Source organism: Carica papaya, chromosome 7 (genome assembly GCF_054855325.1).
Source record: "Carica papaya isolate Zhongbai chromosome 7, ASM5485532v1, whole genome shotgun sequence".
Classification (NCBI taxonomy): Eukaryota; Viridiplantae; Streptophyta; class Magnoliopsida; order Brassicales; family Caricaceae; genus Carica; species Carica papaya.
This window is the reverse complement of record NC_142315.1, coordinates 14,776,113-14,848,201: the sequence shown is the minus strand read 5'-3', so window position 1 is coordinate 14,848,201 and position 72,089 is coordinate 14,776,113. Positions and strand designations below refer to the sequence as shown.

General features: G+C 34.6%; 1 protein-coding gene, 1 long non-coding RNA gene and 1 pseudogene across 8 annotated transcripts in view; 1 reads left to right on the top strand and 2 right to left on the bottom strand.

Moving 5' to 3' along the window:
• Nucleotides 1–5,486, bottom strand: part of LOC148252990 (uncharacterized) — an 8,084-nt gene extending 2,598 nt beyond the window's left edge. Inside the window, exon 1 of the long non-coding RNA XR_015813254.1 lies at nucleotides 5,327–5,486. This is a non-coding gene — a long non-coding RNA (uncharacterized LOC148252990). The remainder of the gene's footprint in view (nucleotides 1–5,326) is intronic.
• LOC110813836 (uncharacterized) overlaps nucleotides 1–5,904 on the top strand; it is a 6,638-nt gene extending 734 nt beyond the window's left edge. Inside the window, exons 1-4 of one of the 6 annotated variants that reach the window (XM_088207309.1) lie at nucleotides 1–936; nucleotides 1,036–1,130; nucleotides 3,085–3,214; nucleotides 3,320–5,904. The exon at nucleotides 1–936 is cut by the window's left edge and continues 469 nt beyond it. In XM_088207309.1, the coding sequence (XP_088063435.1) occupies nucleotides 833–936; nucleotides 1,036–1,130; nucleotides 3,085–3,214; nucleotides 3,320–3,335 (345 nt within the window). In that variant the 5' untranslated portion in view covers nucleotides 1–832 and the 3' untranslated portion in view covers nucleotides 3,336–5,904. The other 5 variants (XR_015813253.1, XR_015813251.1, XM_088207310.1 and 2 more) reach the window with 5 other exon arrangements.
• Nucleotides 5,905–45,919: 40,015 nt separating this feature from the next.
• Nucleotides 45,920–51,009, bottom strand: LOC110825426 (uncharacterized; annotated as a pseudogene). Its single transcript, XR_015813370.1, has 7 exons — nucleotides 50,539–51,009; nucleotides 49,582–49,700; nucleotides 49,408–49,490; nucleotides 48,369–48,492; nucleotides 46,878–47,039; nucleotides 46,627–46,720; nucleotides 45,920–46,373 (listed from the first exon to the last, which is right to left on the bottom strand). The product of XR_015813370.1 is annotated as an uncharacterized LOC110825426 (transcript).
• Nucleotides 51,010–72,089: the final 21,080 nt, after the last annotated feature.

Here is a 72,089-nt window from a genome sequence, read left to right as displayed (position 1 = left end):
ATTGGTGCATAAATCTTACTTGTTGTATGACTATTTACTTTTGTGTGGACACTTTGTCCAATTATAAATTCAGTAGACATCATTATGGACCACCTTGTAGAGTACCACCTTCTGTTGATTTATACCAGATGCCAAAATTTTCAGTTCCTTTGATGTACTTCAAAATGTGCTTTACAGCAGCTAGATGAGATTTTCTGGGAGAAGACATGAACCTTGACAACAGACTTACAGAGTACATCAAGTCTAGTCTGGTTGTCGTGAGGTACAACAGGTTTCCGATAATGCTTCTGTACACATTTTCATCTACCACTTCCTCATCTTCTGCTTTTGATAACTTTGAGTTTTGAATCATTGGAACGGACACAGCTTTACACATGTTTAAGCAAAATTTCTGCAAAATTTCTTTTGCATCCTTGGCTTGCGAGAGAAAAATGCCAACATGGTTTGTTTTATTTCCATTCCCAGAAAGTAGCAAGCTTCCCCTAAAGCAGACATCTCAAATTCCTTTTCCAGTTGAGATTTGAACTTCTCTATGTTCAATTTATTGCTGCCAGTAACCAAAATATCATCAACGTAAATTGCAACAATTAGTTTCTCACCTTCTGCTTCATGTCTTACGTATAAAATAGCTTCATTCTGGCTCTTTTTGAAGCCACAGTAAGTTAGATAGGCATCGAGTTTTTTATACCAGGCTCGAGGAGCCTGTTTGAGGCCATACAGGGCCTTTTTTAGCAAATAGACATAATCTTCCAGGTACGCTGAAGCCTTCTGGTTGCTGAACAAGAATCTCTTCTTCTAGGTCACCATTTAGGAAAGTTGATTTTACGTCCAGATGCATCACTTTCCACTTGAACTGAGCAGCAATTGCCAGAAGCAGGCGTATGGTTTCATGCCTCGCAACTGGAGCAAACGTTTCACCGAAGTCCACAACTTCAAGTTGAGCAAATCCTTTGTATTTATTCATTGATCCATCTGGATTCAATTTAATTCTGAAAACCCATTTAACGCTAATTGGTTTTTTTTCTTCTGGTTTAGGAATCAGCAACCAAGTTTTGTTCTTCTCGATCATGCTGATCTCCTCCTTTATGGCATCTCTCCAACTCTTATGTTGCACTGCATCTGCAAAAGAGGTAGGTTCAGATGCAGCAAAATTGCATCTTTCATATATATCTGTTAAGGCTCGGAATCTAGTTTGTGAACTGCTTTCTTCATCCTAATTCACTTCATCTTCTTCTTCAGTTTCCCAATGAGCGTTTGGGAGTGCTGGATTTTGGATCTCATTGCCAGTACCTTTGAATTCACTATCTGCTTCAATTCTTCTTTCTTCCCAGTTCCAGTAGGTAGATTCATCTACCACAACATCCCTGCGAATTATTAACCTGTTAATGTTTAAGTTGAGAATTTTATAGCCTTTTGATTATGAGCCATATCCTAAAACACTCCCAACTCAGCTTTATTATCCAGCTTCTTTCTTCTCTCATCTGGAATGTGTGAGTAGCACACTGATCCAAAAATTTTCAGGTGTTAAGTAGATGGTTTTCTACCACTCCAGGCTTCATATGGAGTTTGTTTCTTAGGAGCTTGAGTGGGCAAACAGTTTAGCAAATACACCGAGGTGTTTATTGCTTCAGCCCAAAACTTCCTCTGCAGGTGTTTGTCTACAAGTAGGCTTCTTCCCATTTCAACAACTGAGCAATTTCTCCTTTCTGCAACGCCATTTTGCTGAGGCGAATAAGGAACACTCAGCTGCCTCTTGACACCATTTTTTATGCAAAAATTAGTGAACTCAGCCGAAGTGTACTCCAAGGCATTGTCAGTTAAACATTTCACACTTCTTTCACTTTCCTTCTCTACCCAAGCCTTAAACTCCACAAATTGGTTGAAGACTTCACCTTTGCTGCGCAAGAAATAAACCCAACACATTCTGGTGAGATTATCAATGAACAGAGTGAAATACTTATAACCACTTAATGATTCCTCACTCATCGGGCCACAGATGTCTGAGTGTACAAGCTCAAGCTTTTCTTTTACTCTCCACTGTGTTTGAGATGGGAAGGGCATTCTAGCCATTTTGGCTATTAGGCAAACATCGCATACACCTTCTGTCATCTTGAAAGGAGGCAGGTCGAGACTCATCTGATGAGCCTACAATTTTTCAAGACCTCCCTTGTGATAGTGTCCATACCTCCTGTGCCTTATTCCTTCATTTTGATTGCCAAATTCGTTTTGTTCTTTGGTTCTGCCAGATTTAGAGCATACATTTTGTTTCTCAAGGGAACCTCGGCTATGAGTTCATCTTTTTCATTAAAGATTTCATAGAAAGTATGCTTAAAGGTAATGGTGTAACCATAACTTGCAATTTGGCATACATTCAGTAAGTTTTGGCGTAGGTTAAGAACAAATAATACATCATGTATCAACTTGTTACCTTGCTTTGTGCTTACTAGAACACTTCCCTTACCTTCAGCTCTAACAGCTTTCCCATCACCAAGTTAAATATACTCCTTCATATTTTTGTTCAGATTGTGAAATAGCTCCTCTTCTTTGCACATATGAGCTATGCAGCCACTGTCGACTACCATAGTGCTTTGTTTTCATTAATAGCTTCACTTGAAGCTACAAGGAGTGTATTTGGAGTATCTTCTTCATTTTTGATCATGTTTGCCTGTTGTGGTTCGTGTTTTGATTCCTCCTGCTTCTTTTTTATTCTGCAATCCTTCTCTTTGTGACCGAGTCTCTTGCAAAAATTGCATTTGATAGTTCTTTTCCCTTTATACCAGCAATCTTTCTCAAGGTGATTAGTTAAAGAAAATATTTTGCATGGAGGGTATCTGTTTCACTTACCTTGACTCTGGTTGCCTTGTCGTGAATTTGAGCCTTTATCCTCAATTTTTATCCCCTGATTTTTAGTTCCAGACTTGTTTCTAGTCTAGGAAATAAACAGTGCTCCTTCTGGATTTATGGTCTCCCTCATACTGGCTCTTTGTTCTTAAGTCTCAAGTTTGTTTATCAGTTCAGCAGCAATGATTGTATCAGTGTCACCCAACTCCTCTAACACTGAAATTTTTTATTCAAATTTGGCAGGCAAGCTCACCAAAATATGTTCTACTACTCAAGATTCTGGAAAGTTTTCACTGAGTAGCCTGATTTTGCTAACAATATCAGAAAGCCGAGAGGCATATTGCCTTATAGTGTCTTCATATTTATTCGCAAGGCAATAAACTCAGCCTTCAATTTTATAAGCTTTATTTTTTTGCTTCTGTGACCTCCATCGAACTCTTCTTTGAGCTTATCCCAAGCTGATTTAGGTGTTTTGTAGGGCAAGATCCTACTAAAGACATTCTGAGACTGCCATAAATGCAGGCCAAGGCGTGAGGTTTCTTTGCTACTTCATCCTCGTGCCTTTTAATTTGAGTAAGAGACGATGTGTCTCTTAGAGGAGGTGGGTCATTGTCATCAAGGACTACCTCCCACAAACTCAGAGATTTCAGGTGAATCTCCATTGAAGTGCGGTGGAGCTGAAGTGCCAGAACAAGAAGACATCTTGATTGTCTCACAGTCCCTTAAGAAAAATGCTTTGATACCACTGTTGATTTTAGCAGCTTATCTACTGTTTTTGAAGCAGATTGTATTTGAGAATTTAGAGAGAAAATTTAGTAAGAGAAGGCACGAAAACAGAGTAAAAGCATGCAATTGCCTCTGTTTTCGTATGTTGTAGAAGTAAGAATATAATTGAAGGAGAATTCGATCGATGTTCATTGATGATTGAGTTCTTTAAATAAGCAAGGTTACAACTGAAAATTCTTATCAGATTAGATAATTTAGGTAGGCTGCATATATGTATGCAAATACAACTCTTACGTGATAAGATTATCATGTTTATTTTGAATTCAAAATTTCGAAAAATAAACGCTAATTCTTATGTAAATCAATAGAGTACATATTAAAAAACTTTTCCATATCATGAAAACAGTTTCATGTAGCATATGTTATACCTTGAAAGGTTCCCAACCCATCCACTGAACAATTTCTTCAATATGATTAATTTATTCTTTCTTTTTAGCCTCAGGGTTAGTGTCATCATATCTAGGTTACACAGAAATTAGAAATCAAAATTCAGAAATGAATATAGCTGAAGAGAAACATCATATTAAAAAATATACATGAGCCACTAAATCATAATTAATTGTTCACTCATTTGGCTTTTGAAATGCTAACACAGTTCACTAACATTAGAAAAGAAAAAAAACATGATTCCATTATATTCACGAAGGTATACAGTGAACTCCTACCAATGCATAAGAAGACTCTCGTCTAATTTATTTCAGACATTGACAACGACATTGTTGTTAGTAGTGACATTAATGGTATGACCAAGAAACTTCCCATTAATAACAATAACCTGTCAAACAATGAAGAAATGAGAGCCTAACGCTTCCCGTTACAGTGCAAAACAAACACCTAAACACAATGAGGGAAGAAAAAAAAAGGTTCACATTTTGTAGATCTGAAGCTAGACCAAAAATTTTCAAACTTTTCAGGTAACTCATTTACCATCCATGAATATGCACACCGCATAAACCAAAACACCATTCAAAATAGTAATAACAAAGAGATAGTGGAAAAAAAAGAAGCAGAAAAACAGATCTAAAGAGGAATATACCTGCTGAGGGTCTCCAAGAGGAGAAGCAGTAATGTAGGAAACCAACAATTCTATAAATCTGGGGAACAAGGAAATGTGGATAAGGAAGAAAGAAAAAATCCTACACAAAGCCATCCTTTTGAAGAACGCTAATCTTTTGGGAAGTGTCTCAGAAGTTCAGAGCCAAGTTTTTTTTGTTACCCTTTACTTTTTTTTTCTGGGTTTTACAATATTAGATTAGAAAGGAAAACTAAAGAAGAAAGTAGAGGCTGTACTTCTGCTTTATCATATTATCAAATTATCAGTTTTTTTTGTGTGGAATTATCTAGGTTTGACTAGAAACCCAATAAACCCAACTAAGAACCCAGATAGAGAAAATATAGGTGCATCAAATCAAATTGACTAGTTGTGCTACTGTACCAACACCACACACTTCCTCAAATTCATTCAACTTATAATTCTCAGAACCAGTAGCTACAAAAAATGAAAATGCTACATCCAACTGAGCTGTGGTCTTAATATGCAAATTATTACCAGGAAAGAATAATTAGTTCGGATACTTCAAAAACACAGTTTTAATAGCAAACACCATAAACTAGAGCAGACATATAAAAACCAAAAGAAATTATTATTGTAGTCAATCCTGAAGGCATAGAACTAAAAATAATGAGAGCTGCTGCAAACCTTAGAGGATATAATATATTCGAGTAAAGTTCGGCGATGCACTAAAGCATTTGTTGGAAACTTCGTGGCAACCTGCTAAATATTTATTTACACGCAGATAATATATATATATATGTGCGTATGGAATTGCTTTATTGCTTCACTTCTAAACAACGCAGATATGGAGCGAACTTGTAAAGGGAGCTTGGCTGTCCTCTTTCCATTTCTGGGTTTTTGGTTTTTAGACAAAGAATGGTGGTTAGGGTTTTGTTTATAGTGAAAGTGTTTCTCTTTACACTCAACAAAGTGTTATGCAACAGAGGAAAACAGGGGAAGAAGACAAAGCAAAAGAGAAAAAGAAGGATGTGTGTATCTTTGCATGCATTGATGCAAGAGAGAGATTAGAGAGGAAGGCCAAGCCATTGCCCATTTCATCTTTCTTTTTGTTACCAAACTTTTATTAGTCTATATAAGAAAAGGACCTCTATATTAATTATTGGTAAGCTTATGAAAAGCTTGGTTACATATCATATGCATACAAGTTTGGTTATGAATCTTACATAATTATTGATAAGATATTATATGTTGTCTTTTGGTAATTATGTTAATATGATGGATGTACATGCATGTGAACTTGATATCCATATCTCAGTCCATGTATTGAGATATTTTATGTTGTCTTTACATAAAAAATTTTATTAAGGATACATTTGCAAAAATTATTCTTATTTTTTGTTGTTTCATACAGTAAAATTCTCTTTCTATTTGGTATTGTTTATATTTTCCCATAAAGTAAGAAAGATGGATCTTACGAAACATGTAGTTATTTTAGTGGGGTACTTTGTCATGCTTATTGTGATTTGTGTTTATAAAAGAAAAAAACTTCTGCTTACTCATTAATTATGACTAGCGAGAGAGAGAGAGAGAAAGTTTGAGATAAGCTTATCAAAAGCTTGGTCTCAAGTGAGTTTCGTCGGCACATCATTAGAATGAGAGTTCCAACCTTTATGAATTTATGTCGTATAGTAGTTATAGATGGTGGATTTAGGCTCACCCTTCGTGCAACTGTGGAAGAACAAGTCCTCTCTTGGCATTTTTGACAATTCGAAGAGACGACAAGTCGTCACTTCCATAATGTGTTACGAAATATAGTACAAATGGTAGATAAATTTCTTAATTAGCTAAGTGGATCACAAGTGCCTTCGGAAATAACCAACAATTCTAGTTTTTTCCATATTTAAAGGTAAATGTACAAGTTATTTAATTTATAAGTTTTCATAATGTAAAAATTTAATTAAGTTTTTTTTAAAATAAGTATAAGTTAATTAATTAGAGCATAATTAATTTCAGAATTATGTTAGTACGATTTATAACACACCGTCCATTACTGTGCCTAAATGATTTGAAAAATTCTATTTATTCGGGTATTTAGCTACATTAAACTTAATTAATTTACTCTACTTAATATTTATCGTGATTCGTAAATCTGGTTAATTTTTATTTATTTTGTTGTTATTTAAATTTATTTAATTTTAAATTTTAGTATTTAATTTTGTGTTTAACATATTCAAATTAATTACAGAAAATTGAGAGAAATCGAAAAAAAGTGCAAAACGGAAAGAAATCTTGCGGAGAAATAGATTGCTCGCGCGAGTGTTTGGCACTGTGCGCGCACGCATGCACACACAGCAGCCACGGGGCGTGCGCACATCCCATCTGCACGAACACACGTACATCCCATTCGTGCGCACGGTGCGGGGTCAAGACCTGTACACGTCTTATCGCTCATTGGCGAATCGCCTGTGCAGATAGGCCCTGTGCACCTAGGGCATGCGCGGAGCAGGCCTATGCACTTGCAGGCTAGCCTGCAACGCACCGACCGGGATACTGCTACCTCAGGCAGTGCACCACCATCGCCTTGGGCAGTGTGCCACCATCGCCTCGGGCAATGCGCTATCATTACCTTGGGAGATGCATCGTTGCCACGGGCGAAAGACACCCTTATCCCTTGTTTTTTTGTGCTGAACATCTTTTTCTCATCTCTCTTCACCGGATTTTGCCACTTGGCGTGTATCCAACGATTCTAAAATTTTATAAATTGTCCTTTCCCTTCCATTTCTCCCCACACTTCCATTCTTCCATTTTTAAAGATTTAGAGAGAGAGAGATAGAGATAGTAGTCTAGTGAGAGAAGAAGAGAAAGAAAGGAGAACGGTGAAGAAAAAATATTAAGATTTCGGTAAGAAATCTAATATTTTTTTCGACATCTTAAAAAGTATTTTTTATATAAACTAATTTAATATAATTGTGATTTTGTTTGTTTTGTATGCCTTTGTGTTCCGATTAGTCGAATTGTTCTTGTTTTCATATATGTTATGTGAATGGAAGACACTTGATGAATTGCATGTAATAAATCGGTATAATTGCTTGGTAAAAAAAATAAATAAAAAGTATACAAAAAAAGAAAAAGAGAAAAGTGCAATGAAGCTTGTATGGTCTAAAGTGTATCTGTATTGACATGCATATTACATCAAGTGTCTCGTTAGACTTTTTATTTCTGAGCAGTATTTGTTCTCCTTGCCCTTCGGGGTATCTATTTTCTCCTCCCTTATCTGGTTTGAAAATACATAAGAGGACCACTCCTAGTGGATGATGGTATACCCTCTAACGAGTGTCGAATTGCATTATCTGTAGGAGTCACCCATGGTTAAGTAATATTGTGACTATAGATATCTGTTAAATCCACTCTGACTGGTACGGCCGTGGTCGTAAATTGTACCATGGTTTGGCCAGCCGAAAATGGGTCTGAGCAAATTGTCATATTTGTATATAATTTGATCATTCAACTTGGGTAGCTAGAAATCTGTATCTGCCATGAGAAATAGAAGTTGTAACGACTTCGCGAAGCATGATACGAAAATCTGAACATTTCATGATTTATTTAATTTTCTATATTATCTGGCATGATGTATATTGTTGTCTGTATTAACGTACTGTTTTCTTAATAAATAAATTATTTTCATAATGAGATATAGGTAAACGAGGAGGTTAAATGGTAAGCTCTTAAGTCAAAATAATTAAAATTTAAAACTTTACGATGTTAATTTAATATTATTTTCTTTACTGAGCATATGAAACTTACTCTTTCCATGCCCCTCTCCCTAAATTAGGAAGAAAGTGAGGAACCGCAGGCTGACCTATCTTTGAAAGTCTATGAGGATCCCGCAGATCCACAAGTCTGAGTGCATAACTATTTCCGCACTCTAATGAGTCCAATAGCATAGTGAAAGAAGTGACCCTTATGTTTTGATTTGTATTTTGCAATTACTTCTGGCCTCAATATATGTATGTATTAGAATTCATATATTTATAAGGGATTTGTAATAATTTTGTTCCACTACATAAATTTTATCATGCACTCGTTATTCTGTATCTGTATCTGTATCTGAAACTTATTTGCCTTAAATAGCACTTGGCATACCACAGATGATATCATAACAGAATTTTGCAGATTAAATCCCTTACACTGAGGTCTTAGATAGATGAACCTTTTAGAATACCTAGGAAAAAAATAAGTCATCTTTTCAAGATTAGACCACCAACTCGTGTCTTCATTTCTTTTGTAGGAATGACACGAGGAAAACCATCCATAGAGCGTACTTAGCGACCTAAAGCCCCGGATCATCCTACTAGGGTTGAATTTGCAGAACTCTTATGAGCTATTCAAGGATTAACTGTAGCCGTAGGACAAAATTAGGTCAACCCTTGTCTGCCCCCTACCCTTGAATACCGAAACATAGATCGATTCATCTCCCACAATATAGTGAAATTTAAGAAACTCAACCCCCCACGCTTTGAAGGTGGCCCTGATCCTTTAGTAGCCAAAACTTGAATCTTACAAAGAGAGAAATTCTTCTTTATCTTAGACTTGACCGAAGAATAGAAAGTTCCCCTTGCAGCTTTCATGTTAAACAGTAAAGCAAAACACTGGTGGCAACTTAAGAAGGAAGTTCTGCCAACTCCTACCACTTGGGAAGTTTTTATGGATGTTTTCTTTGATAACTTCTTCCCTGCCTATGTTTAGGAAAAGAAATAGGAGGAATTTTAGGACCTTCACCAAGGAAGTCTATCTATTGTCCAGTATGCAGACCGTTTTATTCAACTTTCTAGGTTTGTCCGTTTAATGATCAACCCCGAAAGTTAAAAAATTAGTAAGTTTCTTAAAGACCTTTGTGCCGCCATTTATGACCGAGTCGCGATGCTGAGACCCAACTCGTATGCAGATGTACTTGAATATGCCCAGTTGGCCAAAGTCCTTATCTCGACTAAGCACCAATGCATTGCCCGAGTCCGTGCCTTACAATAACCCCAACAACTTAGAAGAAGATTGCATGACCCAGTAATTAACCCTCCAGACAAACGAATTAGAGTTACCCCCAGAACTTGAAGTGACGTATTGGTGGCCAGGAATGAAGAAGGATATAGTTGACTACATCTGTCGATGCCTTACTTTTCAATGGATAAAGGCAAAACATCAGAGACCACGGCTTACTACAAGGTTTTCTGATCCCTGAATGGAAATAGGAGCATGTGGCTATGAATTTTGTCACCAGATTGCCTTGGACCTATTCTGGTCGAAATGCAATCTGGGACATCGTGGATAGGTTGACCAAGAATGCCTATTTCTTGCTTATTCGAACCACTGACTCCATCAGTAAGTTAGTCCACGTATATGTTGATGAAATTGTTCGATTTTATGGAGTTCCTTTATCCATTGTGTTCGACTGCGATCCCCAGTTCACTTCTCACTTTTGAGACAGCTTCCAAGAAGCTTTAAAGTCTGAGTTGTATTTCAGCACCGCTTATCATCCCTAGACGGATGTTCAGTCAGAATGTACAATCTAGACATTGGAAGATATGTTGCGTGCTTGCGTTCTCGACTTCGGTGATAACTGGTATGAGTATCTTTCATTTTATAAATTCGCTTATAATAATAGTTATTATTCCAGCATCGGTATGGCCCCGTACAAAGTATTGTATGGAAGGCCCTGTCGTTCCCCTACTTATTGGAGTGAAGTCGGGAACTAACGCCACTTAGGAGTAGACTTTATTCAAGAGACCATTGAGAAGGTCGTCATTATCTGCAAAAACTTAGCAACTGCCCAATGCTGCCAAAAAAGTTACGCCGACAATCATAGGTGACCCTTAGAGTTTGCTGTAGGAGATCAAATTTTCCTGAAAGTTTATTCCTACAAAGGCAAGATGCAGTTTGGGAAGAGAGGGAAGTTGAGCCCTTATTATGTGGGATTTTTTTTTAATTATCGAGCGCATTGGACCCGTGGCATACTGTCTCGCTCTATCTCAAGAGTTTGCGAGTCTGCATGATGTTTTTCACGTCTCTATACACAAAAGGTACCACCCTAATCGTACTATTTCTCGCAATGAGGTGCAGGTACAGGCTGGCATGACTTATGAGGAGGTTCTTATGGAGATTTTTGGGTGGACCGATAAGGTCTTGCATAATAAGACAATTCCAATGGTTAAGGTACAATGACAACATCATACACCGGAAGAAGCGACATGGGAGTTGGAGGGCGAGATAAGGAAAAAGTATCCGAACTTATTTGAGAAAAATTTGGGGACAAAATTTTTTAAGGTACGGGGATGTAACACTGTGCCCATCACTGTACTTAAATGATTTGAAAAATCCTATTTATTCAGGACTTTGGTTACATTAAACTTAATTAATTTACTCTACTTAATATTTATCGTGATTCGTAAATATGGTTAATTTTTATTTATTTTGATTTTATTTAAATTTATTTAATTTTAAATTTTAGTATTTAATTTTGCATTTAACTTATTCAAATTAATTATAGAAAATCCAAAGAAATTAGAAAAAAAGGGTGAAATGGGAAAAAATCCTGCAGAAAAAATTCTGCAGGGAAAACAGTTGCTCGCGCAGGTGTTGGGCACTGTGCACATGTGCATACATGTATAGTAGCAATGGAATGTGCGCACAATGGGTACGTGCGCACAACGCGGGGTCAGGACCTGTGCGCGTCTTGTTGCGTGCAGGCGGGCCGTCCGCGCATCACCTCATACGCCTGGGGCCTGTGCACTCGGTAGGAGGCCTGTGCGCCTGCATGCTAGCCTACAGCGCATTGGTCGGGGCACTGCCACCTTGGTATGCGCCGCCATCGCCTTAGGTGGCATGTCGTCGCCGATGATGGAGGAGACCCTCCTCGTTTTTCGTATCGAGCATTTTTTCTCCTCTCTCTTCACAAGAATTCACAACTTGATGTGAATCCAACAGGTTCTAAAATTTTATAAATTGTCATTTTCCTTCCATTTCTCCCCATACTTCTATTCTTCTATTTTTCAAGATTTAGATAGAGAGAGAAAGAGATAATAGTCTAGTGAGAGAAGAAGAAAAAGAAAAGATAACGGTGAAGAAGAAAATATCAATATTTCAGTAAGGCATTTGGTATTTCTTTCAACGTCTTAAGAAGTATTTTTTTAAATAAACTAATTTAATATGATTGTGATTTTGTCTATTTTGTGTGCCTTTCTGTTTAGATGAGTCGAATTGTTCTTGTTTTCAAGCATACTATGTGTATTAAAGACACTTGATAAATTGAATGTAATAAACCGGTATAATTGTTTGGTAAAAAAAATACAAAAGAAAAAAAAATGAAAAAAGTGAAATAAAACCTGTATGGTCCGAAGTGTATCTGTATTGACATGCATATTGCATCAACTGTCTCGTTAATTTTTTTATCTCTGAGAGGTATCTGTTCCCCTTGCCTTTCAGGATATCTGTTTCTTCCTTCTCTATCTGATCTAAAAAGACATAAGAGGACCACTCCTAGTGGATGTCGTGTACCCTCTGACGAGAGTGGTATCGCATTATCTGTAGGGGTCACTCGTAACTAAATAATGTCATGACTATAGATATCTGTTAAAACCACTGTGGTTGGTACGTCGTGGTCGTAGATCATATCATGGTTTGGCTAGCCGAAAATGGGTATGAGCAAATTTTCGTATCTATATCTAATCTAATCATTTCACTTGGGTAATTAGAAATCTGTATCTATCATCACATATGAAAGTTGTAACGATTTCGTAAAGCATGACACGAAAATCTAAGTATTTAATAATTTACTTGATTTTCTCTATTATCTGGCATGATATATGTTTGGTTATCTGTATTAATGTATTATTTTCTTAATAAATAAATTATTTTTATAATGTGAGATAAGTAAACGAAGAAGTTAAATGGTAAGCTCTTAAGTCAAAATAATTAAATTTTGAAATCTTATGATGTTAATTTAATATTGTTTTTTTTTTACTGAGCATATGGAACTCATTCTTTCCATGCTCCCCCCCATATGAAGAAGAAAGTGAGGAATCGCAGGCTAACCTACCATTGGAACTCTATGAGGATCCCATAGATCTACAAGTTTGAGTGCATGACCATTCCCGCACTTTGATGAGTCCAATAGTAAAGTGAAATGAGTGACTTTTATGTTTTGATTTGTATTTTGCAACAATTTCTGGCCTCAGTATATGTATGTATTGGAATTCATATATATTTGTAAAGGATTTGTAATAATTTTATTCTGCTGCATAAATTTTATCATGCACTCGTTATTTTGTATTTGTATCTGACACTTATTTGCCTTAAATAGCAGTTGGGATATCACACGATTGATGGAAGACATATACGTGTGAAAGTATTTAGAAATGATGCCCCAAGGTTTCATGGGAGAAAAGATTTCTCCACAAAATATAGTGGCAATTTGTATATTTGATTTGAAATTTTCATGTGTCCTATGCGGTTGGGAGAGGACTGCATCAGATTCAAGAATATCTAAGCATGCATTAAATAGACTTGAGGATCCTTTAGTAATTTTTGAAAGAAATTAACATTTATTGAATTTTAATATGTAATGTATAAGTTTGAAGAAAAAATTATAACTCAATTTATTCATTATTTATAAATAAATTCTACCTTGTGGATGTTGGTTTCATGTTGCGGGGTAGAATAATTACTCCATATAGGGGAGAACATTACCATTTGAGTGAATACTCAAGGAATTCACCACGTAATCCTCGTGAGCTATTTAATCTTCATCATGCTTCTTTATGTAATGTGATTGAACGTGCCTTAAGAGTTCGTAAGAAATATTTTTAATTATTTCAACCTCTGCTGAACTTCATTATCATCTCAAAACTCTTAATCATATTATATTTACTTGTTGTATTTTGCACAACTATTTACGGGGCGAGGATCCAAATGATGAATTTCATGTAGAGATTGATGAAGAACTTTAGCACATTTATCTTTATGAATGAAATCAATATAACATTAGGGATACTATTAAGGAAACAAGGAGAGGGGAAGCTATTAGAGATCATATAATAGTTGATATGTGGGCTGCTTACAATGCTAATCACATTTTGAACAAATTGTATTGTTTATGACATTTGTATAGTTTATGACTTGTGTGTAACATTAATGTTTTAATTGAACAATATAATTTAGAATTTGTATGGTATATGATTATATCTGTTAGTGTTGTATGGTATATGATTATATCTGTTAGTGTTGTATGGTATATGATTATATCTGTTAGTGTTGTGCCGTGTGTTTTATAAAATGGCAAGGAGGAACAGATTTGCAGATGGAGAGAGCAATACTGTCCATTGGACAGATTCTACGGATGATGTATTAGTAGATGCTTTTTACAATAAACATTTGTTGGCCTGTAGATCCAGTTGGACATTCACCACGTAAGCTATTGATTGTATCATAACTGAATTGAGGAATGCATTTCCAAACACAACTATTGATAAAGAGCGAATCCACAACTGCATTAAAAATTTAAAAAGACAATTCTTCAAATGGTATGATATTTTCAAACATAGATTGAGTGGTTTTGCTTAGAATCTGTCAACTGAAGTTTTAAAGCGGAAGAAGAGGTGTGGCAACAACTAATAGAGGTAAATCACCTAGTTTATCACATGTTATTTGCAATATTTTATACGGTTTAAATATTAACATATTATTTCATCCTAAGCTCAACCTGAAGCAACTGAACTGAAGAAAAAACATGTGCAGAATTACGAAAAAATGTTAGAAATATATGGAAGAGATAGAGCAAATGGGACTAGTTGTGAGACAGCACGTACCAGTCAATGACAAAAGGAAGCAGAGTGGCAATGAACATAAAATGAGCGCTGAGGAGATTTACCATCAATTTGCCCAAAATTTAGGTGCAATTTCCATTTTGAGGGTGTGGATCCGGTGAATGATGCTCCACCGCTCGAAACTCCTACTTTGCAACCCCAATAAGAATCAAAACTTCTTACAGATAGAAGAAATAGAAACGTTTGTTCACTATTCTAGAGGAAGATTATCTGGCTTAGCAAGTTAAACTGATTGCAAATGTAATCGAGAAAATTGTAACAAGCACACAAGCTCCTTATCCAGGAAGCCAGCTGTATAGAGAGATTTGCTCGTTTGAGTTTTGATCCACCTCAAGAAACAAGAGCTTATATGCTTCTTATGGATAGACCAAATATGGTTGTTACTTTCATGGATTACTCTCTTGAATGGCGTAGTTTTTTCGTAAACAATTTACTTCAATCATCAGGCAATGATTTATATTAAGTCTCAATTTCGAATATTAAAACTTGTTGATTTGTAGTTTTTGATTTTTTAATTTCTTTACATTTTCAGATAATTAAAAATGGGGGTTGTTGCTAAAGTGCAAGACTCTAATATGGACTTAGAAAATTTGGAAAAAATATGTTGGATGCTTAATATATAATTAAGAAAGTGGATGTTTAATATGACACTATGTTATTATTTTTTAGTGATTATTTTATGTTGAATTTGTAACTAGAGTGATTTAACGGGTGTTGTATTTTCAAAGTTCTTATATTTATGCGACTACACATTTTTTCTAAAAAAATATTGATTGGGTATGTATTAATAAGAGAATGATTGAAATAGCTAAGTTGATTGAATGTACATAAATACTTAATTATTTAAGAATTATCAAAACTGAAAATTGTTCTCAATAAAATATATTTATTTATTTTATTTATGTCATAAAAATGATAAAAATAAATATTGTATAATAAATAATTTTTAAATTTTTTAAAAATTTATAATCATAAATAATTTTGTCAAGTTTTAAATTAATTTTTTATATTAACTACAAAAAAATTAAATTTTTATTCCTCATAATCAATTTATTTTTTACTATTTTAAGAAAAATAATTTAAATAATTTTACAAATTAAATGATTTTTTTTATTTAATATTATATACAATAAGACAGTGACAAAGTGATAATTTGATTGAATATACAAGCATATCATCCTACCAATCCAAACAAAACAGCTGTCATTACCATACATTAATATTCAATCTTTCCAAACATAATATAACTTTGTCATTACCATTTTGTACTATTATCATACATTACATACATTAATTGCCTACCATAAAATTCATCCAAATAAAGCAATAAAGATACTTCAAAAAAGGAAAAGGGATCGACTTCTTGTTTTCTATTTTTAGTGCTTTTTTAAAGTTCAGATAATAGTGAAGAAAAAGGAGCTGCGGTTTAGAAGTGGATTTGGGACATAGGATGAAAATGGTTATGGTGACTCTATAGAAGATGGAATCTTCCGACTTAGGTTTGGGAGATTTGAGTGAGAGACATGGAGTATTTGAGAATGGAACTTAGGATTTTGGAGGAGATTGGTTTTTGAGGAAACAAAAGAGCTCGACTTGGAGCTAAAGCTTGATCGACTAGAGTTTCAAGAGATGATGGAAAAGTTTTGGGTCCTTTTTTGCTATGATTTCCAGATTTTGAGAGATTGAAGAAGAGATGTAGAATATGGAGCTTTAATTTTCATTTTTACTGGATGGGGTTTGAGTAGACGGTGCTGATGGCAATTATTGAGGGTTGATTGGTGGCCAGGCCCAAAAGAGGATGCCAGACCATCCACACCTCCAACGGTGAGGTTTAGGAAGAGGGAGGGATGAAGAGGAAAGAGCCACTATCTTTTTCTTTTTTAATTCTATTTTTTAAATTTTTTTATTTTTTATTATATAAAAAATTAATTTTTAACATGTCATCAGACACGTGACATATGACATGGATGACGACTCAACCAAAATGTGGCACATTTTTAACCTAGGTCCACGTGACACTTCCACTGGCACCATTAATAACTAGATATCAAAACAATTTTAAAAAATATATATATATATAGGAACCAAAATAATAAAAAAAGTAGTAATGAGACTAATTTAAATACTTTAAAATAGTAAAAGGACTCCATTAGTGTTCTAAGGTTTTGTGTTAAGGATCATGTTTTGGGTTGATTTATTCAAATTTATGGTTATAGGTTCATTAGAGAGAGCCCACCAATTTCTGGAAATAAGATATTTTACAACTAGTTTTTAATTAATTATTCTCTTATTTAATTTATTCATGGAAACTATTTACCTATTTACATGTGTAAATCATGCCATAAGCTTTCCTTTTTAACTGACACTAATAGATGTTTAGTCTCTGACTAATAATGATAAGTTCCACAAATATCAACTCCTACATTTAAGAACTAAAAGAAAGATACTTGATCATAGCATGAGAGAAAATTAATTAAGAATCAAAATTAAAGATTTAGGATCTCAATAGTTAAATCAATAACTTTATATTTATATAAACCTATGCTTTTGTCAAATAACTAAGTTATGGTGCGCTATCTGTATACAAGTAACATATAAAATCTTAAGTTAACTAAGAAATTGACTGGAGAAAAAATCTAATTAACTGAATAATTTATAGTAAAAAATAATTAAACAAAAAATAAGCTCATACTGAAAATAAAACTTATCGGTGATGATTCTTAAATAAGTTAAATATCATATAAACATTATAGTTATGTAAATATCTCTTATCATTGAAATATGACTATTATAGGATTTTGTTAATATGCATCATCTTATCTCAGTTTGTAAAAATCCGAACTCAAATTTTAAAATGTCAATATAAATAGAGTGTCAAAATTAGAATGTCTTCCTGAGAATTAAGACATGCAAAAATTGAAAGTATCATAAGAGCACAAGAATGCTTAAAAAATCATGGATTTTTTATAAGCAAAGGAGCAATTAGGAAGGGTGAAATTTACAAATGGAAGAATCATTGAACTCTAATAGTTAATATTATTTATAGAAAATGTTGTTGTGATTTTTTCTTTTAAGGTTCTTTTTGTAATGCAGAACCTGGGATCTTTAATGCTCCCGAAATCTCTATATAAATATTAGCACTCAGAAAACTTAAAATTCCTAATTAACCCTCCTTACTTGAACCACATTCAACGATTTTAATGTAAACCGAGGTAACTGAAAATTAATAAATAGAAAAGACATCACGGCTTACTTGAAAAGTTGATTCAATTTCCTATCTTAACAAGATGGTTAAAGTATCGTCCTAATTGAACACTCATTTATGTCGAAGATAAAAACAAGATTTGATAGAAAATATTTAGTTGAATATTTATAAATTTTATTAACCATTAAAGTGATTTAAAACCTAGTGATGAAGCCTTTACATATGCTTTGCTTGACTAATTAGACTAGAAGTAGGATTACACAATTCAAATTAAATTCTTAATCTAACTTAGACTAGGAAACATAATAATGAAATAAAATTCTTAGAATTAAACCAATTTACTTCTCTTCTCTCTTTGGCTAACTCCTTCAAGTGGTTTTCTTCTATTTGAATTCTTCTTGTATTCAGTGTAGGATTCTTAACGAACTTTATCTGAAAAGAAGAAAATAAATCACAAGAAAAGCATGTGAAAAAAAAAGTCTTTTTCTCGGGTTGGAAATTTCCCTTGGATGGAAGTCTTTCCCGCACGGAATGACCCTTCCCACGGCTCTTTCTTTGCTCAAGATTCATTTTTCAGTTTCTCTCTTCTCATCTAAATCTTCTTGTCACATGTTGATTCCAAAAAGAACTCAAAAACTGGATTGGGAGGAGTAGGATTAGGTGAGGGGTTTCCTCACGTGTGGGAGAATCCCGCATGTGCAGGTTACCCTCCTTGCACATATGCTTATCCCCACATGTGAGTAAGGGGCCTCACATGTACAATCAATCTTGGTCGGCCTTCCTTGGCTGAATAGCCTTGAGTTTGCCTCTTTTTGGGCTAAAGATCGACCTTGTTTCTTGTCTTGCAATCACTTAAGCTCACGAGTTCTTTCATGGACCTCAGGCCCATTCTCTTTATTTTTTTGGGCTTTTCTTGAGAAGAATTCCATTTAGAAAAGTGATTAAGGGTGTAGACACTTTCCTCTTTGAGATGCTCCAATCTAGAAAACCAATTACCTACCTTTTTGGCTTTAGCCTTGCGTAAATCCTTGCGGGAGAAGGAATCTTTCTCCCTATAGGAAATCCCCTTCTTCTGGCATATGCGCGGGCTCCTCTGTGCATATGTGTGCATGAGGCTTTCTTTGCCTACTAGCGTGTGTGCGACATGCTTCACTTGTGCCATGGGTGTGTGTACGACATGCTTATCTCGTGCCCCTATGAGACTCCTTTCCTTTGGGGCATCTTGGTTCCATTGGGATCACATCATTTTGTCTTTCATGAGCTTAAATCAATTATATTAACCTTGTCTTAAACCTGAACAATGTCATTACTTGCTGCTAAATAATAAGGTTAGTTACAAAAAAATGTTAACTAGATTATTAGGAAGAATAACCTCTTTCATAACATATTTTACTAACTTAATTTCCTCACTCAAGTTCGCACCTTCAATTATATTAATTAATTCTCAACTATTATGATATATCATTTTAATAAAAACACAAAATTTCACTCTACATTTCATTCTTTACTTGCTTATATATACTAAATTTCAAATTTTCCAGGTTTTTGTGTAACTGAATGTCCAAAGATTTTCTTGATATAAATGCCTTTTGATCTTCATATCAAACATGTCAATTTTATTACTGTTGCATAAAATTGGTAATGTCCACAATACTCTTTATAAAAAGGCACGACTCTTTGTCAGCTTAAAAGGGATAAATCTTTTATAAAAAGACATGACTCTTGGTGAACATATAAGGGAGAAAAAAATTGATGTTTTTGAACAAAAAAGAAGATAACACCCAAAAAATAATATATTATAATTCTCTCTCTTACGTTGAGTTAAACCATAACAGACTTTGGTTTTAGGGTGTGAAGATTATCCAGAACTCTAGTAGTATTTGAGAGAAAACAGAGGCAGTCAAGAGCATCAACAATTAAAGATCGTTCTTCGTGGGATGAAAACAAGTATCATGTCCTATTGCTTCTGCACTAAGGTCTGTATTAATTTACCTACAGTCGTATCAGAGTCTTGTGGCTTGCATTTGACCTGTATAATCATACTCCAATCTGGATGAAGTTTCTAAATTTTTTTTTAAACTTGATGATGATGAATCTAGATAACATGTTTTTTTTACACATGTATATATCCTTTTACTAAGAACCAATAACTCCTAATTTTTTTTCTTCTGTATGGAACACTAAAATGGTATAATTAGTGAAACCCAAAAACCCCAAATATCTTGGTAGATAGAGTGCACTCAGACGAAGTAACGTGTGACGATATACACAGTCTTTGTGATTGTGCGCGCACGTAGTCATGCAGAGCCACTTCCTTCGACTTGTCTCTAGATGATCTACACATTGACAGTAGTTGTGACCATCGACAATACCTTATTTTGCTGTGAGTAGAAGAATGAAAAAAAAAGAAAAAAACAGAGAGAGACGTTGCACTATGTGCGTGTAAAAAAAAGAAAAGAGGATGATGCACTGTGTGTGCGTGAAAAAAAAAAGGATGCACTGTGTGCATGAAAGAAGAAAAAATTGGGAGAGAAAAAAAAAGTTGAAGATATATATATATATATATAGACGCATACAAAGCTTGACGGAATCTATGAAGAAAAAAAAAAAACCTTTGTTTTACTATTTTTTTCTCTTTCAAGATGATGATGATGATTTCATCAATTTTGTTTTTTTCTTTAGAAATAAAAAAGAAAAATCAAATATTGAGAATGGGAGTGGAACCCACAACCTTTTAATCTAGAATACTAATTTATCACTTTTCTACCATTCAACCAACTCAACATATAGATGCATGTTTTTGTTTTTGAGCATATTTGTTGGTTGGCAATATAGGTATTTTAATAGTATTTCATGAGTGCATATTATTTTATTTATTTGGACAGCATGTTAGTATTTTGTTATACTATTTTATCATCACTGTACTAATGTATATTAATTAGTTTATATACATTAATCAGTTACACATATTTTGTTAAATAGAGGCAACTACATATATCTATGTTATATTTTTTTATGTTAATTAGTTTGTAAAATTAAAGGGTTACATGGATATGTTTTATTTAATTTAATTTTTTGGTTATAATAACTAAATTATAATATTTCTAATTTGTATCATATGTGATGATTATGAGTCTAGTAAAATTTTTGAATATGTGATATAAACAATAAAATTTTGATAATTTAATTATCAAAAGTCATGTCTAATATCTATTTTTTATATATACTTACATAAATAACAATGAATAACATGATTGCTGATTTATCCACAAACAAGAAAATTGATGGGACAAATTATGATATATGGCATAGAAAGATTTAGTATCTTCTTAATGAGTGCGATGTTTTGAAAATCTTGACCACTACTGTATCTGAGCCAAAAAAAATATCAGTAGTGACCAGTACAATAAGTATTTGGCTACATACCAGGAATGGCCCAAGAAGGATCGTTTTGTGCTTTATACTATGTTGTATTATATGCATAAAAATCTCATTGGAGAGTTTGAGAGTTATTCCATGGCTAAGGACATGTAGGACAAACTTAAGGTCACTTATGGCCAGACTTTGTGCCTTGGATTTAAAGTGGATGAAGTATGAAATGGATCTAAAGCACACTATAACTGAACACTTACATGTTATGAGTGTTATGGTTCGTGACCTTAAGGCTGGTGGGCGTGACATAAGAGATCAAAAGCAGGTTCTAAATATGATTCATTTACTTTTAGATGAACTTGAATGTTGAAAAATTTTTAAACTCCTGATGGTTCATAGTGAACACATCAATACTTTTTCTGAAACTGCTAGGCAAATTGAGATGGAAGCTTCAAAAGGTGCTTAATCCTTCCAATGTGGCACTTGTTGCCCATGGGGCCAAACCCAAGGGGAACAAGCCTAATCGTGCTAAGTAATTTAAGAAAGGTCAGCGCCCTTCTCAAGCCAATGGACTTAAGGGTGGTGTGGCTAAATAGCATAAGGCTAAGAGCCATAGAAAAAAAATGTAGCATATATAAAGTGCTACAAATATGGTAACAAGGGTCACTTCGCTCGTGATTGTTTTGAGTCGAATAAGGTACTTTTCTCTATTTTGCCTCTTGATTTATTTGTTTGTTCCCATACATTAGTTGCTATTTCTTTTCTTAATTGGATTGTAGACACGGGAGCCAGCAAATATGTAGTTTAAGATCAAGCTAGATTCGGACTACCAACGTGTCTTGGTAGATTTGCAAGCTGTTGTATTGGGCAACGACAACAAAGAGGATGTCCTTGGAATCAGAACATACCAGCTCAAGCTACGTGGAAGTACTTCACTCCTTCATGTAATCTATGCACCTGGGGTGCGATGTCTTTTACTTTTAATTATTTTTTTGCTGAGATTGGGTTTTCCTTTTAACTTTAAGTCTGGTACTTTAGACATTTATATCATGGCAATGTATTTAGACATGGATCTTTGAGAAACAATTTCTTTATTCTTGATTTAGATGACAATATATAATAATTCTATGGTTCCTTATGTTTCTCACTTTGATAGTGATTCTGAATCTTTTAAGTGACACACTAAACTCGGCCATATTGACTAAGAGCGAATGAGTAGACTAGCTAGAGAAGGTCTTTTGGACTATCTTAGTAAGGTTTAGTTACCTAAATCTGAATCATATTTAGCTGGTTAAGCGAGTAAGAAACCTTTTAGTAAGATTTAAAGGGCGTCAAGTCCCTTAGAGTTAATCTATTCTAATATTTGCAAGCCTTTAAATATCAAAACACATCATGGTGTCATATATTTTCTCACTTTTATAGATGATTATTCATAAAATGGGTATGTGTATCTAATATTTCACCACTATGAAGTGCTAGATACGTTCAAACATTTTATAGCGGAAGTGGAAAATCAAATGGATCGAAAAGTAAATATTTTTCGAACCGATCATGGTTGTAAATATCTTTCTGATATGTTTAAAGAATATTGTGAAAAAAATGTTATACGTAAACAACTTACAATTTCCATACTCCGCAACAAAATAGTGTTGCAGATCGAATGAATCATACATTACTAGACATGGTTAGATCAATAATGGCACATGCCAACCTCTCTAATAAGATTTGTTGCTTATGACAACCTACATCCTTAACCATGTACCAAGTAAAAGTGTATCCATCACTCTATATGAGTTATAAAATGACAAGAAGCCCATTTTGGATCATTTACATCCTTGGGGGTCAGCAGGCTATGTGCATAACCCAACCCAAAAGGCCAAAAAACTATGTTCAAGAGCAATTAAGATGGTGTTCGTCAGATATCCCAATATTCAAAAGGATATGTAATGTTTGAAGAACACCTGAATGGTGACATGACTAAAATAGACTCCCACAATTTTGATTTTCTTGAGGATGAGTTCCCAAACATTGGTGAAATAAAAAGGAATCTCGAACTGTATAAGTTATAGGAGGACATGCAACTATCTATTAATAAGAGAGAGGTATTGAGAATCTACCAAGTCACCAAAGATAGTGATATTCCATAAACAAAAGAGATAGTAGGAGTAATCCTACTATTCTAGATGGTGGAAACTTGCATAGAAATGATAATTCACTAAAAAATGCGGTTAGTCATCAAGATCTGAGCTTGGAACATGAGGTTAGTCCTCAAGTTCAAAATCCCACACCAACAAAGGATAGTTGGAGAGATTTATCATCTAGTCAAGCAGGTGAATAAAGATCCTAGAATCTGAAGGAGTGAACATGGAAAAATTCTCTAACGATATTTTCAAATTGAAGGAGAAGTTTTCCTTTGCATTCCTTTAAAAATTGAGGAACTGAACTCCTTTAAGGAGGCTATGAATTCACCAAATAATAAAGAATAGATTGATGCCATGAGGGATGAGATGGACTCAAATAAAAAAAATAAGGTTTGAGAATTAATTGATCTCCTGCCTCAACATAAATCAATTGAAAATAAGTGGGTTTTTAATATAAAACGTGGAGTGAAGGGATAAATTGAAAAGTTTAATTTCTAACTAGTGGCGAAAGTTTTTACTCAAATTGAGGGTATAGACTATAAAGACACTTTTTCTCTTGTGGTGAGATTTTCCTTTATTCGCCTCCTTCTAGCCCTAGTTGTCTATTTGGACTTGGAGTTATTTTAAATTGATATTAAAACTGTTTTTCTCAATGGTACACTTGAAGAAGAGATATATATGGATCAACTTATTGGATTTGTCTTAAAATGTCAAGAAAATAAAGTTTTTCGTATTAAACGATCCATATATGGTCTCAAGCAGTCTTCCAGACAATGGTATTTCAAATTTTATGAATCCATTACTTTATTTGCCTTGTCCATGGTAGATAAAGACCACTGTGTGTATGTCAAGAAAACAATGGGAGGGATTATGTTTCTCTCCTTATATGTTAATGACATACTATTAGCTAGAAACAACATGCAGATGGCCAATGCCACTAAGTAGTGGTTATTCTTTATTTTTAATATGAAGGACATGGGTGAAGCTAGGTTTATCCTAACGTGGAAATAATGAGAGACCATCCCAAGAAACTTCTAGGACTGTGCTAGGAAGCATATATGAAAAAAGCCTTAGAACGATTTTGGATGCATTACTCTAACCCCGTTGACACTCCTGTTGAAAAGGATCTAACCTTAAGTCTTGATCAGTGCCTAAAGATAGCTGAAGAGAAAAAGAAAATAATTAATATTCCTTATGCTAATGCAATAGACACTTTGATATATGTCATATTGTGTACACGACTGGACATTTATTTTGCAGTTAGTTTTGTAAGTCATTATCAGAGTGACCCTGGACCTGCTCATTGGCAAGCAGTCAAGAGAATCTTGCACTACCTTTGTGGTATAAGTGACCTAATCCTCTATTATCAAGGAGGAGACTTAAGATTGAAAAGATATTCAGATGCAGACTGGAGTGGCGATTGGGATGAGTCTAAGTCAACCTCATGATATGTTTTTGTCCTTGGTAGAGGTACCATATCTTGCTGTAGTAAAATGCAAGATTGCATTACTTTATCTACAATGGAAGCGAACTATGTTGCTAGTTTTCTTGATGTACATGAGACAATTTGGTTGAAAAGCTTTCTACAAGATCTCAACATCACCCTTAAAGTTAATGAACCTGTAGAAATGCATTGCGAAAATATTATTACTATCCAATATGCTCGGGATCCGAAATTCCATAGGAAAACTAAGCATATTATGAGGCATTATCATTTTATTTGTGGCACCATAAAAAGGAGAGGTTGCTATTAAGTATATATCCACTAGATAATGGTTGTTGATCCTTTGACTAAGCCCATATCTAGAGATGTTTTTCGGGGTCAGGTGAAGAGTTTAGGTTTGCATAGGCTTTAGTTTTCGACTGGGATTTGATATGTAATAGACACATGTTTTTGTGTATTAATCATTTATGAAATAAAAGTTATTATTTTCTTATGAAATGTTCATGAGCATAATTACATGATTAGGCACGTAATAATGTCACCAAGTTTTTTGATCGATTTTATCACACGGGTTATATCTCTAACACTTGAGTAGTGAGTGGGATAAAAATAAATCATATTGATGTTAAGTATATGCAATATGGACTCTCTTTATACTTGTTTTGTATTAATGAAAAAATATTAAAATTTTATAGTCGCCTTACTATGTCTAAGATGAGACTCTAGAGAGTCAACTGTGAAATATATCTAATTTCATACTAAATCCTTATAGTCGAATATTGAGTGTCAGGTCACATATTGAGTATTTGATCAAGTGGCTCAAGTGAGATACTTGAGTAGTATCTGGACTTATGATTTGCATGACATAGAAGAGTGACATACCCAACTTAATGGATTCTATGTTGTGACATACATATCATACTAGATATGATATGTGATGATCGATATAGGGATTGACAAAATGATTCCCTATTTTGTCACTCGGTGAAACCTATGGACTCTTATGTCCTCCTTGTATCAACTTGGAGCTATCATATGAAGTCAAGATTTGGTGTTGTTACTTTAATATGTTTTCAAGGGTCACAACCTATAAGGTGCACCGGAGCATGTTAGGAAAGCAGTCAACTTGAGATGGATTGTCATGAGTATCTAAGGAAGAATCTTTCTAACATCATCACATAAGGTCAAACAGTTATATTTTGTATATAACTAAGTAATATAATTATAGCATAGTGTATGCTAACAGTGATGTTCAAATAATTTAGGGCATTATAAATATGGAGACTTAATATAACATTACTTGTTGCTTTTTGGTCGCACGCCCTATTTTCTGTATAAAGCGTGAGGGATATATTGATGTGGTTGTATATTGTTGTTAGTGTGCTTTGTGTGATTTGTGTGGCCGAGTAGGAGATGTCGCATAAAATTAGAAATGCCCACAATACCTTTTGTAAAAAGATACAACTCTTTGTGAGCCAATAAAAAAAAAATTTGTAAAAAAATATGACTCTTGGTGAGTATATAAAAGAGAAAAAAATTGCTTCTTTTGAACAAGAAAGAAGATAACACTCATAAAATAATATACTAAAATTCTTTCTCTCACATTGAGTCAAACCATAAATAGACTTGAGTTTTGGGGTGTGAAGATTATCTGGAATTCTAGTAGCATATAGGAGAAAATAGAGGCAGTCAAGAGTGTCAACAATTAAGGATTGATTTCTGTGGGCAGAAAAACAAACATCTTATCTTATTGCTTCTGCACTAAGGTTTGTATTAATTTACCTATAATTACTTATTTCTTATACAACTATTTTTAAATCTTCCTAAACAACTTTATAAGGATAAAAATTGTCATGTTGTTCCTGTGATTTCCTTCCTCTCGTAACTAGAGCATCTTTTTACTTTTTTTAAGACTCGAAAAATAATATTGAACTTTCATTTGATAACATATATCATATGAGTATATCTTTGAAGAAAGCCTTGATCCCGAGTAACATCTTCACAAGTTCAAAATTCAAAAAACCTTATAACTTAGAATTTCGATTGATTTGAATTTATCTATATATCCATATTGATAAATTATCTAAAGTTTACTCTACTTATATTTTAAATATATCTAAAGTTCTCTTTGTTTATGTTAGAAAAATGTTTAACACAATTAACAAATATATAATTTCTGTAACTCGTTCTTAAATAAACTTCCAAACCAAAAAAAAAAAACAATTTAATGGTTACACGACTTATCTCTAGAAGTGGCTCATCTAAGATTAGCTCAGCTGTAGAAAGGATCACAAAATCTTCACTTGCATCTTCTAGAGTGTGAGGGCCACATGAACCATTATGATGATAAATAGTAGTTGGGATTCCTTTAATAGTGCATGTTACATATTAGAGATTGATGGTTGTCAACATGACTTCAAATATTGATTCTTAGTGATGTAATCAGTGACTTGGAGATGTAACAGTTCTTGATTGAGTTAAGAGATGAGACTCAATGGGTAGGTTGATCAATTATCTTTAGTGTTGATGGGCAGGAAACAATTACCCACCTCTTGGTGGGAGGTAAATGATGAAACTTTGATTTTCTATATTCTAAGGCTGTTATTTTTCTATTGGTAATAAGGTTATTATTTATACAGTTATAATGAAAAAATCAAGATAGCATGATATTTAGGCTATGATACTAATTAATGTAGGATAAAGAAAGCTCAAGCACAATAGTTAGATAAAACTTCTTAAAAACCAAAATTATAAATATAAAATCTCAATAATCAAGGCATTAGCTCAATATTTATAAGTAGTCTATCAAATAATCAAAATATAAAATCTAAAGTCAACCTAGAATCTGCACTAGCTAGAATAATAAGCTAATCAATTATGTAACTTATAACATAAAATAACTAAATAGCATTATTACTAACCATAATATAATAAACTTATATTAGTAATAAGGTTATTTTGTAAAAAATACCTTAATAACACAAAAATATATCTTATTAAAGAACCAAATTCAAAGTCTTAAATATAAGAACTTGATATTAGAGTTGTGACATCCCAGATACTAATTAAGGTAAATGGGTGTCAGATATAGATTTAGAATAACAAGTACATGATAAAATTTTATGCAACGGAACAATTAATATAAATCCCTTACAAATATATATATGAGTTCCAATTATATACATATAATTGAGGCCTTAAGTGGCTACAAAATACAAAAAAAAAAAAAACGAATTACAAAAGAATACCACTTCTTTCACTATGCTATTGGACTCATCAGAGTGCGAAATTAATCATGTACTCAAATTTTGTGAATCCACAGGATCCTCATAAACTTCCAAGGGTAGGCAACCTACGGTTCCTCATTTTCTTGCTCATCTAGGGGGAGGGGAGGAGGGGCATGGAAAGAGTGAGTTTCATATGTTCAGTAAGCAAAACAGTATTAAATTAACATTGTAAGGTTTTAAAAGTGAATTATTTTAAGTTAAAAGCTTACAATTTGGTCACCTCGTAGACCGATATTACTTTATGAAAATAATTTATTTATTAAGAAAATAGTACATTAATATGAACAAATCAAACATACATCATGCCAAATAATAGAGAAAATTAAATAAATCATGAAATGCTCAGATTTTCATGTCATACTTTGCGAAGTCGTTACAACTTCTATCTTTGAAGGCAGATACAAATTTCTAACTACACAAGTGGAATGACCAGATCAGATACAGATACGACAATTTGCTCAAGCCCATTTTCGGTTGGCCAAATTATAGTACAATCTACGACCACAACCGTACCATCTATAGTGGCCCTATCAGATATCTACAGCCACGACAGTACTTAGCCAAGGGTGACCCCTAACAGATATTCTTGTTACTACTCTCGTCAGAGGATACACCGTCATGTACTAGGAGCGATCCTCTGATGTTTTTCTAGACCAGATGTGGGAGAGAGAAATAGATACACCAAAAGGCTAGGGGAATAGATACCCCTCAAAGATAAAAAGTCTAATGAGATACTTGATGCAATATGCATGTCAATACATATATATATTTCAAATCATTCATGCTTTATTCCACTTTTCTCTTTTTTTTTTCTTTTTATTCTTTATTTTTACCAAGCAATAATACTTACTTCATATTATATTTTATTACACGCAAATTATCAAATGTCTATAATTCACATAGTATGCTTGAAAACAAGAACAATTTAACTTATCAGAACTATAAACACAAAGGCATACAAGCAGACAAAATCACAATCATCATGATGAATAATTCAATTTTATCTAATAATACTCCTTAAGACGTTGAAAGAAATACTTAATTTCTTACTGAAACCTTGATATTTTCTCCTTCACCGTTTCTCTTTTCTTTTCCTCCTTCTTTCACTAGATTACTCTTTCTCTAAGTTTGGAAAAATGGAAGAATGGAAGTTTAGAAAAGAATGGGATAGGAAGACCTATTTATAGAATTTTGAAACTATCGAATTCATACTAAATGGTGAAATTCGGTGAAGAGAGAGGAGAAAAAGATGTTCAACACGAAAAATGAGGGAGGAAGGCCTCCTTCATCGGCGACAGTGGTGCACTGCCCAAAGCGACGACGGTGCACTACCCGAGGCGGTAGTGCCTTGGATGGCACGCTTCAGGCTAGCCTGCAGGCGCACAGGATTCCTGCCACGCGTGTAAGGCCTTAGTGGGTTGGGCACCGCATGCGCAGGCCTACTGCGTACAGGCCCCAGGCAAGCCACGCATATTCACACAGGCCTGCTGTGCGGATGGCGCGTGCACAATGTGCAGTGCCTGTCTGCATTCAAGATGATAGACAGACGGCCATCTTGCGCATGATAAGACGCGTAGAGGAGCTGTACCGTGTCGTGCGAGTAGATGGGATATCCACACTCTGTGCACGTCCCTTGTGTGCGTGTGTGCGGATGGGACGTGCGCCTTATGCGCACGTCCCGTGTCTATTGTGCGCACTTACATGCACGCACAGTGCGCGACATTCGTGCAGGCGGCTCTGCTTCCCCCTGGGATTTCTTCCCGTTTCGCCGTTTTTTTATTTTTTCTAATTTTTTAAAAATTAAATTAAATAAAATTAAATGCAAATTAAATTATAAAAATTAAAGTTAAATAAAATTAAAATAATTAAAAACTAATTAGATTTACGAATTATGATAAATAATACATTGTGTAATTTAAATGAGTTTAATGTGGCCAAAGACCTGAACAAGTTGGGTTTTCCAAATTAATTAAGCAAAACAATGGATGGGGTATTAGATCCCCTCCACCTTAAAAATATTTGGTCCCCAAATTTGTTTCAAACAGGTCCAGATACTTCTCCCTCATCTCGCTCTCCAACTCCCACGTGGCTTCCTCTTGGGTATGATGCTGCCATTGCACCTTCACCATGGGAATCGTCTTGTTATGAAGACCTTATCGGTCCACCCAATAATCTCCATGGGAACTGCCTCATAAGTCATGTTGCCTTGTACCTGCACCTCATCGCGATGAATAATATGAGAAAAATCAGGGTGGTACCTCTTAAATATTGAGACATGAAAGACGTCATGTAGACTTATAAATTCTCGGGATAGAGTGAGGTGGTATGCCATGGATCTAATGCGCTCAATGATCCGAAAAGATCCCACATAACGAGGGCTCAACTTCTCTCTCTTTCCGAACTGCATCTTTCCCTTATAGGGGAAAACCTTGAGGAAGACCTTATCTCCCATGGCAAACTCCAAGGGTCGCCTACGATTGTCGGTGTAACTCTTCTAACAGCTCTAGGCATTTGGCAAGTTCTTACAAATGATTGCAACCTTCTCAATGGTCTCCTGAACAAAGTTTGGTCCTAAATGGTGTTGGTTTCCGACTTCACTCCAACAAGTGGGACAATGACAAGGCCTTCCATACAGTACTTCATACGGGGCCTTGTCGATGCTGAAATGATAACTACTATTGTAAGAAAATTCACAAAGGAGAAGATACTCATACCAGTTATCACCGAAGTCGAGGGCGCAAGCACGCAATGTGTCTTCCAATGTATGGATCGTACATTCTGACTGACAATCCATTTGGGGATGATAAGCGGTACTGAAATACAACCCAAACCCCAGAGCTTCTTGGAAGCTGTCCCAAAAATGGAAGGTAAACTAGAGATTTTGGTCAAACACAATGGATGAGAAAATACCATGAAGTCGAACAATCTCATTAACATATAGGTGGGATGACTTGCTAGTAGAGTCAGTGGTTCTGATGAGCAGAAAATGGATGGTCTTGGTGAGTCTATCCATGATGACCCAAATAGTGTTTCGACCAGAACAGGTCCTGGATAATCCTGTAACAAAATTCATAGTTACATGCTCCCATTTCCATTTAAAAATCAGAAGAGCTTGTAACAAATCACCGGGTCTCTGATGTCTACCTTAATACGCTGACAAGTAAAGCACCGGGAGACATAGTCAACTATATCTCTCTTTATTCTTGGCCACCCATACTGACACTTCAAGTCCTGGTATATTTTGGTACTTCCAGAATGGATGGATTGCTTGAAAGTGTGGGCGGTCTTGAGAACATCTGCCCTTATAGAAACGAGGACCCAAATACAATTCGACAATCTGAACAGTCCATCATATGAAATTCTAAAATCAGGAGATTCGTCAGAAGTGAACTTACCTAGATTCTTGGTGAGTTTTTGGTCCGTAGATTGAGCTTCCTAGATTTTCATAAAGAGATCCGGTAGGACTTGGATCTGGGTAAGATAAGTACCTTTGACATAATAGATAAGGTAGAGAGACTGTATAACGTTCATCAACTTCCAACACAACAGACTCCTTTGGGCTCAGTGCATCAGCGACCACATTTCCTCTGTCGAGGTAATGACGCCATATCTTCAGGGTAAAGATAATTACTACTATCTCCAAGTCGTAGGTAAGGTAGTTCTACTCATGAGGTTTCAATTGTCATGACCCATAAGCGACTACTCTACCATGTTGTATTAAGACACACCCCAAGCCAATATAAGATGCATCACAGTAGACTTAAGATCTTTTCGTACTATCGGGGAGGATCAACACAGGAGCAGGGGTGACACGATGCTTCAATTCCATGAAGGTTTCACTACACTCATAATTCCAAATGAATGATACCATCTTTCGGGTAAGTTAGGTTAATGGGGTGGCAATATTAGCGAATCCATCAATAAACCATCGATAATAACCTGCCAAGCCGAAGAAACTATGCACCTCAGCCATATTGGCGGATGAATTCCAATTGACTACCATTTCCACCTTGGACGGGTCTACAGAAACTCCTTCACTCAAAATTATATGACCGAAAAAGAAAACTCAATCCAACCAGAAAGAGTATTAGCTCAGTTTAGCATACAGCTGGTTCCAGTGAAGAGTCTCTAACACTTCACTCAAGTGCACTATATGTTCTTCAAGGCTCTTGGAATACACTAGGATATCATTAATAAAAATGATGACGTATTGATCTAATGTGTGTTGAAAAACTCTATTCATTAAGTCCATGAAGGCTGCAGGGGCATTGGTTAATCGGAACGACATTACCCCTAAACTCATATAAACCGTACTTGTACCGAAAGGTGATTTTTAGAATATCTTCTTCTTTGACTCTTAACTGGTGGTATCCCGTCTTGAAATTAATCTTAAAGAAGACCATGGCTCCTTACAATTGATCAAAGAGGTCATTGATATGAGGTAAGAGGTACTTGCTTTTAACGGTCACTCAGTTAAGTTTTTGGTAGTCCACACAGAGTCTAAAGAAACCATTCTTTTTCTTCACGAACAACACTAGAGCGCCCCAAGGAGAATTTCTAAGGCAAATATACTTCCAGGTAATAAGTTCAGAAAGCTGATGTTCTAGCTTTGTTAGCTCAGCATGACTCATACGATAGGCAGACTTCGAGATTGGGGACACCTTCAAAAACACATGATCCCCTACTTCAAAGCTCAAATCCCTCCTACGATTGTCTACATATTCTTTTTGTCTACTTTGGGCAGCTTGTAAATTTCTCTGTATTATTGACACCTTAACTGTAGTTTCTTTCACTAGTTCAGGCCCTATCAACTGTCTCTCTCCAACTTAAGAACTCTACCTCTCGCAGGGGAGGTAGACCAAGAAGTTCGATGGAAAAGGCATCCAGAAAGTTGCAAACAATTGGTATGGCACACACAACAGGATCAAAACCCATATTCCTGTTCATTCAATGGTTAGGAAAAATAATAATAAAAATTTTATTCCTTTTTCGGAAACTCTAAAGTTATAATTTTACTTTCACAATCGATTATAGCTCTATACTTTCTCAACCAGTCCATTCCTAATATCACATCAAATCCTAAAAAATCTAACAGTATCAGATTTAAAAATACTTCTATTCCTGAAGTTTTTATCCTACAGTCTTTATATACACAATGAGTCTCTAGTAATTCCCTAGAGGGAGTTTCTACCGTTAATATTCATGCTAAAGGTTCTTGTATAAAATCAAGATTACAAGTAAATGTACGAAAAATACAAGAGTGAGTAGAACCTATATCGATTAGAGCCTTGACAGAAGTGTCATGAATATAAAACATACCCTAGATAAGAACATGAGTAAGAAGAGCATCAAGTTCATCCAAATGGTACGTGCAACCTTGTGTATAGGCCGGGCGACATCCTTTGGTCGCTGGGGGCAATCCTTTATAAGGTACTAGGTGCTTCCACACTAATAACATGCATTATTGATGCGTCGATAGGGTCGGTCACCATGCGAGCGACCACAATGCTGACAGGGTTGGTAAGGTCATGCAAGTTGAACTGTCGGTGAAGGCAAAGAAGGGGAAAAACAACTTTAGTTCGTTTATCAGAGTGGCTACTTACTGGATCAGGTAATCTTCTCCTAAGTTACTGAGGTTGTTATTGGGTACTGACTCGGGCAATGCGTTGGTGCTTGGCAGAGATGAGATTTTTGGCCAACAGGGCATGTTCGAGCACCTCCGCATACAAGCTGAGTCTCACCATCCTGACCCAGTAATAGATGTCAGTACGAAGGCCCTTGAGAAACTTCATATCTTTTTGGCCCTTAGGAGTGACCATTAGAGGGGAATACCTAGACAATTAAACAAAACGAGCTGCATACTTGGCAACCGTCAGATTCCCTTAGCGGAGGTCCAAAATTCTCCTCTTTCTTTTCTCGGACATAGGCAGGGAAGAAGTTATCAAAGAATGCATCCATGAAAACTTTCCAGGTCGTATGGGTAGGCAGGACTTCCTTTTTAAGTCACCACCAGTGTTTTGCTTTGCCGTTTAACATGAAAGCTACAAGGGGAACTTTATGTTCCTCGGTTCGGTCTAGGAGAGAGAAGAGCTTCTCTATCTGTAGGATCCAAGCTTCGCCTACTAAGATATCAGGCCCACCTTTAAAGTGTGGGGGGTTAAGTTTTTTAAACTCCGCTATGTTATGGGAAATGGATCTCTCGGTGTTTCAAAATTCGGGGGCAGGAGGTGGACAAGGGTTGGCTTGATTTTGTCCTACGGCTGCAGTTAATCCTTGGATAGTTCGAAAGAGTTCGACAAATTCAATCCTGGTCGGGTGATCCGAGCTTCAGGTCGCTCAGTACGCTCTACAGATGGTCTTCCTCGCGTCATTCCTACAAAAGAAAGGAAAACACAAGTTAGTGATCTAGTTTTGAAAAGAGGACTTATTTTTTCTAGGTACTCTAAAAGACTTTTCCTACCTAAGGCCTTAGTGTGAGGGATTTGGTCCGCAATTATTCTACTCTGATACCATATGTGACATCACATATGGTAATTAAGGCAAATGGGTGTCAGATATAGATTCAGAATAACGAATGCATGATGAAATTTTATGCAGTGGAACAATTAATACAAATCTCTTACAAATATATATATGAGTTCCAATTACATACATATAACTGAGGCATGAAGTGGCTATAAAATACAAAAAACAAAATACAAAAGAATGACACTTCTTTCACTATGCTATTGGACTCATCAAAGTGCGAAAACAATCATGCACTCAAATTTTGTGGATCCACAGAATCCTCGTAGACTTTCAAAGGTAGCCCAGCCTACGGTTTCTTATTTTCTTGCTCATCTGGCGGGGCGACATGGAAAGAGTGAGTTCTATATGTTCAATAAGAAAATTAGTATTAAATTAACATCGTAAGGTTTTAAATGTGAATTATTTTAACTTAAAACCTTATCATTTCACCACTTCGTAGACTGATTTTTTATTATGAAAATAACTTATTTATTAAGAAACAGTACATTAATATGAACAAATCAAACATACATCATGCCAGATAATAGATAAAATCAAATAAATCATGAAATGCTATGATTTTCGTGTCATACTTCGCAAAATCGTTACAACTTCCATCTCTGAATGTAGATACAGAAATCTAAATACTCAAGTGGAATGACTAAATCAAATGCAAATACGACAATTTGTTCAGGCCCATTTTCGGCGGGCCAAACCATGGTACAATCTATGATCACAGCCATACCAACCATAGTGGTCCTATAAGATATCTACAGTCATGACGGTACTTAACCAAGGGTGACCCCTAATAGATATTTGTGTTACCACTCTCGTCAGAGGGTATGCCGTTATCCACTAAGAGCGGTCCTCTTATATCTTTTTAGACCAGATGGGGGAGGAAAAAATAGATACCCTAAAAGGCTAGGGGAACATATACCCCTTAGAGATAAAAAAGGGATGAGACACTTGATGTAATATGCATATCAATACATACATATATTTCAGACCATTCATTCTTCATTCCACTTTTCTCTTTTCTTTTTCTTTTTATTCTTTATTTTTACCAAGCAATAATACCGATTTCATATTATATTTTATTACACGCAAATTATAATTTACATAGCACGCTTGAAAATAAGAACAATTTGACTTATCAGAACTATAAACGCAAAGGCATACAAGCAGGCAAAATCACAATCATCATGTTTAATAATGTTATTTTATCTAAAAATACCCCTTAAGACGTCAAAAGAAATACTAAATTCCTTATCAAAACCTTGATGTTTTCTCATTCATCGTTCCTCTTTTCTTTCCCTCCTTCTCTCACTAGAGTACCTCTTTAAGTCTGGAAAAATGAAAGAATGGAAGTGTGAGGAAGAATGGGATGGGAAGACCTATTTATAGAATTTTAAAAATCGTCAGAATTGCGTTAAGTGGTGAAATTCAGTGAGGAGAGAGGAGAAAAAGATGTTCGACATGAAAAATGAGGGAGGAGGGCCTCCTCCGCCAGCGGTGGCAGCACGCCGCATGAGGCGACAACAGTGCACTACCCAAGGCGGCAGTGCCCCAGCCGGCGCACTGCAAGCTAGCCTACAGGCACAAAGGCCTCCAACTGCAAGCGTAGGGGCTAGCCTGCATGCACTAGTGCCACGCACGCACCCTGCACGACACCTATCCATACTCGAGGTGACGCTAGAACGGCTTGCCTGTGCGCGACAAGACACGCGCAAGACTTGTCCCCGCGCCATGCATGTGTGTGCGTTGTGCGCACGTCCCGTGTGGGCATTGTGCACACGTCTCGTGTGTGCATTCGTGCGGATGGGACATGCGCGTTGTGTGCACGTCCCGTGTCCGCTGTGCGCACGCACAAACAATGCCTCGCATTTGCACGGGCAGCTCTACTTCTCCATAGAATTTTTCCCATGAGATTTCTTCCTGTTTCGCCTTTTTTATGATTTTTTCCAATTTTTTAAAATTAAAATAAATTAAATTAAATACAAATTAAATAATAAAAAATAAAATTAAATAAAAATAAAATAATTAAAAATCAACCAGATTTACGAATTCCGATAAATAATACTCGGTATAATTTAAATGAGTTTAATATGATCAAAAACCCGAATAAGTAGAGTTTTCTAAATTAATTAAGCACAATGATGAGCGGGGTGTTACAGGAGCAACTGGTTATGGTAGAATTTAACATCTACGGACAACAATTTGAGATTTTTCTCAAAACATCTAGGACATTTTTGCAAGTAGGTAGATGCAAAAATTCAAATTTTAGTTTAATATCATTGTGATTTTATCCCATATTAAGAAGAAATTTTCCCACTCTTCCCCATTTATTTATGCTCATATTTCATAATGAAGATGAAGAATAAAATTATTTAAAAATTTAGAGTCCTTTTGCTCTAAATTGAACCTTAGTTCTAAATATCTCATTCTAAGATCATATCCAGGACCATAATAAGAAGTTATAGAAAGGATATATAGGAACTTGGACAAAAAAAACCTAAACAGAATGAAATATATAGAACTAAACAAGAATATGAGACCTGTATAAAAAAAACCTAAACAGAAAAGGAGAAAATTAAATAACAAACCAATAATCAAAGTATAAATCCAAAACAAAATAACAGGAAATATCAATAGAAATTTCTGGATCTTCATCTTCAAGAATTCTTTGATATCCTTGGGTTGATATGATAAGTTGTGTTGGAAGCAATGCTGGAGAGAATTGGCTAGAGAGGAGGAAAAAAGAATCTATGAAACAACTTGTGAAAGAAAAAGTTACCAGGATGGCTCCAGTTTCACAAAAATTCTCTAATATATTCACTTGGTGACTTTTTGTTCATGCCATAACAATTGTGAAAGACTAATATTTGAAAATACATTTCAAACTACTAACTTTGAGTATATCTTGCCAATTATAAATTACAAATTCATATGACTCAAAAAAATAAAAAAAGGTAAAAAAAATGTCATAACGACATTACATGATGTAAACCAACCAGGTTGTTCAGCTGATGTAGAGAAAGAAATTTTTGAGAGAATAAAGGAATCCTTTATTCCATTCCACCAAAATCTGGTTACAAAGGTGTGAGAGAATTGTTTATATACAAGGCCTAGTTATAACTGTCAGTAGGGATGCATTACCTCATGTTGTAAAAAAAGGTAATAACCAATATAACAAATTCTCAAAATAGAAAGACTATTTACAGCTAAGCTACCCATGCACAACATTTCTAATAAATAAAAAAATGCTAATAAAAATTAATTACTCTACATCCCCCCTCAAGGTGGAGCTTGGTGAATATCACACAAGACCAACTTGGACAATAGTTGATGAATAGAGGGGGCTGACAACAATTTGGAGAAGAGGTCAGTGAGTTGCCCAGCACTGGAGACATGTTGAGGCTGAATGAATATGATGATAAATAGTAATTGAGATTCCTTTAATAGTGCATGTTATATATTAAAGATTGATGGCTGTCAACATGACTTAAACTATTGATTCTCAGTGAGGTAATCAGTGACTCAGAGATGTAATAATTCTTGACTGTTACCCACCTCTTGGTGGGAGGTAAAGGATGAAACTTTGATTTCTATATTCCAAGGTTGTTATTTTTCTATTGGTAATAAGATTATTATTTATAAAGTTATATTGAAAAAATTAGGATAACATGATATTTAGGCTATGATACTAATTAATGTAGGACAAAAAAAGCTCAAGCACAATAGTTAGATAAAAATTCTTAAAAACCAAAATTATAAATATGAAATCTCAATAATCAAGTCATTAGCTCAATATTTATAAGTAATCTATCAAATAATCAAAATATAAAATCTAAAGTCAACCTAGAATCTATACTAGCCAGAATAATAAGCTAATCAATTATGTAACTTATAACAGAAAACAACTAAGTAGCATTCTTACTAACCATAATATAATAAACTTATATTAATAATAAGGTTATTTTATAAAAAAAATACCTTGATAACACAAAAATATATCTTATTAGAGGACCAAATTCAAAGTCTTAAACATAAGAACTTGATACTGGAGGAGTTGGTTATGAGAGAATTTAACATCTACGAACAACAATTTGAGATTTTTCTCAAAACATATGGGACATTTTTGCAAGCAGGCAAATGCAAAAATTCAAATTTTAGTCTAATATCATTGTGATTTTATCCCATATTTTAAGAAGAAATTTCCCCACTCTTCCATATTTATTTATGCTCATATTTTAGAATGGAGATGAATAAAATTATTTAAAAATTTAGAGTCCTTTTGCTCTAAATTGAATCTTAGTTCTATATATCTCATTCTAAGATCATATCCGAGACCATAATAAGAAGTTATAGAAAGGATATATAGGAACTTCTTTAAGAAGAAATAAGGAATATATAAACTATTGAGAGAAAACAAGAATATGAGACCTGTACAAAAAAAAAGCTTAACAGAAAAGGAGAAAATTAAATAACAAACCAATAATCAAAATATAGACCCGAAACAAAATAACAGGAGAAATTATCAATAGAAATTTCTGGATCTTCATCTTCAAAACTTCTTTGATATCCTTGGGTTGATAAGATAAGTTGTTTTGGAAGCAATGCCAGAGAGAATAGACTAGAGAGGAGGAAAAAAAGTCTTTGAAACAACCTGTGAAAGAAAAAGTTACCAAGATGGCTTCGATTTCACAAAAATTCTCTAATATATTTACTTGGTGACTTTTTGTTCATGCCATAACAATTGTAGAAGACTAACATTTGAAAGTACATTTCAAACTACTAACATTGAGTCTATTCTGCCAATTATAAATTACAATTCAATAACTCAAAAAAATTAAAAAGGGTAAAAAATGCCATAACTACATTACATGATGTAAACCAACCAGGTTGTTCAGCTAATGTAGAGAAAGAAATTTTTGAGAGAACGAAGGAATCCTCTATTCCATGCCACCAAAATCTAGTTATAAAGGTGTGAGAGAACTGTTTATATACAAGACCTAGTTACAGCTGTCATCAGGGATGCGTTATCTCATGCTGTAAAAAAAGGGAATTAACAAAATAACAAACTCTTAAAACAGAAAGGCTATTTATAGCTAAGCTACCCATGCACAATATTTCTAATAAATACAAAAATGCTAATAAAAAATAAAAATTAATTACTCTACATCCCCCCTCAAGGTGGAGCTTGGTGAATATCACACAAGCCCAACTTAGACAATAGTTGATGAAAAAAGGTGGCTGACAACGATTTAGTGAAGAGGTCAATGAGTTGTACAACACTAGAGACATTTTGAGGTTGAATGAATCCAATTTTGTAATGATCACGCACAAGATGACAATCAATGTCAAGGTGCTTAGTGCCTTCATGGAAGACAGGGTTATTTGTGATGTGTATTGCTGATTTGTTCTTATAGAGAAGAGGAATAGGAGAAATGAGAGGCAACTTAAAATCCTTGAGCAGACAAGAGAGCCATAACAAGTCACATATAGTTGAGCCCATGCTCCGATATTCTACTTCAATAGAGGATCTTGAAACTGTTGATTACTTCTTTGCCTTCCATGAAATGAAAGAGTGGCCAAGAAAAATACAATAACTTGTAAGTGAGCACCTAGTGTCAACATAAGAAGCCCAATCTCTATCATAATAGGTTGTTAAATGAAGAGAACTATTAGCAGGGAAGAACAGTCCCTTTGAAGGACATCATTTCAAGTAACGTAGCACATGGATTATAGCATCTCAGTGCTGCTGTGATGGTGAATTGAAAAACTGACTCAGCTGCTAGATATCATAGCTGATATCTGGACGTGTGAGATTGAGATACAATAATCTACCAATTAATTTTCTATAACATTCAGGATCAGATAAAAAGGGATCAGTAATAGTAGCTTTAAAGTTCTTTGGAAGGGGAGTGCTAACGGATTTAGAACCAAGCATGCCAGCATCTTATAAAATATATAAAGTGTATTTCCTTTGATTGAGAGTAGTACTAGTGGCTAAACGAGCAATCTCAATACCAAGAAAGTATTTAGCATATCTAAGATCTTTTATGGTGAATTGAGAATACAAAAATTCTTAACATTAATAATAGCAGATTCATGGCTACCTATAAGCTGAATATTATCAACATACACTAACAAGGCCAAGAAGGAAGTATTAGTAAATCTGATGAATAAACAGTGGTCATGTGGAGACTACTTGAAATCATAATGCTATAATTGAGTAATAAACTCTATATTCCACTGTCTAGAGGCTTGTTTCAAGCCATAAAGGGAACGAAGGAACTTAACACTTGGCCTAGTTTAGTTTTAGTGTATCCATCTGGGGGAAGCATATAGACTTCTTCATTGAGAAAACCATGAAGAAAAATATTATTTATGTTGAGTTGATGTAAAGGCTAGGATTTAATGGTAGCTCAAGAAATAATTTAACAGTGATAAGTTTTGCAATAGGGGAAAAATTATCAAAGTAATGCACACCAAGTACTTGACTGTATCCCTTTGCCACAAGACATGTTTTCAATCTATCAACACTGCCATCTGGATTAAGCTTAACTTTGTAAATCCACTTTGAACCTATTGGTTTCTTACCAATGGGTAGATCAGTCACCCCCAAGTTTTATTAGTTTTAAGGTTTTATAACTCCTTTTGCATAGCATATACCCATTTTGCTTGAACATTAGCTTATTTGTAAGAGGAAGGTTCCTTGATGGAAGATACATTAGCAAGAAAGGATATATATGAATAAAAAATATCTGCATTGTGGCAGAAAGGATAAATAGTTGGGGTATAAGGGGAACTTACAGAAGTAGAGATCTAGATGGTCATTGGAGAAATCATATATCATTTAAACTGAGAAATATTTTATACGTAATCTGAAAGCCAGACATGTGGTTTCTTGATTCAAGTGTTACGTCTTAGTAACTGAACTGTTAGATACTAAATAGGAGGTGATGAAGGACCAGAATAAGTTGGATCTATAGGAATGGTAGGAGAAGAAGGAACAGATGTAGAGATAAGAGATTAAGTATTTACATCATCACTGACATAATCAATAGGGTTAGGTAGTACAGATTGAGGTGATGAAGAATGGGATTAGGAATAGAATGGAAAAACATATTCATAGAAGATAACATCACGAGGGAAATGTATCTTACGATCAGCTAAATCATAGATTTTGTGGCCTTTTTTTCCTATATTATATCCAAGAAAGATACATCAAATGGCTCTAGGAACAAATTTAGTTTTATGAGGAAAATATTTTATGGCATAACAAAGTAAACCAAACACTCTTAAATTATGATAATCTGGTGGTTTATCATAAAATTTTTCATAAGGTGATTTCCAGCAAAAAATGGAGGTAAGAAGTCTGTTAATAATGTGAGTGGCCATTAAGATGGAATCACCCTAGAATTGTGAAGGCAAATTTAATTGGAACATTAAAAATCTTGCTACTTCAAGTAAGTGTCTATGTTTTTCTCAACTACCCCATTTCATTGAGGGGTATAAACACAAGACCTTTGGAAAATAATTTTTAGCTGAAGAAGTAAAGAGCAAATAAATTGATTAATGAATTTAGTTCCATTGTCAGTTCGAATCACTTTGACACATTTTTTAAACTGATTTTTGATCATACATAAAAACTATTGCAGAAAGTTAACTGTTTGAAATTTATTTCGTAAAAGGAAAGTCCAAAGAGTCCTATTAAAATAATCAATAATGGTAAAGACATAATGTGCACCAGTGATAGAAGATATTTTATAGGGTCCTCATAGGTCAATATGTAGTAATTCAAAAGCTTTTTCAGTGGTTGTGACACTAGTAGGAAATGTGTTTGTTTAGATAATGGACATATTGGGCAATGATAATGAGAAGTAAAAAGTTATCTAGAAATACTAGGAATATGATTCAAAACATTAACAGAAGCATGTCCAAGCCTTTGATGCTACAATGAAAAAGGAATTTTTATTGCATTATCGATGTAAATGGAATCAATATAATTAGAAACTGGAAAAACTGTCTTGTAAGATTTTGCATATGCAAAAATTCTCTTAGTACAAAAACAAGATTTATCTAAAACATATAAGCATCCTACATCCTTTCTAATTATCAAGATCTCTTCATTTTGTAGGTCCTACAGAACAAAATGGTCAGAATAGAAAATGAATTTAAGTGGATTATCAACAGTCAATTTATTCACTAAAAGAAGGTTAAATATGATATATGGTATATATAAGGTGTTTAACAAATGCAATTTATGGTTCAAAAGAATTATGCCTATATGATGGACCATTCTCACAGTACCATCAGGCAAATAAACTAGTGAAGGGTTATTTATTTTTTGACAATTTTTTAGGAGAGATACTTCTGAGCACATATGGCTTGATGTTTCAGTATCCACAATCCAAGATCTTTTTTCTATAAAATAAGTAATATTGAAAGCATGATGGAGAGTCAAACCTGCAAAGTCATTGAAATGGGCAAAATTAACTTGGTTAACATCAATTTGTGGCTGCTTTCCTTTTATGAAATTTGTTACTTCTTTTTGCACCATGTCAGTTATAGCAGCATTCCACAGGAAATAATTTTTTAGCTCAGCATTCATCTGCAATGGAGTATCAGCAAAATTTACCACTTCCTTTCTAGCATTACCTTTCTTTTCTTTGTATTCTTTATACCACTCTAGATATCCATGAAGTTTAAAGAAATTCTCTCTAGTACGACATTCTCTTCCACAATGAGTACAATTTTCTATTACCTTAAAACAATTATCTCTAGTATGCCCATCTTTCCCATTGTGGTTACATTGCTTGTCAGATTTCTGAGTCACTTTTCTTTTATAAATTTTTTCTCAAGTTCCCATCTCTTCTACTAGCTGGTCCTTTTGCTAACAATGCAATGTTTTCCATAACATCAGTTAATGTTGTATGAATTTCCCTTTGTTTTTTTCACTCTCAACACCATTGAATAGGCTTTGTTCACACTAAGAAACGGTTCCATCACAAACATTTGATCACGAATATTATCATAAGACTCATTTAAAACCATCAAAAACTGCATAAGTCTGTTAAAAAATTCATATCTGCTACTGATTTTCCTGCTCCACAAGTACATTCAGGAAAAGGCATTAAGTAACTCAATTTATCACATAATTTTTTCAACTTAGTATAATATTGTATAACTGATAAATATCCTTGAGAGAGAAATAATTTCTCTCTGTAATTTGTAAAGCATTGGGCCATTGCATTCACCAAAATGAGTATCAATTTCATCCCACAGCTCCTTAGAACTTGTGGTATACAGAAAAGCATTAAGAATGTCTTTAAAAATAGAATTGAGGATCCAAGAAGTAAACATGCAATCAACTCTCACCCACTTCTCATATTCTGGAGCATTTTCGTTTGGCATGGGACTCTTTCCATTAATAAAATCCAATTTCACTTTTGCGCTCAATGCAATCTTCATGGATCTACTCCATGACAAGAAATTATTTTCAATCAAAGGTGAGGTAACTAAGACCATACGTGGATGATCAAAACTGTGCAAAAATAATGGATCATTATTTGCAATTACAGTTGCTCCTTATGTTTGCAAGGACTGAGATCCAGCTACCTCTCCAACAATCTCTTCCACGATGAACAGAACAAGGAAAAATTTATTGTATTAATGGTACAACAACTAAAAAAATGTAGAATAAAACTAGCATTTGGATCAAATATAGCTTTGATACCATGTTCAGTTAATGTAGAGAAAGAAATTTTTGAGAGAATGAATGAATCCTCTATTTCATTCCACAAAATATGGTTACAAAGGTGTGAGAGAATTGTTTACATATAAGGCCTCGTTACAACTGTCATCAGGGATGCATTACCAAATGCTGGAAAAAAAGGGCAAAACCAAAATAACAAACTAATGCGATATCAACTGAAAACATACCTAAACTAGAGGAGTGCAAGAAGTGATCAAGTACAGATGAGCTTCCGGGAAACGAGAGAAAACAATTGCGAGGTAACAATACTCCAAGTTACTCTATTTCCGACCAAGTATCAAACGGCGAGTCCGAATTCATCAGACAAAGTTCCCGACCTAGGAAGAAACGACACCAAAAGGTGCTAGAAACGTGAAAGGTAACAAGTTTTATTGCTAAGGAATTACTCGACCCAAAAATCCTGACCCAAGAAGAAAGCCCAAATGTAGTCTGGGTTTGGGTACCTGTGGGGTACACATGCGTTGCAATGCACGTACAAGATACTTGGCCTACACATCTACCGTTCTTCGATCCCGTGGTGAAGATGTCAAGGCGACCTTATACTCTGTAGGAAAACTGGAGATAGGTAACTTTCTCGACCTAGAGATCAAGAAGCCCACACTCAAGCAAAAAGGCTTGCACGTGTGCTAGACATACGGCACAGCCCGCATGGCCCACGAACATGCATATGTGCTTGTACAGACTGCACGCATGAGCACCCGGGAGCGCCCATGCATGCGACCCTCTAGGCCTGCACGGAACCAACAGCGCGCTCGCAGGCCCAAGGGCCGACTGCGCGCACCCTACGCAGACAAGCCCTTGGACGACCCAAACGACTCAAACCCACTAGCCCGCGACTCCAGCGGGCTTTCTCCCATGCAACCAGCACGGACCGGCCGGCCCGATCCATTTGGGCAGCCCAAACCAGCCGACCTCTCTTTTTCCCTTTTTAAAATATTTGAATTACTTTATTATTTTAAAATCTTTTAAAAAGGCTTGGAACCCACTTTTCAAAATATTCATGTGTTAAAATTAATTTCCACATGTGTTTTAAATGGGTTTCACATTAGATAAATATAGATTTAAATTAATTATTATTTTAATGTAAGTCTATCTCTTAAAATTATTTAATTAATTTATTTAGGATATAATAATTATTTTGATTATGCAATTATCTTAAATTAAGATAAAATTTTATTTGGGTTATTATTTTATTAATTATCTCAAAATTTTATACTCATCTACATTATCTAAAAAAGATTATAAATAGACATTTACTTTTAGAATGTAAATACAATCTTTTGAGAATACATTTGAGAAAATTATTTTTTGCTTTTCTTTTTTTTTAGTATTTTTTTTAAAATTAACTTTTTCAAGTTTTTCGAGAATTAGGAATCTTTAAAAATGTTGTTGAGCCAAGAAGTAAAAATTAACTTATCGATAAGTCCGTGATTTTTTTTTTCTTATTTATTTTTTCTAATTTTTATTTTTGTTTTCCTTTAAGAATTGTAAATTCAATTAAAAGGAAAAAATTTATTCTAACGGTTATAGTTTTAATATTGCATGCGTTGAGTTTTATGAGTTGATTCAATTCTCCTTATACCCTCCCGCATCACAAACTCTCAAAACAAAAAAGTTATTTACAGCTAAGCTGCCCATGCACAACATTTCTAAAAAACAGAAAAATAATAATAAAGAATAAAAATTAATTACTCTACACAGGCTTCCACTAGTTTATCATGTCTACATTGCATAAGGCAAAAATTTATAATTCCATAAAACTTGGTCCTTTTAGCAAGGTTCATTGCCTTTTATATCACCTTAACCATACAACTTGTCAACTACCATACAACAAGGAAACTGTCAACAATTTTCTAAAACTAAAAATGACCCATTGGTACCGATAATATTTTATGAAATGCCATACTGGTTTCCTCGTTGTGAGCTTTCAAAATACCATTGCCACACTGCAGCTTTAATGAAGTTCAAAACAATTGTCGTTAATCCAGCTTGATGTGAAGTGTATCCATGATTTGCTCCTCCTACAATCTGTAGTCTGCGGTTTGGTATGATCTTGTGAAACTTCATAGCATCTTCCACAGGAATGACCTCATCGGCATCTCCATGGACAGTTAAGACCCTGTAAGACCGTACGAAATCAGTAATTAAAAAAAAACATGCACATAAAGCAGAAATATTCACTGGCTAAATCTCATTCTTGATGCCATTTAGCTTTATGAGCAGAAGAATGTTTCCCGCCAAATATATTTGAAATTTGCTTATCCCACTATGCTCTAAAACATCACACTAATTATTATGTAAATTATATCAGTCACAAAAACTCATCCACAATGCGAAAAGAATTTCAACCTAAAGTCATTTGAACTTTTCACCCGCATTTTTTTTCAATCTTAAGGCATGCCTCATGCATATCTGTAGTTAGCCAATCCATCAAACTCTCTTTAGTCACACGGAATACAACACTGCCTGCAGGAGCAAACTCGTGCATTAAAAAGCTAGAAGACCAATAATCTTGATACTCAAGATCTATCTGACCACCTCTAGGAATCTGGCTTCCACAAAATGTAGAAGCTCTAGAAATCTGTACTTATTGCATCCATTTGGGATCACAATCACAGATTACCTATTTTGTTCTTTACATCATCAAATCCATCCTTCTCAATTCTCTGCATAAAATTGTCTCCTATGCGTTCTTCAATGTCTCGTTTCAAGTCATAGCAACCAGAAACATTGATAACATTGTCGATATCATGATGCTTAGACGCGTAAAGGACCACATCTCCACCTGCAGTTAATTGAAGAGTATAAGATGGCATATAAACAGAGCTTGATGTAAAACTTAGGGAAAAGTAATCAAGGAACAAAAATTAGAGATCTTGAATCTTAATAAACAACTCAAATTTTCAACTAGATTTAGCAATAACCAGTCTCAAACTTAATTAGAGTACTCTTTATGAAGGGGCACCAAACACAATGAAAACAAAAATTGTTCAAAACTACTTAGGCAAACAAATAGTAGAAGCTAACTATTAAAGAAAAGAACAACTCATAAAGGAAATAATATGGAAATCAACTATAACTGAAGTTAGGCCTTCACTTAAATGGTTCATATTTCTTTTAGATTGGACTTCACTTTTTTGGTGCTACATCAGTAAAATTGCATTTCGAATTAATACTAATTTGTTCAAATACATATGCACTCACCGAGAGATGTAATGGCATCTAGTGTCTTCTTAATGGTCTCTCTCTCTCTCTCTTAATCCCTTCTCTCATTGGGAATGATACAATGAGAGAGAACAAGGAAACATAATTTAATCTATGTAATCCTCTCAACATTTTTAGCTGAGTAATCTTGATTTTTTTTTCTACAAAGTGGTTGAGGGAAAGGAAAGATCTATTTGAAAATCAGAAAATCCCCCAAAACATTGTACAGGATCGTATCAATATTTCTCTTGGTATATGAATCACATTCAATCTCCAGGGCAAAAATGAAGCTGGCACAGACTAAAAGCATGGAATAGAGACAATAGATCTGGGTCACTGACAAAGCTCCGCAACTGCAAAATCCTTATTGCAGTGAGTACAATCATTTTGATTTTTCTTTTCATAATTAAAAACCCTTAATATCTACAAATATAGAACATCATTTTCATCTAGCCAATCACATGAGAAGGCTCGAAATTCTTGAAGTTGATTGCAAATTTACTTCTGAGCTGCTTACTAATTCCGGCAGTTTTGCCAATATAGTTCATCGAAGATGGAACCATTCATCCCAGTCCTTCCAATCTCCTAATAGAAGTTCTAGAACATCCATGGTTATCATTTTTAATCTGCTAATTGAATCCAATAATCTGGTGTTGAGATTCTTGTCACCATTTGTCCATATAGGATCAACATAAAAATGCTATCAGAAGGATTTTGCCGATAACGAAGATGATTACGCCTACGATCAGATTATGGGACTATATTGAAATATGGTCCTCCAATTAAGCAATTCCCATCCAAAACAAAAATTATAGAGGTCTCAACATGTAAATGACATATCTTGTTCCTATTCATTTGTCATTAAGATATCATTTCTCAATGTATTAGATTTAAAATCAATCTCACTGACCTTTCCTGTGCCCAAGAATTGTATTAATTACACGATTTATTTCACGGAAGTGCTGGATCACAGCATGCAAATCATCGGCCTCTCTGTAATAGTTACCAAACTGAAAAAAGAACCTTCACTTTCCCTAGAATCAATAGCTTTATTAGAGATTAAAAGACACAAAGAGAATGGCTCCACAGCTCCAAAGATTAATAAAGACAATCCAAATGATATATAACATACTATAACTGTGATTTCAACAGTTGTTCAAACTCTAATCACAATCCATAAGTAGAATTAGTACAATTTTCAAGTTCTGAACTTCTGCTTGCACTTGCATTTGAGAGAATTAGGTACTAGAAGCAGAAGGTAAAAAACAACTGCAAACTTATGCACATCTGATTCCATTTCAGTCAACTCATCAAGTCAAAAGGCTTTAAGTATCATGTTTAGAGTTTTTGCCTCACTAATATCCCAACCAGCAAACATTAGGACACTATTTGATCAATCTATTGCAAGTTGAGATACTACAGACATATTTAAGCAAGGATTACTATTTCTTTGGATTTATTTTCTCTGAACTACGAAGCACTACTTCTCCCTACTCCATTAATAGTCCCCTGGCCCTCAAGCCAAGTTTTTAGGCTCAAACCTTAACCTATTCCTTTTCCACAAGTCTTATTATCAAGAAAATTTTCTTAACTGCCAATTCTAAAAGGTGCTTTCTGATTAAGTTGGAAATGACTGGCCTATTATCAACATAAACATGCAAAATAGTTTAAATGATGCTTAGCCAAGTCAAGAAAATCAGAACTCAGATCAATTTTCTAATTAAAATAGTAAACTAGATCATCTGGAGGTTTGCCATACTACATGCTATAGGGTAAGGCTCTCTATGTTATCAAAAAGAAAAAAAAAAGACCTACTGAGATTTTTTTACATTATCAAAAAGAAAAAAAAAAGACCTACTGAGATTTTTTTACAACCAAAAGCACGGAGCAGAAGATGTCAATATACTTTTTGAAAGTCACATTCAAGATCCCATAATTCCATTACTCACCCATTCCCAGCAAAGTCAAAACGAAATACACTGATCCCTTCTTTTTCTAAAGTAACAGCAAGATTCACCATGATACAGTCTTCCTAGATAAAAGGAAGACAAGCTGTAAACCTCCATCGAACCTACCAAATTAATCAGCAGAAGATAATAATACTCAAAACATATAATACCAACTTTTGTGGATCGAAAACCATGGCATAAGATTACAATTTCCCTAGATCCAGTTTCATGCAATACGCCTAGGAGAGTTTCACCGTGTTTGTTTTGAACTATAACTTTCTCCTGATGAAGCACTGAAACCATACAATTCAAATGAGAGTTAAAGTGCTATAGCATGTTAAATGGCAAAAAGAAAAAGCAGAAAATATGTATCAATTTTTGATGAAACTGCACACACATGTACACACACATATATTTCAGGAAGCACATTTAGAGAAACAGAAAATTTTCCTTTTAATTTTTCAGTTAATTAAAGCAGATAGGAGGTAGAACTCCATCTAGCTAGTTTTAGCATTTTCTCTAGAGAAAACTGAAAAAATTCCATAGTAATCTATAGATGTAACAACTGATCTACAAGCTCATATAGGATAATCAAAGAGATTTCCAACCATCTATCTAACAATGCAGACAAGGGCCAAGAATTTGGTGCAATTAATCAATCATAATAACAGAGCAAAGTTAACAGCATCCAGTTCATCACTGACTTGGGAACCGCATGAAGAGGAAAATTTTGGTACAAACAGACAATCATCCGGACGCTTGCTATAGAATTTAAATAGATCAAATTGCCTAACAATGAATTCCATCAACAATTAAAACAACTCGGTTGAACACCATAAATCTAGAATAACAAGTCTAATGAAAGAATACTGGATCAACTAAAAACCAATTTACTTTCAGCAGACAAACGAACATTTTAACTATTTCAAGTATATTGAAGTTAATACAACCTTAATATTTTAATAGCAGATTCGTACCCTTTAAAGTCATGTACACAAATTATCGAACACCAAGAGCATCGAATACTGATACAAACATGCGAATAGCAAAATTCCAGACATAAAAAGTGTGTGGGTCAACTGGCCGAGCAAAAAATGTCCATCGAAAATATGGGTAACTCAAATTTATTACCTGGGTTCTTGGGAGACTCAGAAATAGCCATTTTCAAAGTTGATCTTCCCGTTTCGGGAAGCCGATATAGGCTACAGAGAAGAAGAGTATCTAGCGAAGTGGTTTCTTTCTTTTATATATATATAAATTAAAGAATTTGAAATAACTGTAAATAAAATAAAAATTTTGTGGTACAGTTCCCGTTTCTTTTTCACTGAAGGAAAAACTGCTGGAGCGGTCTCTAGAAAGAGGATTTGATATTTAAATGCGTTTAGGATGACAATGGTGTATCATAAACAGAGTGTAAGAAAATAAAATCAACATACAAATCATAGGACAAACATTAGAATGAGAATAATAAGACTTTCCCGAGTAACACAACAAAGAAAATTGTTCTTATAGATTTCACAATGTCCCACTAAAAAATTATATAGCAAAACCATATGAAGGAAGTATAGGAAGGTAGCAAGACATTTGAGGCTGCGGGTCAAGATATTTACATATTATCTCCTCATATGAATTAGAAAAAGGTAATTTAGATCAACAGCTTTTACATTCGGTGTTTGAAACTAGTAAAATAAAAGTTGTCAAATAATCATTTAGAAATCACCCTTTATCACCTTGTTTGAAGCCATAAAACCTAACACATTTGTGTTTTAGACCCCTAACACAAGCTCACATTTCTTGCATGCACAAGACACCTACCCTCTTGTCATCTTACACCACCTAGAGCTGCCAATTGACTTGCACTAGACTGCATAAACCCTTTGCCACTCTACTACACAAAGAACCAATCATATTATTATGCCCATTATCCAAGCTTTAACTCGTCTTTTTAGTTATTGTTTGATGCAAGTAAGGTGTTAGCTTTGTACCAACATTCTACTTGGGTTTAAAGATCTAATAGACCAATTCTACTAAAGAGAATCATTAGTCTTATCGACGACTTGAAAAAATAATAATCCTTAACGTCCTTCTTAAACTACTACAAGTCATCATCTTATTACCAACTCCTTTCAACAATTAACATTTCTCCCACTTGACCAGATATAATGCTCTTTTAGCCTTTTTATCACAATCTTCTACCTTGTGGTCTAGGGATCTTCTTAACTTCACTCTCAAATTTCATTTTAACAAGGAGAGGGCAAACTTCACTTATCCACTTTCAGTGTTTTCAACATACATATTATGACTTAGAAAACTAATTGGAAAAGTTGGATGTACTTTCAATCCATTTGGTAAATTCAATTGGTAAGTCATGTTCTTAACCTTTCTAGAACTTCAGATGGACCATCATACTTTTATGTAAGCCTTCTCATGTTATTCTATACTTTCTTCTATAATGAGGCCTAAGCTTCAACAACACTTTATCTTGTACCTAAAATTTCAAAAGCATTCTCTATCTATTAACATACATTTCCATTCTTTCATTAGCATTTTCAATGTTGTGTCTAGTATCATCAAGTAATTTTTGTCTTTTTCTTGCAAATCTATAAGTTGTTAGGCATTTTTAGATAACCATATTGTTTTGCTATCTCTTGAGAATTATCTGGTTATGCATGTATTGATGCTTTTAAAGGGCTCATCCAATCGAAAATGTTTTTTTTTTCACTTGTACTAAAGTTTAGTACATCCAACAAAACTACCAAATTCTTCTAGTTTGTTATTATATAACACCTTAAGAATTAGGAGTGTTCGTAGGTTCATATTTGGACTGGACTAAACTAGTATGGAATGGAAGGAAGCTAAAAACTGAAAAGTTTATTTTAGAAACCAAAAAACTAGTCATATCTCAATTTGAACTGAAAATAACTTATATATACATACTTTTAAGATATATATATTGAATTTGATAAAGGATAAACAATTAATCATGCAAATCTTGATTTGAGATTAGGATTAAATAGGGTCATCGAGAGTAAAAGTAACTAAATATGTTCAAAGGTATCCATGAGCTACAGAAGGAGAATAAAATAAAAATATATATAATCTTAGAAGATTTCAAGGAAGAACTTCAAGAAGAAACTTAGAAATTGTGTCTTCAATACATCTGATTAGGAGTTGTGTAATTCTCACTATGGTTCAAGAAGAAAACTCTTTTGCATCACTCAATCAAAGTTTCTTGAAAACTTTTTTTGTAAGGATTTTATAAATTAGACATTTAAAAACAATCTTGGATCACACTGAAAATACACTCAAAACTTATAAAGATCCGTAACTTAAAGAAAATGAATTTATATCTTAAATGTGAAAGTAGACAATAATGTTAGGTTTACATTCCTTACATAGTAAATTATAATATCCAATAGAGTTACGGAAATATCCTTTTTACAGTAGTTCGTAAAACGAAACGAATAAATAATTAAAATATGTAAATAAATGTCCTAGGGAGTTAACCTTCACTAGCAAGTGATGGGGCCCGGTAAGTAATCTACTCACAATTTTCCTGCTGATCATGATCTGAATCTTGATCTTCTTGATCTGAAATGGTTAATAGAAGGCTAAGTTATAGTAGTCCAGTAAGAATATCATGCTAATCCCTTATACGGAAACCGAATGTTGGTAAAAATCATAAAACAACTAATGGAGCCTTTAATTTAAGTAAATTTATTTAACATCAAACCATTTATTCTATACTTATCGTTACGAATTTTTCAAAACCAACCAAGACAAATACTCATATAACATTATGATTTCATATATAAGTGAGCAAGAACGACAATTCTCCTTTTTACCTACTTATTGGGACCTCTGGGGGTCTATAAGGATATTACCTTACTCGTGAACTCAATATTTAGATTTGTCAATTAACCCGACTATTCTCATACCCCGTCTGGTAATAGGTGCCAAACACACCATCGTTTCGATATTACATCTGATATGAGGGTGAACTATATTTTCCTAATTAGCCCTTCTGGTATGGGACTTCTCAACCCCGTCCGACTGAGATAATGTTCACAGTAGAATTTTCTATGTACTGGGTTCGTCTACCTTTTCTCAAGGTACCCAGTAAGCATTTTTTGTATAGATTCAAAGTATAAACCGATTACCAATTACATACCAATAACTTATTTTTACAGATCAATAGTAAATCATGCATATAGGCGATGTGTACATTAGGAGACATAATTGAAATATTTATTGCAAAATGAACAAACAAATGGGAATATGCAATGAGATAAATCAAATAATCAAGAGACCAATTAGGTCTATTAATTTAATTCACATAATGTAATGATAAGTATTTTAAGCAGTACAGGAAAAATAAATAGTAAAGTAGAGCAAATATGAACTAACATGTTTTGTCTCAATTAGTGACCTATAGTTATTCTTATGATTTTCTAATTTTTACAAAATACAATATTACCGATTATTAAGTTTCAATTATGTAATAGGGTATAGGGTGAGGAATTTTTACCCCAGATCATTGTCCAAAATATCTTACTTTCTATTGTGTCTTATGGCGATTTCTAGGTTTCCTGAGATAAGTATTTTAAGCAGTACAAGGAAAATAAATATTAAAGTAGAGCAAATATGAACTAACATGTTTTGGCTCCATTAGTGGCATATAGTTATTCTTAGGATTTTTTAATTTTTACAAAATAGAATATTACCGATTATTAAGTTTCAATTATGTAATAGGGTATAGGGTGAGGGATTTTTACCCCAGATCATTGTCCAAAATATCGTACTTTCTATTGTGCCTTATGGCGATCTCTAGGTTTCCTGAATTTTTTCTACGAAAATTAAAACACTCGTCACATATCTAAAAATACCCCAAAAGGCCAAAATAGGTGTTTTAAAACTTTTCTAGCAAATTTTAGGGTTTCGACATGGTGGCGTCACTGTGCTCCGGCGTTGGCTCTATCGCCCATGGTAATGGTTTGCTTCGACTTGGTCGATTTCGACCGGTTTAGGCCAGTTTTGGTCAATTTTACTTATAAACCTACGAAAAATGGGTTAGAAAGCTCAGTTGGCCGGGAAAGGTAAAAAACTAAAACCTAGAGGATGTGATGGATCTGGATACACTTATGGGGCGAAACGAAACAGAAGCTATGGGCCTCGCATGTGACCTTTGATAGCAGCCCAGGCAGAAGAAACAAGTGTGGTCCCAAAAGGAGGTAATATACGACCCAAGTAGAATTTCTTTTCGCATCAGGCCCAAAATTTAGTGATGACAAATAGTGACACTATAGCTTCACCCATGAAGCAACCAATTGAACGATCCACGAAACCTGGGCATTAGGCTCCCCGGAAACCACGAAGATCCTTAGTTGGAATTGTCGGGGACTTGGCAACCCCCACGTAGTCTTATCGCTTCATGAACTCATGAAGAAGCATAAGTCGAACATTATTTTTCTTATTGAAACTCTAATAAATAGTAATAAGCTATAAATTGTTGGAAGGAAGTTGGGATATAAAGGTGTTTTGGGGGTGGACAGTTTAGGTAGAGGTGGTGGATTGGCTGTTCTCTGGGCTCAATCGTGCGCAATAACTGTGAGGTCATTCTCAAGAAACCATATTGATGTAAGTATCAATCATGAATCAAATCAAGAATGGATGCTAACTGGGTTCTATGGCATGCCACAGAGAAGCCAATAAAGAGAGACATGGAGCTTGTTAGAAAACCAGGCCTAAGGGCGGGATAGACCATGGGCAATGGTAGGGGACTTCAATTATACGCTCTCAATGGAGGAGGAGGAGGGTGGGGCACCTATTAGAGATAGGAGAAAGAGGTTAGATAGACTAATGAGAAGACTCAAGATTTTTCTATTGTGATTCTTGCAAAAAAACTTCAAGTACATGCTTATTTATAGGCATCACTACAACTATTAGAATTAATTATAACCACCAACAAACATAATAAATCTAATTTATGACTCACAACTTCTACCAAACTAAAAAATATATAGAAACTCTAATTTATGAAGTTCAACTACTAACAAACTAATTAATTATATTCTAATTTGTAAATTAATTTTTAACACTTCCTCTTAATTTGTAAATCTCCTTTTCAATCTAAGATTAGTGCGTAGCTTTTGAAAGACTTCAAACTTGAGCGATTTTGTGAAAATATCTGTCACTTGATCTTCAGTCTTTACGTGATTGAGTTCTACTTCTTTTTTAGCAATGCAATCTCTAATAAAATGATATTTTATGTCTATATGTTTGCTTCGTTTATGGAATACCAGGTTCTTAGTTAGTGCTTGTGTAGAATTATTGTCAATAAAAATTTTAGTAGTTTCATCCTGTGTTAAATGAAGTTCTTTCAATAATCTTCTAAGGCATATGGCATGACAAGCACAAGAAGTTGCTGCCACATATTCAGACTCACAAGTTGATAGTGTAACAATGGCTTGCTTCTTAGAACATCATGTAATTGCACAACACCATAAAGAATACAAAACCAGTTGTACTTTTTCTATCATCAATATCTCCAACGAAATCACTATCACAAAATCTCACAAGGTTGAAATCATTAGAAGATGAATAAAATAACCCAAAGTCAATAGTACTTTTAAAATAACGTATAACTCTTTTAGCAACATTCATATGGGAGGTGGTAGGAGCTTCCATAAAACGACTTATTAGTGCAACTGTAAAAAGAATATAGGCATTGTAAATGTTTAATATCTCAAACTTCTTATAAAACTTTTAAAGAGAGTGGGATCTAGTTTTTCCCCATTATCAAAGAGAGTGGGATCTAATTTATGACTCACCACTTCTGTCAAACCAAAAGATATATAGAGACCTTAATTTATGAAGTTCAACTATTAACAAACTAATTAATTATATTCTAATTCATAAATTAATTTTTAACAGCACCGACATCTCAAACACTTATCATTGATTTCCAAGAAACACTACAATTTGCAACTTGTGTGATCTTCCATTAATGGACTATGGCTTTACTGAGCAGAGAAAAAAACAGGGTAATCATATAAGGGAACGGATCGATCGATGCATTGTGAATGATGCATAGGCAAACCAGTTTTCATTTGCAAGGCTGGAGAATCTCTACGTTCTAGTTTCTGACCACACACCTATCCTTTTGAGATGTAACCGGAAGGAAGTTTACTATCATGACAAACCCTTTAAATTTGAAAATACTTGGTTCTTAAACCCAGATACCGACAGTGTTGTCAAACGAAGTTGGAGGGGAGAGCCAGTAGAAGATATTACGCAGAAAATTATGAGATGTACCACGAGTTTGATGGAATAGGGGTTGAATTCTGTAGGCAACTTCAAGGATAGGAAATGAGCACTGTATGAGAAGCTTATCAGGGAACGTAGGCAGCAGAATTCTGATGAAGGTGCAATTGCGAGGCTCAACAATGAATACCTACATGTTTTAGAACAAGAAAATGTTTTTTTGGAAGCTGAGGGCTAAGACATTTTGGTTGAGACAGAGCGACTGAAATTCCAAATTTTTCCATCACCAAATGTCTCAGAGAAGGAGAAAGAACCAACTTTCTGCTTTAGGAAATTGGATACGTGGAGAATCCTAGTTATAACTCCATGTTGATTCATACTTTGCTGAGTTATTTTCAACTGACGACGGTGAATGGACCTGGATAATGAGCGACTAATATGTCCCCTTAGCCCCCAAAGAGATCAAGCTAGTTGCTTTCCAAATGCATCCTGACGAATCTCTCGGTCTGGATGGTTTAAATCCAGTGTTCTTTAAAAAATTCTGGGATATGATTGGTGCTGAAGTTGTTGCTAGTTGCCAGACATGGTTTGATCAACTTTTTATCCCGAAAACGGTTAGTGATACAACTATAATTCTCATACCTAAGGAGAATAACTTAGAGACTGTCCGAGATTTAAGACCCATTTTGCTATGCAACGTATGAATTGGCCTCGGGGCAGGCTGTGAACTTTCAAAAATCAAGTCTTTATTTCAAAAATGAATTGAAGAGTCGGCTTCGGAGTATTCTGAGAATTTATCAGAACATGGACCATGGCCGGTACTTAGGCCTACTGTCTTTGATTGACAGAAGAAAGAGGGATGTGTTTGTATTTATTGTTGATTCGGTCCGCAAGCAGCTCCAGGGGTGGAGTCACAGGTTCCTCTCGAAGGCAGGTAAAGAAGTGCTTCTTAAATAAATGGTTTAATCTATTCCTACTTTCTGCATGAGCGTCTTCCTCATCCCTACCTCTATCTGTGATGATCTGGAGAAGATGATGAACAGCTTCTGGTGAAGCAAAAAGCGTAACGGCCACCGAAATATGCATTAGATGACTTAAGAGATGATGTGTAAATGGAAGACAGCTGGGGGATTGGGTTTCTGCAAACTTCATGATTTTAAGGTGGCCATGCTGGGTAAGCAACTTCGGCAGTTGTTCCAGAATCCGCAAAGTCTATTGTCGAGGGTCCTCATAGCCAATTACTGCCTGCGTAACGAGGTGGCTAAGGCCAGTCTCGGTTATAATCTGATATATGGAGAAGTCTGATGGCTGTGAAAGACCTGGTTTTACATGGAATGAGGTGGGTCGTTGGCATGGGAGAGAGAATCAGTCTATGGCGAGACCCGTGGGTGCCCAAGGAAGGGGATTGTATGGTTCATAGTATTTACATTGGGGGAATAGAGGAGCTACAGGTATGCGACTTACTCAGAGAAGATAAAGCCAGCTGGAACGAAGGACTGGTTAGAGGCATCTTTGTTGAAAAAGAAGCAGACTTAATCTTGAGCATTTCTCTCAGCCTTGGAATGAGGGAGGACAGGTGAATCTGGACACCTGAGAGGACAGGGTAGTCTACTGTGAAGATGACCTATATGTATCTGCTGGGAGGGCTTACAAACCACAGCGATAACAACAGTGATGCCTGGAAATGTATCTGGCAGGTGGACCTCCCCCGAAGGTTAAAAACTTCTCATAGAGGTTTTTAACGGACACTTTACATCGATGAAAAAACGTCTAAGGGAGCGGGAAATTGATAACTTGCCATCCTGGCCGCGATGTGATCAGACCGAGGATGCTTGCCATGCCTTCTTCGATTGTGGGAAACCAAGGAGGTGCTGGAACTTACTGAACATCACCTGCCCAGTGACCCAAGTGTGATATATCCTAGAGAATGTGAGGCATCTTCTACAGAATAAGACCAGCAAGGAAATCTGAGGTTATTCGGTGTCTGGGTTGAGCAAAATGAACTGGTATGGTGTAGAAAGATTTTCTTGAATCATACCTCTATTTATCTCATGAGGAAGTTTTTGACAGAGTGGAGAGAAGCAAATGTGATACAGTATAGAGAGGCTCTGAGGAAACCAGTATAGAATATTTGTTTGGAGTGGCAAAGAGCAGCATTGGGTGCCTGGATATGTAATGTGGATGCTGCTGTTTATAAGCCAGAACCAAAGTCAGGCTTTGGGGCAATCTTTCGGGACGTGGATGGTTGTGCGCTGGGTATGTTTTCTGGTAGATTTAAGGGTTGTCGATCTCCATTTTTGGCCAAATTGCTAGGTTGCCGCGGGACTTTGAGGTACATTCAAGAGCATGTTGAACTAGATGCGCAACTTGTTTACGAGGCTATTCGGTCCACCGAGGACGACAATTCTGAATTCAGTTTTGTTATCCAGAACTGTAGAGATCTCCTAAGATCTATGCCACATGTTTCTCTCTCGTGGGTACGCAGAGAATGTAACAAGGCGGCCCATGTAATGGTTAGACATGCTAAGCTTTATTTCGATTTTCATATCTGGGCAGATTTACTCCCAGATGTAGCATGTATGCTTTAATATTTAATGAAATAGGTTATTTGCACGCAAAAAAAGACAAATTTGTATAGAAAAGTGGAAAAATTCTCCACAAATAAAAGTGGAAATTTTCAGCTTTAAATTGCAGTGAAAATGTTTTTGCAGTTAACTATAACTGCAAAATCAAATTCTGCCATTAACAATGGGCTGTTTCCTTGGCTTGGTAGGCAAGATATATCCTTATATAATATATATATATAGAATTTGGATGAAACTATGTATGGTCATGAGTGTTCCTCAAAAAAGAAAAAACTGTTTATAGTTATGACGTGAACAAGTTTATCTCCTGTTAGAAATCTAGTGGGGCAGGACCATAATTATATATATTGGAATTTTACAGAGACACGTGTATGTATAGATATGCACAAAGTTTGTAATGAGCTTCCCTTGTCAACGTAGAAAGACCTCCATATTACATGTACCCATTAATATATATATATACACACACACACACAGACATCGGTATGTGTATTTATATATATATATGAGGAGAGAAATAACCACAGATTTAATCTTAAAATGCAACTAGTCGAATTGTAATAATGTTGTAATATAATTGAGATTTGATTGTAATATTTGGTTCATAATCGTTATCAACTTATTGTAATATTATTACAATGATTTCTCCAATATTGTTATCGGTTAAAAAAAAAAATTCTTCAATAAATTAAAAATGAATTTTATAATTCTATTTCTTGTATTTTTAAAATGTATGTATTACATGTATATATTATATAATTATATACATCTTTAAAAATAATTAATAAAATTCTACATATCCAATTTTAATTTAAATTTTATGTTTTTAAATTTAAAAAAATTATAACTAAGTTCCATATAAGTTATTCTAAAATACTCCTTAATTATCAAAATTGTTTTATAAGCATTTTTATTCAACTATAAAAAGTCTTTAATTAATTTAAATATGGTAATACTTAAATTCCAGAGGATTAAAAAACTTCCATATACATTATTCTAAAATCCTTTTAACCATTAAAATTGTTTTATAGACTTTTTTATTCAAAATTTAAAAAATTCTTCAGTTGATTAAAAATTTTATAGTTATTAATTTTATTTTACTTTAATTTCAAAAAATTATAGAGTTTCATATAGATTATTCTAAAATCCTCTTAACCATTCAAATTGTTTTATAAATTTTTTAATTCAATTTACAAAGTCTTCAATTAATTAGAAAAAATTATTGGGTATCAAATTATGTCATGAATATAAATTTGTTTAATTAACCCAGCAACTAACATGCATGTATGTTGCTGACTTCAAACTTCAATATCATATCTGTCTTTCTCTTATAATTAACCTTCAAACATTTCCTCTTCACAAAAAAAGAAAAAAAAAAAAAATTTGTGGCTACTATTGTCTCAAAGTTGGTCAAATTGATGACCTCATCAATGTTAGTCTACACGGAGATATACCCATAATCTATATATATATGTATATACACACACACGTATATGTTGCCTTCTTATATAAATAAATGCTATTTCAAACATAGTTTTTATTTAATACTTTTCATTTACTTATACAAATTCTGTTTTATATTATAAATTATTATTTAAATTCTCTATGTACAAACAAAGTGTAGTAATATTTGTTTTACTATATTATTTTTTAAAAAATTATTTAAATTTGCTCTTAATATTATAAATATCGACTAATTTGATTTTTGAAATGATTCCAGAAATCTTGGAATAAGTTAAGTAATTTTCTTCAACCTTTAAGAATGTTCTCTTTTTTTTTTCTCGCAAATTACTGATTGATAAAATTAAAATATTTTTTTATGAATTTTAAATTTTAAATTATTTTCGTGTGTATTACATAAGCTTTTATTTATTTATTTTTTCTTGCATTTTCACAAGAAAATAATTAATAATATAACAAAAACAATTCAATTTTTAATTTCTTTAATAATATAAAGTCAAAAAGTCCAAATCTTTGTTTCTTTGTATCTCACATTCAATTTGATCACGCCTTCCGAGAGTGTGTGTGTGTACATGTCTAATACCATTTTTAGATTTTCGGTTGATATATTTTTCAGTAGCGTTAGTTTCTTTGTACATGGTCGTGTTGTATAACATTTTTAATATAAATCAAATACACATAACTAAGTTCTGAATGACACTACTTTTCATGTAGCGCCCGGGAAAATTGAAGAAATTGAGAAAAAAAAAACGCGTGCCACGTCAGCAGACCCAGTCAGCAGTCCTGGCCAACCAGGACCTGCCACGTGGCAAAACCACATCGATCGGGGACGGGCCATGTTGGCGATCCGCGTGCGCGCGATCGGACGGCCCAGATCAATCGCGCGCACGGACGGCCCAGATTTAATCAAAAACGGACGGCCCAGATTAAATCAAAATGGACGGCTGAGATCAAAAGGCAAAATGGTATAAATAAAACCCCCACACCAGACCCCAAACCCTAGCCGCCTGCCCTCGCCGGAGTCTTGAACCAGAAGCTGGCCGCCGCCACCCGCCGCCGCACCGGAGGGATTTTCGACCGCCAATCGAGGTAAATTTCATACCCCCGACTAGTTTTTCCACGCTGATTTCCCCAGTGGCCAAATCAGAGCCAAAATCCCGGCCAAACGGCCGGAAAACACGGCCGAAAGCCAGCGGCGCCGCCGCGCCCCTCCTCGATTTTTGCCTCCGATGAGGCCCTTCCCGGCCTCCGTTTAATGCAATTTTTATATCACCGTGATCACCATTCTTTTCTCTACAGGTTAATCGGAGCCGAATCACCAAAACACGAACTTCACCGGAGAGCCGCCGCACCCGAGAGCACCGCCGCCGGTAAGCTTCGATTTTCCGTAAATTTTCTGCCCCCCGAGGGCCGTAGGGTTGTTTTATCGCAGGAACCAATGCAAGTGTGGCCAAATTCAGCCGGAAACGGCCGAAAACGGCCAACCCGAGGTGAACCGGCGTTGCAAGCGTCGGCGCCGTCGCCGGAGCACGGCGGAGCCGCCGTCGCCGGAGTTGCGATATTGGCCGAAAGGGGCCCTGGGCCTAATTTGGGATTTTTTTTGGAACACGTGCAGGTACCAGTAGTGCGTTTCAGTTCCCCGGGAAAAATTCAGGGAAAATTAGGGACAGCCTGCAAGCGCACTGTGAAGCCGTGTTCGGACCCCGAAACGAGTAAGGACCCCTCACCCTATTTCCTATCACGGTTTTAAAGTTCAATAAATGATAAAACGGTATTTCATGAATCAACGAATGTGTAAAATTGCTTAAGGTCGCTAATGGAGCCCGAGTCTAGTGTGTTTGTCGGTTAACTGTTATTTGACCTGTTTTACAGTTTTAAATGCCGCATGAGGTTCGATGTTTTCATTTTATAGTTTCGTGTGCATATTCTACTGTTTTATTGATTATGGATTGAATGACCGAGATATTGATGCTGTATGTTGTCTGTTTGGCATAAATTATCGTTTTGCTTGTTTGTATGTGATTGATAATGCTGACTGAGGGAAAAGGAGAATGAAAGATTATGTAAATGGAAATTGTATACTGTGGTCAGCCTGACTAGATATCTTGGAAGATGGTGGACGGACCGAGCCCGTAGGGAACCCTACCGGGATTGTGGTCTCCCATACCGGACGGGGTATGAAGATCTTATGTGTTTTGGCGCCCATACCGGACGGGGTATGGGGACGGCCCTGGAATGTGGTTTCAAGTGTTAAGGGTTAACGGGTAGCGGGACCCCTATGGATCCCCATGGATACTAGTGGGCTGGTAAACGAGGAAAAATATGTTGTGTAATGATTGAATTACGATAGGCTTGATAAGTATTATGTTATACAGTTTATATATGATTTCATGATGATGATGATGTTATTGCTTTCGTATATTGTTTTAATGAATTTCACCGAGGTAAGTGAATGGTAAAGGTTTTATTATTGATAAAAGGATTTGTTGTAAATTATGCTCCGTTGGTCTTTTTGTGTTTTTTACCCACCTTTACCTCCGTGACGGTGAGATATCGTGATGTCTTTACTGGGCTAGTGTAGCTCATTCCTTATTTAATCATTTCAGATCAGGAAGACATTGTTCCCGAGCCGGTTCCGCAGGAGGACGACGAAGGGGACGCCTAAAGACTCCATAGTCATATTCGTAGCTTTTACTTTCAAGTTTCTACTTTAGGTAGTTTAATCTTTTATATTGTGAGCACGTTTTTTTGGTTTTAGTGTAAGGGATGTTAATCGAATTTTTGATTTCGCTTCCGCGTTTGATATTTTTAATATACATTTCATTTTGAATTTCCGGGGCTGTTAGATTTCACTTAATTAATTCTTATTATTATTGAGATTCTAGTTTGTCTTAAAATTATCAACAGTTAATTACATTTTGAAAGAAAAAAACTATCCAAGGCGCCTAAATCTTCCAATATATAATAATGAATATATATACATCTATATCCACATATGTATATTTTATATCTCAACTAAAATTATAAGTTTTGTTCAAATTTATAAATTATTTTTACATTTTGAAAATAAATATTCATAAGAAATTAATTGAAACATATTATGAGTAAATAATTTTTAATTTATTATATGTAATATTATATTAATTTAATAAATAATAAAAATTTATAGTATTTAAACACAGAGATCTCATTAGTTTAATAAATATGTTTAATATTACACCTATTTTTGGTATCAACTTACTGAAATTCTAAGTTAAAAACAAATATAATGTTGAGTAGGACTCAAATGGATAAATACTTTAAAACTAGGGAGTAAACCTCATGAAAGACCACACATGCTTTGTGCATGTAGGCATTAGCTAGTAGCCTCGCCTTAAATGTTCTTGATTCCCTTCCATGAATCACTTTTTGCTTTTTGAGAACCAATCTACTTCCTACACTTTTGTCAAAATTTGTATGTGTTAGTCCAATTTTTTTTAAGGAAGTTTTTTTACAAGAAAGAAAAAGCTATATTGAAACATTCATATCTATCACACTTTCTTCTATTTTGCTCATTATTTTTAGCATCTATATAGCTTATCAGATTTCACATTGTATGTCATTATTAAGGTATTAGTATCAACGTTTATGTCACTTCCATATTATAAGTATAAGTATCCCGTATATATCTTTATTAGACATGAAAATCTAATATAAAACTTGAAATCTCTAACCTACATAAGCCCATCTATACATGCTTCTTTTTGTAAAATTTAGGTTCTAAATTATGCTGGGTCGGGTTTGCAATTAATTATCATTAAGTTAAGCCAAGGTAAGATTCGACTTTGGAGAGAAAAAAAGATTAGTTGATCCAATCTAGTGTTCATATATATAATATTTAAATTTTTTATTAAAAAGTATATCAAATTTTAAAAATCCTATCCTTAAGTCGACAAGCAGTTAACTCTTTTCTATGTAACTCCATAATTTATCTTCAACAACTTATTCACTCTCCATCATTATCTAAGACATTCAAATCTCTCTCACTCTCCAATGAATCAATATCAATCAACTCTCCAATCTACAGCTCCATCATTTAGAGTTGCAAGTCATAAGCCTAATATCCACAATCCTGTGTTGGCTTACATTGTGTAGTGTCGTATTACCTCCTTTATCTTCGCTTACTCATAAGTAGTGTAAACAACTAAATGCTTGTAACCCTATATGTCCTACCTCCTTGCTTATCACTCTTTCATGCTTTCATATTGTAGACCGTTTTGTTGACCTTGTCACATGAGTCATGCCATAAAGCACGTAAATATTACATTTTCTTGGTCTAGTCTATCTCTTCAAACTTCTAGTATTTATGTTTTAAGGTCATTCTTAATTTTCATCTTCTTCAAGTTCAATTACCATCTGAATGACTCTACATACTCTGATCACACTAAATAGGTAGTTTGATTAAGGTCAATAAAAATAACCATAATCTCATAGTATCAAATAATTACATCTCATGCAAAAGTTAACCATAACGAAACTAAGCTCAAGGAATAATTCAGAAATTTGTTATAATTAAATTTTTGTTTAATAGATAGTAAAACTTCATTTTAATATCTAAAAAGTTTAGTTAACATATATGTCGGAACAACTATTAAGCTAGTATTTAATTAAATCAAACACTTAAACATGATTGTTGTGCTTTTAAGAAACATGTATTGGGTTCATTTAGTAATGCACTATGGATTAATTAGTCAAACAAACATGAACTTAGCGAAATAAAAACATGTGTTTTTGGTGAGTTTTCTTTTTCACATGCTTTAAAGAAGCTCATATTCATATATTATGCCATCTCTAAAAAAATAACCAAAAAAAGATTTTACCAGTTGGTTAGAAGATATAAGTAAAATTATATTAACAATAAAAATTGGTTTTAGTTGTTTACTTATATATAAAGGATGATTGTCCTATTTACTTACACTCTCCAGAACTCTCAAATCAAATGGCACTTAATTGGATCACTTTGACCCAATGGCTCAATGTTCAACTTAGCAACCTCTAAACCCTTTAAGGATGCTCTCCCTGACATCAAAGAACTATTAGGCCTTAAAGACTCACCTAATCAAATCAATAGTTTCCTTAAGGAAATATCCTAGAAAGGTAACCTCTTCACCTTCTATTGAATGAGGGAAGGGTATTCTTTATGATATTTTCATCCCAATACCAAATGAAGGCACTTATAAAGTAATATTTGTAACACTCCGCCCATCGTTGTGCTTAATTAATTTAGAAAACCTTATTTATTCGGTCCTTTGATCGAATCAAACTCATTTAAATTACACCACGTATTATTTATCGTAATTTGTAAATCTAGTTGGTTTTTAATTATTTTATTTTTATTTAATTTTTTTAATTTTAAATTTTATTACTTAATTTGTATTTAATTTAATTTTAGAAAACTGAGAAAATAAAAAAATAGCAAAAATGGGAAGAAATTTTGCGGCGAAGCAGAGCCACCTACGCGGATGCCGCACACGACAGACGCAGGATGTGCGCACAACGTGCACGTCCCATCTGCATGCACGCACCCACGGGACGTGCACATAGCACACACGTCCCATCCGCGCAAACAGCGCGGGGATAGGTCCTGCGCTAGTCTTGTCGTGCACAAGTGGGCTGTACGTGCATCATCTCGCTTGCGGACAGACACCACACATTGTGTGTGCATCGTCTGCGCAGCAGGCTTGCACGGATAGGCCATGCACACTTGGGGTCTACGTTCGACGCCCAGCGCGCTTAGGCAATACGCACGCACACACTAACCCCTGTGAGAGTGACAGGAGGCCTGTGTGCCTATAAGTTAGCCTGCAGTGCGCCAACCAGGGCACTGTCACCTCGGGCAGTGCATCGCCGTCACCTTGAGCGGCGTGCTGCCATCGCTGGTGGAGGAGTCCTCCTTCATTTTTCATGCCGAACATCTTTTTCTCATCTCTCTTCACCGGATTTCACCACTTGCTGTGAATTCGACAGTTCTAAAATTTTATAAATAGGTCTTCCCATCCAATTCTTTCCTACACTTCCATTCTTCCATTTTTTTAGACTTAGAGAGAGAAAGGAGAGAAAGTAATCTAGTGAGAGAATGAGGAAAAGAAAAGAGGAACGGTGAAAGAGAAAACATCAAGGTTTTCGTGAGAAATTTAATATTTCTTTCGACGTCTTAAGGGGTAATTTTAGATAAAATAAAGTTATTAAACATGATGATATAGACACTTAATAACTTGCATGTAATAAAATATAATATGAAGTTAGTATTATTGCCTAGTAAAAATAAAGAATAAAAAGAAAAAAAAAAGTGGAATGAAGCATGAATGGTCCGAAATATATATATGTATTGACATGCATATTGCATCAAATGTCTCGTTAGCCTTTTTATCTCTAAAGGGTATATATTCCCATATCCCATCTGGGTATCTGTTTTCCCTTCCTCCATATGGTCTGAAAAGACGTAAGATGACCGTTCCTAATGGATGACGGCGTACCATTTGACGAGTGTGGTAATGCGAATATATATTAGGGGTCACCCTTGGCTAAGTACTGTCATGACTGTAGATATCTGATAGGCCACTATGGTTGGTACGACCATGGTCGTATATCGTACCATGGTTTGGCCAGCCGAAAATGAGACTGAGCAAATTGTCGTATCTATATCTGATCTGGTCATTCCACTTACATAGTTGGAAACATGTATCTTCTTTCAGAGAAGGAAGTTGTAACGACTTCGCGAAGTATGACACAAAAATCTGAGTATTTCATGATTTATTTGATTTTTTCTATTATCTGGCATGATGTATGTTTGATTTATTCATATTAATGTCCTATTTTCTTAATAAATAATTGTTTTCATAATGTAAGATTGGTCTATGAGGTGGCCAAATGGTAAGCGTTTAAGTTAAAATAACTCACCTTTAAAACCTTATGATATTAATTTATTACTGTTTTCTTTACTAAGCATATAGAATTCACTCTTTTCATGCACCCCTCCAAGATGAGGGAGAAAATGAGAAACCGCAAGCTAACCTTCCCTTGAAAACTATGAGGATCCTGTGAATCCACAAAAATTTGCGTGTATGATTATTTTCGCACTCTGATGAGTCTAATAGCATAGTGAAAGAAATAGTATTTTTTTGTGTTTTATTTTTTTTATATTTTATAGCCACTTCAGACCTCAGCTATATGTATGTAATTGGTATTTATATATATATTTATAAAATATTTGTATTAATTGTTCCGCTGTATAAAATTTTATTATACACTCGTTATTTTGAATCTATATCTGACACTCATTTCCCTTAATTTGTATCTGAGATGTTACAATATTCTCACCATAAAAGCTAATACTAAAAAAAATTCAAAAAGTAAAGGTGGATATAGCTCTTAAGAACTTATATAAACAATTATTGTTGCTTAAAACACCTAGGCCTTTTTCTATGTCCCTTAGTGGCTCTAGCTTAAATACTTGCATTCATTTCCTTTAACTTATCTCGAATTTTAACTATCTAAGTTTCATAGGATCCAAAAGAAACAACTTATTTTTCTAAAAGAATAGATTTTCTTATAATTCTCCATAATTAAGTTGCTCCTAAACCTTAAAAGAGAATATACTCTTCCCACCTTTATTTTCTTTATTTACCCAATAAAAATCTAAACCATTACTAGGGGCAAATAATGAAACTATGAATCATATTTTATTTTAAAAGGCTTTAAACATGGTTGAAAAGGTTTAGTTTAATAAGGAGTTTTAGAGACTATCACAATCAACCATAAAGTATAAGATGTGCTTTATAGAGTTCGAATGCAATTCTACTGGAACTATCCTATATGATTACATATATATATATATATATAATTACTTTGACTGTACAACCCAAAAAAATATATTAAGAAAGCCTCAAAGAGACAACTTCATTCAGCTCAATGTCTCATAGAAGATTTGAACTATTAGGTGAGATTACAGTAATAGAAAAAGGGATCTAATAAATATACATAATTTTTTGTGTACCTTGCATGCCCATAAAAGTGGTAAAGGAGTATGACATAATATTTAAAACCTCCTTTTTACTTCCATTCTTACGAGATAAAGAAGAATGGATAAATATATATAAAAGGAGAAGATTCATTTTCAGAAAATCGAGTAGAATATATATTAGTATTGAGATTGACTCAAAAAGTAAAATTCTATTCATAACAATGAATACATGACCCTTTGAGAAAGAAGAAGGGAAGAGAGAATAAAAGTCACATTTATAAGGGGATTTATGGAATTTATAACCCACGAAGGGTGGTTGAGTTGTCAACATGAGTCTATTGGACTTGTTAAGTAAGTGTCAAGGAATAAGTGGTAAGTATGCAAAAAATAAATGATGTATTTTTTAGTGTATATGTGACATCCTGATACTTGGTAGGGTAAAGGTGTCCAATAATAGAACAGTGCATAAATAATTTATACAGCAGAAAAAAATGATTCCTTACAAAATATGATGTTCATATACATCTGAGGCCTAGAAGTTCGCCGACAAAATATATACAAGCTTGTTTTAGCCACTTCTTTCATTATAAAATAATGGCTCATTAGAATGTGATCGTTTATATACACTCAAATGTCTACTACAAGTCTGCGAATGGATTTTAACAAGCATCATAGGGTAGTTTGGGGAGCAATTCCTCACTTGCTACATTGTTTGGGGGAAAATAAATTGGGGCAAGTTCCATAAAATTCAGTAAGAAAATAGTATTTAAACTATGCTACTAAAATTTTAAAAGTTATTTATTTTCAAAATATGTCGTTACCTTCATAATTAGTGACTTACCTTTGAGATCATCGCAGGATAAATTCATTTAAAATACTGTAAAAACATTTATTTTTAATTAACCAAAGTATATGTTAAATGTTAGTCTCAGACATAAGTAGTAAAAATGAAATAGTGAGAAACTAGTTGAACCAACAATAACATGACATGATATAATGGAACAGTGAGAAACATATTCAATTCATTAAACAATCGAAGCATGGACAATCAATCAATGGTCCTAACTATTCAGTCAAATGATTTGATTCAATTACATATTTTACAGATATTCGTGTGAAGTTATTTTAACTTATATCAACAGAGGGCAGAAGAGATTCCCGACTACCACTATGAATGGGAAACAATTTAGTTCGATTTACAGTAAATAGTTGAAATCTAATTACCATGACTGTACTTCATTCTGCGACCCCTACAATCAGTCGTGATTCCACTCTCTTCAGAGGGAATGTCAGTACCATTCACAGGGAGTGGTTCAATAGCAGTCAGTAGTAGTCATTTCGGTCACCCATCAGTAATAACGGTCAAACGAATTTCAGTTTTTCCACTTTTCTTATTGGTTCAAAATAATAGTCAATTTTTACAGTCCAGATATGGTGGGGGTCCATTAACCAAATCAACCCCGACAAGGGCCCATATACTTGGATTGGACCATCAAGTTAACTTTTCATACCAAAGCCCAATTGAGAACCCTCTCGGCCATAACTTCAAAGGTGAAGTCGAGGGCTTAGTTCGAACACGCAGCATACCATTTAAAATAATTTCTTCCATTTTCATAAGTCAATTTAAACATGCAAAATTATGCTCATACATGGTTCGGAAATAAAACACTCAAAATCCATCAAAGATCATATGAAATACGATCTATAAAACAATACTCATTACATGCATAAAACCAAACTAAAGAATCTTGGATTTCATTATCTTTAACATTTTAAAGTGTAGAAAATACAATAGGAGAGTACGTGAAAAGACTAAGAATCCTTACCTAAACTTTCAAGCTTTTGGTTTCTAAAAATTAGGTTATTTGTGGATTTGAAGGAGAAGAAAGGTTGTTTGGCAATCCATAGATTTTAGGAGGAACTTCTATAAATTTAAAGAAATGAAAAGCCTAAGAATGAGCTTTTAAAAATCTTAGTGAAGGAAGAAAATCGAGAAAAGAAAAAATGAAGCTTACCGTGCAAAGGGGAATGCTTTTTAGTCTCCTCAATTCTGTCTCTCTCAAGCTCTTTCTCTCTCTAGCTTCTCTGTCTAGTTTTTTTTTCTCTCTCTCTACCAAATGAAAAAGAAAAAGAAAAATGGAGAAGATGGGAAAGAGGAGAGGAGAGAGGAGCTTTAAATACCCCAAGGGAAAACATGCATGTGTGCCATGTGGCAGATGGAATAAATGTTACATGGCAGTCGAGCACCGGACAGAAGGCAATGATGTGACACAGGCAGCCATAATGTGACACGGCGTGCACAGCAGGCGGTGCGACAGCGGCAACGTGACAGCAACAAGTGCGTAGGTATGCAGGCGTGCACGACAAGGGGATAATTGCATGTGCACACGGTGATGGGATGCATTGTAGGCGCATGTGATGGGATGCGTTGTAGGTGCACGCGATGGAAGGGGCATGTACGGCACGCTGGAGCTCGCAGTCATGCGGGCTCGCGCGTATGCCTGCGGGTCCGTTTTTCCCTTTTTAATTTTTTTTTTAAAAAATTAAACATTCTTTTTGGCAAAATAATTATTTAAAATATGTCTAAAATATTTTAAATACCAAATTAAAAATTAAAAAAAAATAAAAAAAAAACAAATTACAACATTTAAATATTAAAATGTTTATGGGTATCATAGTATATCTCTTTTCTTCAAGCTAAAAAATCATCTCCAAAGATTCACTCTAATGGTTAAGCTTAACATCTCCCTTTACCCTCTTTGACATCTTCACTCTCTTAGGAATCTTGTCTTTCTTCAGTATTTTTGCTTTTGCCACCATTGCGATTAAGTGACTCTTTCAATCTCAAATTTATTATTCACTTTCTTTAAGGCTAGGCTTAATAAGAAAGATTTAACCTACCGCATGCAAAATCCATGAACTCTAATGGTTCCCACTTTCCACTTAAGGTTATATCACCTAGTCAACTTGAATTAAGGCACCCTCTGTTTATTTATTTATCTACATTGACCAAAGAAGACTTTGTAATATGAACTCTTTCATAAGTCCATATCATACCACAATCTTTATTATTTTATTATCCTTCTGTAAAACACACTTGCAATCTCAAATATCAAAAAGAAAAATAAAAGAAATGTTAAAATAAGAAACATATGATGTTTCCAAAGTTAAAGGAAAATAGGCATTGGATATGCTAAATGAATTTTCTTTAGTTAACATGAATTTTAATGCTCAAATAAGTGCTACAAATACAAATTATTGGCCTTTAAATTATAACATGTATGAAAATATAGAGCTTATGTTACTTAGATATATATAGCCCTAGATATATATAGCCCTTAGAAAGCATAACAAGGAATAAAGCAATAACA